The sequence below is a fragment of the Oncorhynchus masou genome, chromosome 13 (genome assembly GCF_036934945.1).
Source record: "Oncorhynchus masou masou isolate Uvic2021 chromosome 13, UVic_Omas_1.1, whole genome shotgun sequence".
Taxonomy (NCBI): domain Eukaryota; kingdom Metazoa; phylum Chordata; class Actinopteri; order Salmoniformes; family Salmonidae; genus Oncorhynchus; species Oncorhynchus masou.
The window spans coordinates 53512826-53577475 of NC_088224.1; the positions used below are offsets into that span (position 1 = coordinate 53512826).

The 64650-nt window shown below is 44.2% G+C and overlaps 4 protein-coding genes across 6 annotated transcripts; 2 read left to right on the plus strand and 2 right to left on the minus strand.

The window, feature by feature from the left end:
• Positions 1-11847: 11847 nt before the first annotated feature.
• On the minus strand, positions 11848-16591 carry LOC135553352 (amino acid transporter heavy chain SLC3A2-like). The gene is made up of 10 exons (XM_064985503.1): positions 16539-16591; positions 15700-16085; positions 14143-14307; positions 13764-13867; positions 13584-13661; positions 13396-13451; positions 12801-12999; positions 12583-12690; positions 12408-12476; positions 11848-12246 (listed from the first exon to the last, which is right to left on the minus strand). The coding sequence occupies exons 1-10, from the start codon at positions 16589-16591 to the stop codon at positions 11848-11850; spliced, it is 1617 nt and encodes a 538-aa protein (XP_064841575.1).
• Positions 16592-18753: 2162 nt separating this feature from the next.
• LOC135551489 (protein phosphatase 1A-like) lies at positions 18754-25311 on the minus strand. The gene is made up of 6 exons (XM_064982703.1): positions 24906-25311; positions 23561-24132; positions 19465-19582; positions 19114-19228; positions 18913-18976; positions 18754-18783 (listed from the first exon to the last, which is right to left on the minus strand). The coding sequence occupies exons 1-6, from the start codon at positions 25309-25311 to the stop codon at positions 18754-18756; spliced, it is 1305 nt and encodes a 434-aa protein (XP_064838775.1).
• A 3381-nt stretch (positions 25312-28692) lies between these two features.
• On the plus strand, positions 28693-40512 carry LOC135552578 (reticulon-2-like). 3 transcript variants are annotated; one of them, XM_064984281.1, is made up of 10 exons: positions 28693-28846; positions 29836-29889; positions 30474-31046; positions 31577-31789; positions 35995-36202; positions 36847-36985; positions 39540-39609; positions 39902-39948; positions 40050-40108; positions 40344-40512. In XM_064984281.1, the coding sequence occupies exons 1-10, from the start codon at positions 28816-28818 to the stop codon at positions 40417-40419; spliced, it is 1470 nt and encodes a 489-aa protein (XP_064840353.1). In that variant the 5' UTR covers positions 28693-28815; the 3' UTR covers positions 40420-40512. The 3 variants fall into 3 exon arrangements, with proteins under 3 accessions (XP_064840353.1, XP_064840354.1, XP_064840355.1); XM_064984282.1 differs by having other exon boundaries at positions 31580-31789; XM_064984283.1 differs by lacking the exons at positions 28693-28846; positions 29836-29889; positions 30474-31046; positions 31577-31789 and adding an exon at positions 33488-33576.
• A 5938-nt stretch (positions 40513-46450) lies between these two features.
• LOC135552579 (rho-related GTP-binding protein RhoU-like) lies at positions 46451-54485 on the plus strand. The gene is made up of 3 exons (XM_064984285.1): positions 46451-46914; positions 48738-48796; positions 52017-54485. Exons 1-3 carry the CDS (start codon positions 46698-46700, stop codon positions 52470-52472), a joined length of 732 nt encoding a protein of 243 aa, XP_064840357.1. The 5' UTR covers positions 46451-46697; the 3' UTR covers positions 52473-54485.
• Positions 54486-64650: the final 10165 nt, after the last annotated feature.

The window sequence follows — 64650 nt, forward strand, 5'->3', positions numbered from 1 at the left end:
TCTCTCATGCCATCCCTGGAAGGGGTGCGTCACCTGAGTGGGTTGATTCACTGAAGTGGTCATCCTGTCTGGGTTGGCGCCCCCCCTTGGGTTGTGCCATGGCGGAGATCTTTGTGGGCTATACTCAGCCTTGTCTCAGGATGGTAAGTTGGTGGTTGAAGACATCCCTCTAGTGGTGTGGGGGCTGTGCTTTGGCAAAGTGGGTGGGGTTATATCCTTCCTGTTTGGCCCTGTCCGGGGGTGTCCTCGGATGGGGCCACAGTGTCTCCTGACCCCTCCTGTCTCAGCCTCCAGTATTTATGCTGCAGTAGTTTATGTGTCGGGGGGCTAGGGTCAGTTTGTTATATCTGGAGTACTTCTCCTGTCCTATTCGGTGTCCTGTGTGAATCTAAGTGTGCGTTCTCTAATTCTCTCCTTCTCTCTTTCTTTCTCTCTCTCGGAGGACCTGAGCCCTAGGACTACCTGACATGATGACTCCTTGCTGTCCCCAGTCCACCTGACCGTGCTGCTGCTCCAGTTTCAACTGTTCTGCCTTATTATTATTCGACCATGCTGGTCATTTATGAACATTTGAACATCTTGGCCATGTTCTGTTATAATCTCCACCCGGCACAGCCAGAAGAGGACTGGCCACCCCACATAGCCTGGTTCCTCTCTAGGTTTCTTCCTAGGTTTTGGCCTTTCTAGGGAGTTTTTCCTAGCCACCGTGCTTCTACACCTGCATTGCTTGCTGTTTGGGGTTTTAGGCTGGGTTTCTGTACAGCACTTTGAGATATCAGCTGATGTACAAAGGGCTATATAAATAAATTTGATTTGATTTGATTAGATTTTTATAGTGGAGATCAAGTTTACAAATTGCCTGACTGGGCTGATGAGACAGTGGATTGCGCAGTCAGATGGAACAGAGTAAATAGGCATTTTAACGTCATAGATTTAGCCGGTGGTAACTTGTGGAATAGACACCGGCTGGAATGCAGTTTTAACCAATCGGCATTCAGGATTAGACGCACCCATTTTATGATGTACAGCAGCTTATGAGTAAACTGAGGATAATGGTAGAGGTAGTGCATGTTAAACCTATGCCTGTTTCCCCAGGATCATAGGGTTTACTCTCGGTGAGGAACATGTTCGAAGAACATACTGTACATTATTGATTGGCATCTATTGATGTCTTCAGTTATTTCTGTTATGCTTCATTGCTTGAAGAACAAACAGGTTAGGTAAGTGGTCCAATGGCATGATAACAACCTCCAGCCAACATAATGTGACCTTGTGAAGAATTATTTGAATTTAATCAATGCATCATTGCGACAAACCACTATGAAGTCACTTTTGTCTTGAATTTCATAAGGTTCCACTGTTACAGCTGCCCTGGTCTGTAATGGGTTCAATGCCTGTTTGGATACTTTCACCAGAGACCAGAGGAGAAACTGAAATAGAAACGTGAAGTGGACTATCGGAAATAAAATGCGGAATTGAGGCCTTTGACAGCCACATTTTTACATAACTGACGTTAAATATTTCTCTGAAATGATTTTAACAAGAGCCCTGGCCTGGGACATCAGTACTGACGGTAATAGCGTAAACACCAAAGCACTCTGTGTGCATCTCCGGTTTGGCCGCACAGCGATGGTGTTCCTGGCCGGGAGTTAGCCTGGGAAAAACCAATCTCCAGAAGAATGCTGCTGTTTCTTTGAAGTCTGCTCAGTGATCCGCTCTGCTCACTCATAGAGAGTGACATCGCACCTGTGATCTGTTCTAGTATATTAAGACTGGTTTGTCATGTTCTTCAGCGGGTAGAGGTAGAAGCTAGTCAAGGTTTGCAGTAGTAATAAATGCAGCAGATCTGAGACATCTGGTGATATCGTGCACTCTCTTATGCATACAAGCCCACACAAGCACACACACAGGCATGCACATTTGCGAGTACACACACACACACAAAGACAGATGTTGGTGAGCCATTCAGCCATTAACCACAACAGGAGTGTGCATTCTAATGGTATGATGCAGACACAACCGCATAGCAAGAAGTCTCTATCTCCTATCTGGCCAAGGAGAGAGCATTGGACTGGTATTGTTTATGAAGGCCACAGGACATCAGTCCTTAACAGTCGAAATTGAGGTTGACAATGGAGGCTAAACAGGAATATTAGAAAGGACGTGGGCATGTGACTCAAACTGCTCCAGATGATCCCAGAGTTGTTTATACCCTCAAACGTACCCGACTGACTGGAGCTGCTTCGACCACAGATTGAAAGTCCTCTAAAGAGATGTAATTGGATTTACGTATTGTTACAGTGCCATCAGCCCAGGTCACTTTACATGTGTGACGTCCCTCTATGATACTGTTCAGTCAGAACTGATTGATTTACTCTCTAATGGATATTACAGTGGTTTCAGGCCACAACCCTCAAACTCATTCACTTTTTGTCCCAATACCTCTTTGTTTGCCACACTACCTGACCGTTCAGTACATCTGAGTTGAGTTAGATGATACATCTATCAAGTGGCTCTAAAGGTATCACTGTTCATCATAAAGTCATGAATATCAAGCCAATTGCTTTGTCTTGGCTCAGGCATAAGCAGTGGCTGTGTCTGTTTTCTGGCCCCTGTGTTTGTTCAGTCTGTGTTGTGGTTGAGTTTAAGATAGATCCCCCTGTCTGGTAAACATTGTTTCCCTGTCTCGGCTGTGTCAGAATCAAAACAGGCCCTCAGTCAAGATGGATTACGTGGCACATGATGAGATCACATGATGAGATCCCTCTGATCCCGGACGGACGGACGGACAGACAGACAAGTCAAGAGGAATGGCCATTACTATTATGAGTTTAAGATCCTCCATGGAGATGACTGGAAATTGGTTTGTTTTATAGTTCATCGTCAGTGGTCTGGATTTACTTTACCTCTCTGTGATTTCCATTTCTGAATTGAAATGAAAACAGTAAATCAGCTGTTCTGGATCTGGGTCCATGCTTGACAAGCAGTCTTTCATACCACTTACCTGGAAGTGGGCTTTTATGAAGTGTTATATTACCTGGTAAACATATTTGTTAACACTTGATTTGGATAGTCCATCTGTAGATGCTCTACAGACTCTATCTACTAACCCTTAACCCCAACCTTAACCCTTATCCTGACCATAAACGTAACCCTTACCCTAACCCAACCTTAACCCCACACCCTAACCCTTATTCTAAACCTAACCCTTACCTTAAGAAGCAGTTGCTTATCAACAGATAGTTTGTTGATAGTATGACCACCTGCAGCATCTACAGATGGAACATTCCGACTATCCAAATAAAGTGGGACCACATATTCATAGCATATGAATATCGATTCAGTGAAAGTTATGAAACTGTATGATAAAGCAATACGATACTACTATCTGTGACATATTCACAGTATATTAGAACAGCCCCCAATGACTTGTTCAAACAAATACTTCCTTGTTGATGACACATCTCTTTTTAGATGTGTACACAACATGTACTGATGATGAGGTGGCCAAGCAAGACTGACTCAGCGTTAAATGTAATTTAAGTCCCTGGTTTACTGGGCACTTCCCTCAGCTCAATTTATTAGCTAATGTCAGAAAGTGTGAGGTTTAATATAAAGAGAGCCATGGTATAATATAGAGGTTTAATCATGGTTTTATTTCATGGTTTAACATATTTAATATTGTGCATTTCTGGATGTCACAACTAGGTAATACATCATTTTGTGAGAATGGATAAAGAGCGAGTTATATTTCAACCTTGAAGAGTGTGATGGATAGAATGGAAAATGTGCTGTGATGTGGTCCTATTGCCTCTTCTGCAATCAAATGTAGATAGTTATTGGGGACACAGAGATAAATCTCATACTGTAGATACTCAAAGTTTCCAGCATTGTGGAATCTTCCAATGACAGACATTCCAGTTGAAGAGAATGTAAAGCTACAAGGGACTGTATGCTTTTTCTTCAGTCTGTCTGGGAACTGCAGTTGGACTATTATGGACAATAATATGTTTTTGTTCAAAGACTTCCAAAAATAAATTTGATCAAAATGAAGTAAATGTGGTCTTTCCCATGTCTGTGGTGAAATCTATTCTGCTGTTGAGGCTGTCCTGAAGAAAGGCTATCAGGTTGCTTAATTTGGGGAAAACCACACTATGACGTTGTATATATTTTCTTTCTTCTATTACATTTATTTTCCTGGGTTTGTTATTTGGAAGATAAGAATCAGGTTTAGGTTATAAGTAATGGAAATATTCAGTGTGAGCGTGCACGCACGTGTGCTTGTCTTGTTGTTGCGTGCATACCATGTCTCTGTGTTTGTGTTTGTGCATAAGAGAGACATATGGTCAAATGTGCTATCTTGCCAAGCCCAAAGAGAAGTAACTTCCTGTAACTGAGAAAAGGGAAATGTTAGTGCATTCTGGGCCACATCAGGACAAGGAGGAGAATGTCCTAAAAGATGAGGGGCAACAAAAGTTCTCTGTGGCCCACTACTATAGGTGGATGGCGAAAGGGGAGAGAGTGGAGAGAACATGACTTGTCTATTCCAAGCAAAACGATGCAGCCTTCTGTTTTTTTTTCTGCAAATCTGCTCTGGTCATGGAATCAGGGACTGAAAGAATCTGCGTCACCTCCTCAGTCTGCATGAGAAGTCGTATGACCACCTAGATAGATTCCAGATGTGGGAGGAGCTGGAGATCAGGCTGGTGTCCAAGCAAACTCAGATGATTTGATTTCAGGACAATGGACAGCTACCGAGAGAAAACATCGCAGACTGCAATGGAGCACCTCTCACGACTTCCTCCGAAGTCGGTTCCTCTCCTTGTTCGGGCGGCGTTTGGCGGTCGACTTCACCGGTTTTCTAGCCATCGCCGATCCACCTTTCATTTTAGATTGGTTTTGTCTTGTTTTCCTGCACACCTGGTTTACATCTCATCATCATTACTATGTGTATTTAACCCTCTGTTCCCTCCATGTCTGTATGGGTTATTGTTTATTTGTCAAGGTTGGCACGCTTCCGGCTGGTTTGCGTCGGGTTTTGTTTTATGCTCGTGCTTTGTGGCAGCCGGTACTTTGTACTTTGTGCTGCCTCACTTGTTCTCTGGGCATTTGTTTTGTGACGCGGTTGCATTCTGTATTATGATTGCCTAAGAAAAAGTGCCTTGTCCACTCATCTCTGTTCTCCTGTGCCTGACTTCCATTCATCAGCTACACCCACCCTTTGACAGAACCACAGCAGAGGAAAGATGCCACTCTAGGCGGAGACTAAATAAAGAAATGCTGAAACTGATGCTGGACAATTAAATACGATATGTAAATTAACAAAATTTGTTAAGGCTGCGTCATTGACATATAACTTATTTTACACTGGCCTGCCATGCATTTATGAAAGCACTTGTTTCAAAAGCTCAAATTATCTTACTATTTTTTACAGTTCTACAGGAATATTAAAATACATGTTAAAATATGTTATAAAAGTGTTATTTGTATTGTAATTGTAACAATTATGGGGTTGTGCCATGTGCGATAACAGGTGAGATATTAATAATAAGAAACTACTGTAAGTAGTTGGCTGCATAGTGATAGCAACACTAACTCTCCGATGCAGGGCTTAAAGTAAAATTCCCTAGGGACCTCCTACAGTTGAAGTCGGAAGTTTACATACACCTTAGCCAAATACATTTAAACTCAGTTTTTCACAATTCCTGACATTTAATCCTAGTAAAAGGTCCTTGTCTTAGGTCAGTTAGGATCACCACTTTATTTTAAGAATCTGAAATGTCAGAATAATAGTAGAGAGAATGATCTATTTCAGTTTTTATTTCTTTCATCACATTCCCAGTTGGTCAGAAGTTTACATAGAATCAATTAGTTTTTGGTAGCATTGCCTTTAAATTGTTTAACTTGGGTCAAAGGCTTCGGGTAGCCTTCCACAAGCTTCCCACAATAAGTTGGGTGAATTTTGGCCCATTCTTCCTGACAGAGCTGGTGTAACTGAGTCAGGTTTGTAGGCCTCCTTGCTCGCACACACTTTTTCAGTTCTGCCCACAAATGTAATATAGGATTGAGGTCAGGGCTTTGCGATGGCCACTCCAATACCTTGACTTTGTTGACCTTAAGCCATTTTGCCACAACTTTGGAAGTATGCTTGGGGTCATTGTCCATTTGGAAGACACATTCACGACCAAACAGTACCTCCTGCAGCAACGCACCCCCATAACATGATGCTGCCACCCCCGTACTTCACGTTTGGGATGGTGTTCTTCAGCTTGCAAACCTCCCCTTTTTCCTTCAAACATATCGATGGTCATTATGGCCAAACAGTTCTATATTTGTTTCATCAGACCAGAGGACATTTCTCCAAAACGTACGACCTTTGTCCCCAGGTGCAGTTGCAAACCATAGTCTGGCTTTTTTATGACGGTTTTGGAGCAGCGACTTCTTCCTTGCTTAGCAGCCTTTGAGGTTATTTTGATATAGGACTCGTTTTACTGAGGATATCGATACTTTTGTACCTGTTTCCTCCAGCAACTTCACAACATCCTTGCTGTTGTTCTGGGATTGATTTGCACTTTTTGCACCAAAGTACGTTCATCTCTAGGAGACAGAATGCGTCTCCTTCCTGAGCGGTATGATGGCTGCGTGGTTCCATGGTGTTTATACTTACAAACAATAGTATGCATAGATGAACGTGGTACCTTCAGGCGTTTGGAAATTGCTCCCAAGGATGAACCAGACTTGTGGAGGTCTACCATTTTTTTCTGAGGTCTTGGATGATTGCTTTGATTTTCCCATGATGTCAAGCAAAGATGCACTGAGTTTGAAGGTAGGCCTTGAAATACATCCATAGGTACACCTCCAATAGACTCAAATGATGTCAATTAGCCAATCAGAAGCTTCTAAAGCCATGACATCATTTCTGGAATTTTCCAAGCTGTTTAAAGGCACAGTCATCTTAGTGTAGGTAAACTTCTGACCCACTGAAATTGTGATAGAGTGAATTCTAAGTGAAATAATCTGTCTGTAAACAATTGTTTTGAAAAATTACTTGTGTAATGCACAAAGTAGATGTCCTAACTGACTTGCCAAACTATAGTTTGTTGACAAGAAATTTGTGGAGTGGTTGAAAACGAGTTTTAATGACTCCAACCTAAGTGTATGTACACGTCCGACTTCAACTGTATATTTGCACAAACATTTTTTATGGGCATAAACATAGAATTACATATATATTGTGTTTGACTAAAAACCAGGGCTTGAATTGAGTGAGGGTAGCACATACCCTTTGTTAAAGAAAAGGGCAAAAATTAAATCTATTGGTTGCTGTATATTTTGAAATAAATACATAAAACGTATCCAGATTATATCAAGCGTTCTTATCAGAACTCAGGATAAGACCCAGATGCAGACAGTTAGAGTCACCTATGTTTATTGACCCAAACAGGGGGAAGGCAAAAGACAGGTCAAAGGCAGGCAGATGTCCATAATCCAGGGCAGATTCAATAAGGTACAGAACAGCAGACAGTCTCGGGGTCAGGATAGGCAGCGGTTCGTAAACGGGTCAGAGTCAGGCAGGTACAGAACGGCAGGCAGGCTCGGGGTCAGGGCAGGCAGAATGGTCAGAACAAGAGAAACTAGGCAACAGAACTTGATAAAGCAGGGAGACGGGAAACCACGCTGGTAAGACCTGACATGACAAGAGTAACTGGCAACAGACAGAGAACACATGTATAAATACACTGGGGATAATGAGGAACATGGGCGACACCTGGTGGGGGTGGAGACAAGCACAAAGACAGGTGAAACAGATCAGGGTGTGACAGTTCTATAACAATAGTTAACTTGTGATGTTTTTATGGTATAAACAAGCTCTAATGCCTGCAAAAGACATGACTCCGATGCATATGGGAATATATTGATTCCCCTCTATGGACGATCTGAAGTTAAACTGGGGCCAATAATATTCCAGGAGATATAAACAATGTACTTTGCTATTCTATTCATATTAATTTACCTTTTCTCTTTCTGAAAATAGATTTAAACACAGGCAGCTTTTAGGGAAGCACATTTGTTGTTTGGTTATACAACGGACGAGTAGCCAGCAGTTGAAGCTTACATTTTTCTGCGTCGGTAGAGCCTCTGTCTGGGTGTAAAGGTAACTTTTGAAAGTGCCATGCTTAGATTCATAAGGATGTTTAAGATGCAATTATTTGCAAACCACATTGCAAACAAGACACTCTGGCTTGACATCGAGAAATATGGTAAGAATGCCTATTTCTCTGTCCATTACTCCCTAAAACTTCTATTTCCATTATCCATCTTTCTTGAGACTTTCTCAGCTCAAAATTATCTTGATTGCAAACTGTTATCCCCCAATCCACACACAAAGAAATATAAAAACGAATTTAATAGAGACATTGGTGATTTTATCAATATAATCAGAAAGAAAATATTAGGTTGTTATATTTACATTGAACTGATATAGCCCACTAACCAGATGTGTTAAAAATCGGCAGATTTTTGTCTCGCCTAGGGCTGCAGAACATACAGGTCCGGCCGAGACCCATGTTTCTGATGTGTGATGGTACGCAGATTGTGTTCCTCCATACAATACCAGCCTCACTTGGCCATGTCTAATTCAATAGCAAAATATAATGCAATTTTTTAAATACAAATGTAGCTTTCCCAACAGGAAGAAAGTACAATCAAAATAACATGCCCTGGGTATAACAATGACCTCTCCTGGGAGCGCAGTTTGTTATGGACGACGACGACGCACAGTGTGACGAATTGGATTCCATATCACATGCTCGCCTAATTTGAAACATGAGAGAGAGAGAGAGAGAACAGGCGTGCCATTATGTAAAACCTATCCTTCCTTGAGGTCACAACGGCTGCGTTTACATTAACAGTCACATATTTTATTCCACCAAATAATATTTTGACCAATCACATAAGATCTTTTCACATTAGATATTTTTCAGAGCTGATCTGATTGGTCAAAAGACCAATTAGTGAAAAAAGACCAGAATTGGGCTGCCTGTCTAAACACAGCCATAATGACCCCTTGGGTTTAGGTAGGTATGTGATATGTAAGAACTGTAGGGAAATGCCAGACACATTGGCTGCGTTTACACAGGCAGCCAAATTCTGATTATTTTTCCCACTTATTGGTCTTTTGAAAAAAAAGATCAGCTATTTTGTTAATAATAACAACAATCAATCCCACAGTTGTGTCAAATTGGCTGGATGTCCTTTGGGTTGCCCATTCACCCTCTGAATGACACACCTACACAATCCATTTCTCTGTCTCCCCTTCAGCTACATTGATTGAAGTGGATTTGACCATTTCACCTGGTCAGTCTATGTCGTGGAAAGAGCAGGTGTTCTAAATGTTTTGTATACTCAGTGTATATCTCAATATACAGTTCTGAGGAATTAGAGGGGGTTGTGGGTTAGCTGGTACAATATGGTTTTGGGATTTTACTATGTCTGTACACCTGGTTGGTGATTGGCAAATATTAATTGTACACAGAAAGAGGCAGATATTAATGGAAACCTTGAATATTACTACCTGAGAAATTAAAGGAGTGAGAATTAACTAATTGAGGAGTAATGGTCAGAGATTATGAGTGCCAGAAGTTTGGGTTAAAGGTAAGAATAGTTGGGTTTACAGCAGGTAGTTCTTGATCATGTGACTGTATAAGGCTGCATTTACACAGGCATCCTAATGCTGTGGGGCAGCAGGGTAGCCTAGTGGTTAGAGCGTTGGGCTAGTAACCAGAAGGTTGCAAGTTCAAATACCCAAGCCGACAATGTATGTCATTCTGCCCCTGAATATGCAGTTAACCCACTATTCCTAGGCCATCATTGAAAATAAGAATTTGTTCTTAACTGACTTGCCTAGTTAAATAAAGGTAAAAAAAGTTTTAATCTTCCACTAATTGGTCTTGTAACTCTGTGTTGTCTGTTCACACTGCTATGCTTTATCTTGGCCAGGTCACAGTTGCAAATGAGAACTTGTTCTCAACTAGCCTACCTGGTAAAATAAAGATCAGCTCTTTTGTCAATAACTACACTGTCTTAACACAGCCGAAAGGCTGTTTCTTGAAAGCTCTCTTACCAGGTTCAACTAATTCATGATTGTTTAGATACTGATATTAAATTAATGGGTTTGGCTCGTTTGAAAATCATAAATGTACCATTAACACGTTATACCCTTGGGGCCACACAACACAAAGTGTGAATACTATGGTAGTGCCCTGACTTGTGCAATAGCACCCCCCTGTGGCTGGCCAACTCACACCAAACACAGTAAAATACTTCAAGGTAGCAGCTACTCTTTGCTGGGTTCCAGCCAAATTAAGGCTGTTTATACAAGTTTAAAGACATTACAATACATTCACAGATGTCACAACACACCGTTTGCCCTTAGGCCCCTACTCCACAACTACCACATATCTACAGTACAAGACCCATGTATACGTGTGTGTATGCATGTGCCTATGTTGGTGTTGCTTCAGTCCCCTTCCATGAGGTGTTTTATGTTTTTAAAATCTCATTTTACTGCTTGCATGAGTTAATTGATGTGGAATAGCGTTCCACTAGGTGGTTTCCCGTTTCATACATAGGCTTGCTACCTCCGTGATCAAGGAAGCCACCTCAAGCCTATAATCCTCGACAAGTGAACAATTTCTGTATTGTAACTCCCGAGTGATCCGGTTTGTTCTGAAACAAAGTGTAGTAGATACAGCGTTGGAACCGTTCATTTATTTCCCCAAAGAGAGCTCCATTGCAAAACTCATCTGGTACCAATTTCGTTAGCTTGATGGCTAGCAGTTCAGCATCTCTGTCAAGTAGAGTTCAACCGGTCTGTTAAACGGGATTCCGGGACAGGAAATAGCGGTCCCAGCTGTTTAAAGCTAACCGCGTCTCGGAATCCACGCAAAAACGAGTTCTGTATTGGTTCTGTCAAGACAACTGGGAACTCGGGGGAACACGAGGTCAAATCATGTCAATGATCTTCAGTTCAGAAAGACTTTTCCGACTTGGAATTCCGAGTTGGATGACAAATTATTTTGAACTTTCCTAGTCGGAGCTAGTCTCGTCGTAATATTTATTTCTAGCTTTAAAAAAAATAAATCCACAACAAGAATTGGAAGGGATGATTAGTGCATGTGTCAGGTTGTGTTTCAAACTGCTTTGCTTTTTGGCACCAATATATGAAATCTCTCAAAGCAGTAAGGTGCAATGGAAGAACCAGAAACATGTGAGGCCTTCCCACCAATCATTGTGGTTGACTCAGTGATTTACTGTGCGTGTCACCACATTACCCAGCTACATACCTCAGGATACATCATACAATGTTGTTTCTCAAGTGAAAGATGTTGAAATCAACTGTTGAGTCAAGTGTTTGTTACTCATGATAATTTACAGTAAACTGCCCATGTTCATACACAGTCAGCCCAATTGTGTTCTTTTGTCACCCATTGGTCTTCTGACCAATCAGATCAGCGCTGCAAAAGATCTGCTGTTATTGGTCAAAATACCAATTGGTATAAAACATATTGAATAGGGGTTACTAATCTCAGCCACAGCCTTTAAATTCTCTGCCAAGTGTTTGCATTGTAGTCCAAATATTTGGCACCCTCTTAAGTTGACCATGTCATCGGAACAAATGATAAACAATGATTTATTATTTTAAGAAAGTTGAAATTTTGATATAGCCTCAAAAAAAAATAATAAAAAGGAATAAATGGCTAAATAGTTACCATTTCTGCCTAGTTATCCTCCCCTGCATCCAGTCCTAGGCCCTCTCACTCTGCCCAATGCCCCAGACCACAGGCCCTAGGAGGAGTAGCTGTCAGACTCAAACAGTTTGATGACTATGGCCTCCTCTGGCTGGAGCCTCAGTGTTTCCAGGGAGGTGCCGCCCAGGCGGTCCATCCCTGTGCTGGTCACAAACACCCCAGCAGTGGGAAGGCTGAGAGCCCATGCTGGGTCCAGGGCTTGGGCCTCAGGCCCAAGGTTGAGCAGCACCAGGAAGTGGACACAGCCCCAAGAGCGCAGGAAGGCTAGCACAGGGGCTGATGGGGGGTCCAGGGTGGAGTTGGAGTAGGGGGGGAGGGAGGTGGTGTTGAAGGGGAGAAAGGTGAAGCTCCCATAAAGGAGAGATTCTTCTCTGAGGCGAGAGCCACTGAGGGAGCTGAACAGAGCCAAGGCAGAGCGTTTGAGCTTCCTCTGTTCCTGAAAGAAAGAACAGAGGTGTCATAAATGGAGGAACAGATCAAAGGAAAAATAGGCCTGTCTTTCCTACAACTTTCCTATAACCACTGAGCTCAGATATGGTCATACTGTGGGTATATGAAGACTAACAAATTTGATATTATTTTACTTAGAAAACTCACCCCAACAGAGTCGTTCAGTCCAATGGTCTTGTCTGCCTCACGTTCCCAGCTCATGTCTGCAGACGCATTCTTCACCACAGAAAGAAAACGATTCAATGGTGTTCCACTGTACTAAATCATGAGCACATCAGATGCAGGTAGTCTGTATTGCATCCCTAGGACTCGGGTCTCTTACCGGCGAATTAACTATTTCTTCTCCGTATTTGACAACAGGTGATCCAGGTAGTGTCATCATCAGAACCAGGAGTATTCTGTGCAACATCGGTGATGCTTCACCGCCCACCTGGCATCATACACACACACCATATTGATGTCATTTTGCCAATAAATAAGGAGTTGGACACCAGCCTATACTTTGTGATAGAATGAACAGAAAGAATGTCGGGTCATTACCGTCCAACTGGGCCAAAGTTCGCCGTGGGATGTCGACAGGTGTCTCTCCACAGCATTGGCCACTTCCTGTCTGGACAGGAGGTGATGCTCATGCGGCAGTAGTGACATCATAACCAGCTCCACCAATGAGCTGTTGACTGACGTGCTAGAGGTATTCAGGGCAGGTAGAGACTCTCCTGTTTGTTTCACCACTACAATCCTGCACAGATGACACACAGGTTTCATTCCAACTTCAACGACTTTGCTATAAAACATGAACTACATATTCCTCAATCCTAAACAGATTCCTCACATATATTAACCAATGTTAGTGACTAAAACAAAGATAGCCTTTTAACGAACACAGGTGTTTTTATTTTACCTTTATTTAACGAGGCAAGTCAGTTAAGAACAAATTCTTATTTTCAATGACGGCCTAGGAACAGTGGGTTAACTGCCTTGTTCAGGGGCAGAACGACAGATTTATACCTTGGTCAGCTCGGGGATTTGAACTTGCAACCTTCCAGTTACTAGTCCAACGCTTGTCTACCAGTATGCGAGTTGTGTATAATTTGTTCTGTACTGTATGTTAGAAGTGTTCGCAGTGCCACAGCACCTCTCATCATCTGATGTGCTGAACTCCTTGACCAGAACTCTCCACTCGGTCAGAGTCTAAAACGAACAGACGGCATGAATGGATAACATTCAGTTAAACATCTGTGCTGATAACGAATTAACTTTAAATAAATTGGTCTGGCTTTGATTGGATGGCAACCAAGTTTGCGCATTGCTCAACAGTCTGACCTTTTTGGAATATGCAGCATCTGTGTCACAGATCCCAAATCCTGCCACACCCTGTTCCAACCAGAATTGGAGTGCACACTGGGGGAAACAGAACAAGTATTAATACTCCATTAAAAAGTCTAACATTTGAAACCAAGATCTAGCCATTCTACTCATGGTGTCATGCAAGACCTATCCTACCTGTATTGAGCCAGTGAAGTCAGAGGGCACAGCAGAGTCGTTGCCTACTGAGTCTTTGGGTCCGAACAGATCCAGATCACAGAAGTCAAACACTACTTTGATGCCTAAAGGAGGGAGACCATGTGAATAGTGGATCAGAACATACTGTAAGTTAAGTGCATCTTTCAAGAGCTCTGGAAATGTCCGTGTGAGGATACAGGCTAGCTGGCCTCGGTTTAGGTCTGGCATTAGTCAACTTGTAAGGACCAGGGGCTCAATTGTGGTTTTAGAAGTGGGGGGGGCAATAACTTTTTCAGAATGTGAGGGGGGGGGGGGCATGTCCCCCAACCCCAGTGAAAGTTGTGCCCCTGGTAAGGGCAATGGGTTCTTGGGTACATACCTGCTTTGTGGCTCTCCATGAGCAGTTGTTGGATCTGAGGCACTGTACCCACTCGCTCATTAATCTTACTGAGATCCAGTGGGGACACGTCCTGGTGAAACAGCCCCTCCAGAAGCAGAGCCTTTACACCCAGGGACTTCAGGTATGGTAGCTGCTCACACACCACTGACCCACCAGAAGAATACCACAAAATTCAGAAACTAGCTTTACAGATATGACAAGTTACTTTTTGTAGCAGGTTAGGAGAATTTTCGCAGCAGCATAGCCGCGGGAAGTAGGGGTGTTGAGGGTGCTGTAGCACCCCCAGAATTGTATTTAATAAAATATTTTTCTCAATAGTAGTGTACTGGGTCTGTAGTCTTGTGTTTAGCGGACAATATATCTGTCTGTAGTGAGGACAAACAAGTTTTTATAGCAGGTCTGCAAGTTAGATTTTTTTGCAGCACCCCAAACAGAATTATGTGGACACTTGCTCATCTCATTCCAAAATCATGGGCATTAACATAGAGTTGGTCCACCCTTTGCTGCTATAACAGCCACCACTTCTGGGAAAGCTTTCCACTAGATGTTGGAACATTGCTGTAGGGACTTGCTTCCATTCAGTCACAAGAGCATTAGTGAGGTCGGCACTAATGTTGTGGCGATTAGGCCTGGCTCGCAGACGGCGTTCCAATTAATCCCAAAGGTGCTTGATGGGGTTGAGGTCAGGGCTCTGTGCAGGCCAGTCAAGTTCTTCCACACAGATCTCAACAAACCATTTCTGTATGGACCTCGCTTCTTGCACGGGGGAATTGTTATGCTGAAACAGGAAAGGGCCTACCCCAAACTGCAACAAATTTGGAAGCACAGAATCAACTAGAAAGTCATTGTATGCTGTAGGGTTAAGATTTCCCTTCACAGGAACTAAGGGGCCTGACCCAAACCATGAAAAACAGAGGATGTTTGGAACTCAGTAGGTAGTGTTGCACCCGAGGACAGAAATATTTTATGCAGTACGCGCTTCAGCACTCGGCAGTCCCGTTCTGTGAGCTTGGGTGACCTATCACTTCGTGGCTGAGCAGTTGATACTTCTGGACATTTCCGCTTCACAATAACTACAATTACAGTTGACCGGGGAAGCTCTAGCAGGCCAGAATTTTGATGAACTGGCTTGTTGGAAAGCTAGCATCCTATGGACAGTGCCATGTTGAAGGTCACTGAGCTCTTCAGTAAGGCCATTCTGCCAATGTTTGTCTATGGGGATTGCATGGCTGTGTTTCATACACCTGTCAGCAACGAGTGTGGCTGAAATAACCAAACCCATTAATTTGTGTCCACATACTTGTATAAATAGTGTATATCAGTAGAATTAATCCGTGTATATCAATTTTGGATTAATTTATTTCTACCGATGCCTTATATAAACGTTTAAGATTGCATTGTCATTTTTAGTGCATTAAATAAAGTGCTTGAACTGAAGGCGCTACTTTACATTGTGTAGACAGAGTAGTCTATATAGTGCAGCTATTGTATTCTTGGGTGTTTAAGTCGCCTGACCGCCCTATTCCTTTAACTCACCGTTGATACCATCTGGCACCTCGTTCTGGGCGTCCATGAGCAGTATGGGCTGTAGGCGGTAAAACAGCGCCCTCTGCCACCACAGTAGCGGCGGTGCGACCGGCCGAGGGCTCTGCACTATGGTGGCGACAGAGGCGCCCAGCAAGGCCAGCCAACCCAGCCAGAAGACCACCACCAGGCGGGAGCGTATTTTCCTCCACCCCGGGCCCCCGGCTTCGAGCTCCAGCTGTTCCTTGGACATGGGCTGCCATTTCGGCGTCTCTGGTTCGGGGTCCGTGATTAGCAGTGGGACCGTCTCAGAGCCGCCCAGACTGCCCGACATCCCAGAGCCCGCTGCTGTGCTGCCATAGCCACCATCCATGTTCAATTGAATTCCAATTCGGCTACTGCAGTGTCAATTACAGATATTTAGAAAAATGCCATAATCCAATATTATTTACATACAACGAAACTATCAAATAGTTGATAGTCCTACAACTAGGCTACAATTCATTACAAGTTTTTTCAGGTATGTCCTGACAGTGACCCTGTCGCCTCTTAACGTGGCGGGTGAGTGCACACACTTCCATGGCATCTTGAAAAATTCCAACCATGCGCTAAAAAAACAAAACAATTAGCCAATGTACCTTGTCAATTTGAATTCTAACTCCATCCATTAGCTACATTTACCAAAGTTTAATTTAACCAATATTGATCAGATGAAATAAGACAATTCCTGGGCTACGATCTATTTTCCTGTACAAAGCAATAGTCTGACCACGTGACAAGCAAAACGCAATTTCCCTACATCAATGGCACAATTGTAATTTTTAAAAAGATTAATACGTAAAATGACCTACCCTTGGCGCTCACATGTCACACCCACGTTTGTGAATAATTTGCTAAATGTCATGTTCAAGGCATAAAATGCTGAATTATGTTATCTAGAATATTGATCGATTTATAGAAAATCTTGGCTATTTAATTACATCGCATCATTTCTTGTTACAAAAGGCATAAACTGCTAGTAAACATTGTGGCAACCAACACCAGACTGACATCCAACCCTGTGAGTTTGATGGCTAATAAAATGTGGTTAAAAAGAGGTTCCCATTATCACAATACATTGGTATTTCTATTACTGTTGAAAAGAGTCTTGCAAGATTTTGGTGCTGAGAAATACACACCAGAGTAAAGTGACAATCCGCATCGGTCTCCCCGAATATCTGTCAAATCCAATGCAACGATCTCTAAAAGCATCATAACGCACCTGATATCTGGCAACAGTCTGGTCTTTGAGCTCTTGTCTTTCTACTGTTCTTTTTAGTATTTATCCTCTTCTGCTGCATGTGCTTTCTGCAGACCAGTTCTATCCAGTTGGTTGTGTTTATTTTATTTTATGCCTGTTAGTGTTTAAGGGGTATGGAGGTGAGAGGGACACTGTGTCTGTCAAATGAAATGTTACGCCCGGAGCAATTAGGGTGGAGGTGTTGAGTCTTGACACACCCTGACAACACATTCCTGAGAACCCGTGTTCAACGGGTCTGAGGCCTTGTTAGGGCTTCATTAGAGCAAGGGCTCCCTACTTCGTTTATAACACTGTGTCAAACACGTTCCACGGAGGGCTGAGTGTCTGCAGGTTTTTGCTCCCCCTGTTGAACTTGATTGATTAATTAAGGTCACTGATTAGTAAAGAACTCCCCTCACCTGGTTGTCTAGGTCTTAATTGAAAGGAAAAACCCGCTTTCGACGCCCCTGGTTGAGATGCATACAGCTGGCCAAAAGACAGTTCTGGAACGATATCAATGGGTCGTTATGGAACTGTCTTGTATTCTTCTCCCTTGGTCCATAGTCTAACCCTGTAGTGCTGTATCTTTCAAACATTTTAGGAGTAAGAGCCCACTCCGCTCTATCAAAAAAATCCCATTATGTCATTTTATTTCATTCACTTATTGCCCCTTGGGTCAGTTAAGGGCTTAAAATGCGATGCCCATACAGTCATCAAATCACTGACATACATTTGTGAAAGTCCTCATGGTAATCTGTTGCGCTCTTGGATCCCACTTCCTCCCGATTTCATAGGATTCACACAGACATGCCGCATACTAGCTCTTTTTGACCTCTGACCTCTGTCATGGAATACAGCTACTATGTCCACCCGTTTGGTGTGATCCGAAGGAGGAATAAAGTAACCGTACAGCAACAGAGAGCTTTGTAAGGCAGCACAATGACATGTAATCGAAAAGAAAAACGTGCTAACGGCAAAAACCCGCTTATTTTCAAAAGCAGAAGAACATTTTACATGTAGCTGTACTCCTTTACCTGACACACGGGTCTAAATCGTGTCTAACTGTGAGCGTCTGCGCTCCAAACTACAACAGGTTACAGTGTGTGTGCTAATAATCCCACAGCCCAGGTTATCCACTCACACACACATTCACACACCCTTGGACATATGATGTGGTGTCCATCATCGTCATGACACACATCTATTCCTGTCACCTATGGTCCCTCACAGGATTATGCAGATTATTTAGTGTAGGCCATGCCATCACAGGACACATGCATATCGGAGCCTTCACTGGTCTGCAATGGTTGAAGGGGTGTTTTTTTTCAATTGAATTTGATGCGGCAGTATGGAGTTGCACACTGCTTAAACATATCTGTTTGAGTTTGAAATGAAATAACATGATCAGCCTTATTCACAAGCTTCTCGTCTTGAAGAAAATGAACTACACAGGCAACTACACAGGCACTGTAAAGTGTAAAGTAAGAAAGTTAATAAATATATCTAATTATCATGTTTTTTAAAGAATAGTTTTGGAATATGTAATTCTTCCCTTACTGGAATAATGCTAACTTTGATATTCTCTAGTACAGTAGACTTGTTGATAGACAGTGCAAATGAGGAACAGAGAAGAGATGATTGGCTAAGGGCAGGCCCAGGTCACACCCCCTCCCACCATAGTTCTTTATTTAGCTCTTGACTGATTGCTCAGCTGAAAAGCGGAGGCCCCAATTCTAAATGGTCGCCATGGATACGCGAGGCTGAAGAATACATTTCCATGGATACGACTAGTTGGACTCTTCAGATCCTCCGATGTCCTGGAATGCGACGCGTCAATTACGTGTCAGGGGGGGAAAGTAACTTAGTTACTTTTGTAGTCCAGTTTGCGCTTATGTGTTTAGTGAGACAGTGCAAGAGCGTGCCCTCTATGTTTGGTCTTCTCCTACCATCGGTTCCAGAGATCTGAAGGGCGTTACAAACTTCTGATATGCAGAGATGACACAGTCTCTTCTGCAAAGGAAAAAGAGAAAAAGTTATGACAAATGATGAACATTTAATATAAACAATTACTCATTTATTCACACGGATCTAGGCCTCTGGTCACTTTTTGACCCCTTACTGGTGAGTCATGTGATTGAGTGACTTACTTGCTGGTGACTCCCCCCCCTGGTGGCAGGCCAGGTATGTCCTCAGAGACCAGAAACTTCATCACGTACAGCAGGTCAGGGTCCTTGTCCCGTGACTTTAGCAAGTTGATAATCTCTACACACACACAGACAGAGAGAAAGGGAGAGAGTTACGTAATGATCGGTCCCTGTTGTCAGAGGGGAGAATTAAGCTGCCATTGTCTCAGCGCTCTTGTTATTGTTATCAAGTTTCGTTTTGATGTGGTGTGATGCCATATTAATGTGAAAGCCTACTGTGAGTGAGGCCAAGCCAAGATGGTTTCGAGTCGCATAGTAAGCTTAATCGCAACTCAAGCCCATCGAAATACCTACCTTCCACTTTGGCTTCGAGGATCGTCTCTAGCTCGGCCTCTTTTTGTAGGGCCTCTTGTGACACCTGGGGTGCACCAGGGAAGGTCACGATGATGATGCTCATGTTGTCCAAACTACCCTGTGGGGGGCGACAAAGAGGCAGTGCAGGAATAATGCCTTTGCTGGATATAGGCACAGTTCTATGAGCTCTTGTAAGATAAGCATAAGCCAATATTTTATATGAATAGGAAACATTGTTGGCGTATGATTCATTTCAATAATGTCATTTGTTACCCCAAACATTGAAAAGCTAAATGAAATGTCATGGGGGAGAAAAAGCTGTCATATTGCTGCCACTATTGATGGTTTACTTGAGGAATTATGTGATGAGGAATATTCTTTGCATGGTTAATGATAATGTGAACCGAGAATAAAATAAGTGTCATTATGACATCACAATGGAGAACAGGACTGTGAAGTCTCAAAGTGCACTGTGTCATGTAAAAATATTTTCAGCTGGGAAGATTTGTACATGGCCCTGCAGGTGGAGGGAAACTGTGATGTCATAATTGTGTACTGACAGAGAGCAGAAGTTAGAATTTTGTAAACTGGTCACAATGGAACAGTGGGACGTAGAATTAAGAATTAGAATACCAGAATGGACATAAGTCGCTATGGATACTAAATGGCTAAAATATAACGATGGTCCAAAGTTCAGCCATGGTTTGCCAGTGCTGTGATAAGATATTGTGTAAAACAATGAATGTGAAGAATTTATCTGCACTGTATGTGTGTTAGCTAGCTAGCCAGCCAGTTTTAGAGGAGTGATTCCATTAATTAATATGCCAATATTCCATTCAAACAATGCAGTCAATCCACAGCCATACACTGGCTCAAATCAGTTGATGATAGATCTTATACAAGTTGTAAACTCAACAAGTACTGATATTGTATCATATAATAGCGCTCACAGCTTTCCCCAAAAACAAAATCTGAGACATTTGTGTCTGTTTACATATATTCTAGAGTCTATTCATGCGTTTGTATAAACCTGTATAAACAGTATTTATAATTATATGACAATATTTTAGGTTGACTATAATTCTATTACACAATTTATGAAACATCACGTCTTACATTTACATTCCTTCATAAGTAAAAGCAGGAAATGCATCACCTATGTCTCTACTGCCATTCATTCCAATTAGACTGGTTTTGGATTTCTCTCTGATCAAGATGGCTGCCATTTCACCCCATTCTGGACTTGTGATTGGTCATGACATAGCCTCTCTAGTAATTTAATAGGATCTCTATGGGGACTAATTGGTTATTGTGATGTCGTGTCACAGAGCTGAGAAGCTAGGTTCGCTGTGTGCTACAACAAAAACCCATCTAGCTGAAGTACAGACTCCAAGGAGGTAATTCTGTTCTGTTGCCATTGATAAAGTGAGGCTCTTCTTGGCCAGGTTAATAGGCCTTAGCTCCCAGCTGGTGTGGCCTTGAGACCCTGACAGTCTAACACACACACACACACACACTCACCCATAATCCACTGTGTTGCCCTCACCTCTGTCCCTCTCTCCCTCCCTCTATAGCTCCCTCTCATAATCCTGCTATTTAGAGGACAGGCACAGGTTGTGCCATTGTAAGTCCTAAGCAGACCTGAATAAGATAACTGCTTACATAATGCTTGGTACATTAGGTATGTATTGATGTAGGCCCTTCAACACACACCAGTGATGAGTGCCATCATGTACTCCCCTTTCACCAAGGTGGTGACCCTTGTGACCTAAATCATTAGAGCCCTATTTCTAAACTTTCTTGCCTAGCTAAAATATTAGAATCCTTGATTAATTCTCAGCTAAGATCTCTCTTATCTTTCAAATGTATTCTAAAATGTACATCAGTCAGGTTTAAGACCAGGTCATAGCACCATCTCTGCTGCAACCCTAGTTATAAATGATGTGGTTAACTATATGGATAAAAGGCAACAATGTGCTGCCCTATTCACTGACCTGTCAAATGCTTTCGATACTATTGATCACTCACAACTAATTCGGAGGCTTACCTCAATTGTCCGAGACCAGGCTGCATGTAACCGGTTTAAAAATGAAATGATATATAGAACTCAATATGTATCTACTGATGGTGTTAAATGAGGTTTTCTGGATATTACGAAAGGTGTCTTGCAGGAGTCAATTCTGGGTTGTGTACTTTTATCTGTTTACGTTAACAAGATCAACTTGTCTGTTAAAAAAAAAAGTGTTACCTGCACTGTATACCGATGTTGTGTTTGCTATTACCCCCGCGGTTGACCAGGCCCACTCTGAACTACAGTCTGCCTTCATTGTATTACAGAATAACTTTATTGACCTGAAATTAGTATCGAGTGCAGGTAAAACAAAGTATATATTGTTCTCTACACTCTCAGAAAAAAGGTGCTATCTAGATCCTAAAAGGGTTCTTCGGTTGTCCCCATAGGATAAACTCTTTGAAAAACCCTTTTTAGTTCCAGGTAGAACCCTTTTTAGTTCCATGTAGAACCTTTTACACAGAGGGTTCTACCTGGAACCAAAAAGGGTTCTCCTATGGGGACAGCCGAATAACATTTGTGGACCCCTTTTGTGTAAAGTGCATAAAAATAACTGATGATTTAAGAACATGTACTTTAGGTGGTGTCCATATTGATCGTGTCCCTTAGAAATATCTGGGCACCTGGATAGATGAAATGATGTCTTTTAAAAAGCATATTGATGAGTTAGTTAGGACGCTGAGAATAAAAGTGGTCTTCTTCGACAGAAATGGGTCCTGCCTCTTTGGCTAAATAGTAGAAAGCAGAACATTCAGTCTAAGTTCCTTTGGGTCCTAGAGTATTGCGACATCATCGAGATGAACACAGCTGCCACTTCATTAAAGCCGTTAGATGCAGTTTGTCATGACACACTGAGCTTTATGACGGCCGACAATTTTAGCACTCATCATTGCATTCTCTACCAGAAAGTCGGTTGGCCCTCTGTGATGTCATCACTGCATTCTCTACCAGAAAGTCGGTTGGCCCTCTGTGATGTTATCACTGCATTCTCTACCAGAAAGTCGGTTGGCCCTCTGTGATGTCATCACTGCATTCTCTACCAGAAAGTCGGTTGGCCCTCTGTGATGTCATCACTGCATTCTCTACCAGAAAGTCGGTTGGCCCTCTGTGATGTCATCACTGCATTCTCTACCAGAAAGTCGGTTGGCCCTCTGTGATGTCACGTAGGTTCATGTTTTCATTTAAAAAAGCCCTTTTCAATAAAAGGTCCCACTCTACCGGACATCATTACTCAACTTTAGACATTCGAGTTACCACCCCCAGGTCTCCTTTGGTCTCTACGGAGTTAGGTACATCTGCTTTTAGTCTTCTTACACCTCATTTGTGGAAGAATCTTGAGAATGTTCTTAAATTGGATGTGATGGTGCCTCTGGGGCAATTCAGAGAGCTGTTTGAGGATCTTATTACTGATCAATGTCTTGTTTTTTTATGACCGCAATTTTCTTTCTGCTTCCATTTTGTATTTATATTTTGATGTGTACATTTTCTGTCATTTATGTCATTCGGGGCTCCTCTGTAAAATAGACCTTTGTCTCAGTAGGACTCCATGATAAAATGAATCAAAAAAGTATCATCTTGAATCAAAGACAATATTTAGACTGTATTTAGAAAAATGGCCATTGCCTATCGAGGAGACTCCCTGCAGTGCAGCGTAAGTCACCTTGCTGTACCAACCTGGCTGTGTCCTGCTGTTAAATCCTCTGACTGATCTAAACACTGAGTATTGGAATGGTATTAGTCTCCAGGACTCCAGGAAGGGAGAGGACAGCCAAGGCCGTGGGGATGATATCACTGCCTGAAGATACTGCCAAAGTCCTCTTAACCCTCTCACCTCCAGCACCCTCTGACATTCCATACAATGTCCAGTTATGGTCATTGTTGCAGTTTACTCACTTTGGCAATTATTGAGTGTACCCCTTTTGAAGTTTATACTCTGGTCCTGCATATGTACCCATATAGAGAAGGCAGAGGTTTAGGATCAATGTGACTCTGCATGTAGTGGGATCTGATCATTTATACACTGACCTTATAGAGGCAGAGGTCAATGACCTGGTTGCAGATCTCCCTCAGGTCATCGCACACCTGCAGGCGACTGTGGACGAACGCACACAGCTCCTCGTTGCCGATGGCGTCCCACACTCCGTCACAAGCCACTATGAGGAACTCGTCTTGCGGGGACCTCTCCAGCTCGTACACCTCTGGCTCTGGGGAGACCAGCTGCTCAGTCTGGGACCTCCAGTCCACCTCCTTAAAGTCAAAGTCTCCCAGGGACCTGGACACAGCCAGGGAGCCGTTCACCCTATGCTGGGTCACCGAGCCGCCCGCGTTCTGTATCCGCTCCTTCTCCCTGGGGTTGAAGGGCTTGTGGTCCTCCGTGTAGAAGATGACCTGGCCGTCGCGGCAGAGGAGCGTCCGCGAGTCGCCACAGTTGACGAAGTAGACGTACTGCGGCGAGAGCATGACGGCGGCCGCCGTGGAGCCGCTGCGCTCCCAGCATTCCTGGCGCGTCAGTGTGTGCATGTGGCTGTCAATGGCCAGGAAGCCCTCGATGATCCCCTCCTTCACGTCGTCAGGGTCCTCCTCTGCCTTTACGCGCCCTGGAGGAGAGATCAATACGAGTTAACGACCTGGCCTATATGTGACAAATAAGCATAATTAGGTCTCGCTGCCTAAAATTGACATGCAGAAGTTAACTACAGTCTGGCAAACTACAGGATAACTACACATAGTTACAATACAATTCTTTGACCCCCAGCCTTACCAGCTTGGTTCTAGGGGACAAATGCCCACTGTGCCCTGCCAGAGCCCAAATCTCAGAGCTCAGATTGTGTTGTAGTCCTCTGAGGTGACTGTCTGTCTGTCTTGCTCTTGGCATTATTTTTAATTAAAGCCATGTAGGTTAGGATTAAACATTTGTCTTGAGTTAAGTAGCAGACACTGTAGGCTCAAGTGTCAGATTAAGTATCTCGTACTTCGGGCCAAGAATAAGGATCAAGAGGTTTTCAACAACAACAGCTGTCTGCCATGTTGTGCTACCATGTTTATGTTTAGAAAGTAAAACCAAGAGAGATAATGTCTTTGGTATTCAAGATCAAGATCACGCTCTCCCTCATACACCATGCACATAGCCTACAGCACAACGGCACCTTGTTATTGCTCAAATTGAAGACACCCATGCCTAAGACAAAGTTGTTCATTGATTTATCAAACAATATCTGTCTGTGGAACACACCCTGGAAATAGGTGTCGTAAAAAGCTTCCCTACTTGCCCAAATAAATGCTTGCACATATTCCCTTCAAGTGAAAATAAATTAGGCTGCCAACAATGATTATCCATCAGTTAGTCAAAGTGCGCGGCCCAATTTGGTACCTGTAGCGAGGATGTGTTGCAGCAGGTTATGGGAGCAGTACTGTGCCACCGTGTTGCCAGCGTGTCCATCAAACACTGCATAGTAGCCCCACTCCGCCAGCTCTCCTCCCATCTCCGGCATGCAGGTGTGGGCGTCCTCCATCTGCGCCCTCCAGCCCTGCATGCTGGCCGTTGCATAGTTCACCCCCCACTGAGACCTCCCCTCGGCCGTGTGCTTATCCAGGACGGGCCGGTCCAGGTAGACGCTCGGCCCGTTATCCTCATCACTGGAGTCCTCTTCGCTCCCCTCTTGGCCATCTCTCTGTCCCCCCTTAAAGAAGAAGGTGACCATCTTCTCTGTCTCCTTGGCTAGCTGGCGGAGGAAGGAGGGCACCTCCACGGTGCTGGCCCGCCTGGCTGTCCTCATGGTTCCTCGGAGGTGCCGCTTGAGTCTCTTTCCTGACCTGGCACTGGTCCTCTTGTTCCCCTCTCTCCTCCTTCTCCCAGTCTGTGTCCCCCGCAGCAGGTCCAGGGCAGTGGGTTTAGCTGGACACGCTGAGCAGGTGGACAATGTGTCAACTCCAGACTGTAGAGTTGTGTTCAGGTGGGCTTCACTAGATACTGGCAGAAATCGTGGTGTATGTGTCTGTATGGCGCCCACTCTCTCTCCTTCTCTTGTCTTTCTACCGCTCTTTCTCTCCTGTCCCTGGCCAGTGTTTGCCCTGTGATGCTATTGGCCTAAATCTATGATCACTGCCTCTCTCTCTCTGCTACTAGTTAATCTCCAACCTGCAAGGGATCTTAGATTAGCACTGCATGACCGAATGAACAGTATGGATTATGAGCCTGTCAGCGTTCCATAGCAGCACGGTGGACAGATAGAATGAGCTCTCCCAACTCTCTAATTAGATCCCTGAAGTATATGTTCAGAACTGTTAGCAATTTATTCACTGAATATAGTTCGCCACTCTCTTTCTCCTTTTCTCTCCTTCTCGTTAACACGATGCCACACACACATGGTATAAGTGTAGACATTTCCTCGTCCACATCTGCTGTTTCTCTTAAAATAATTACCTGGCGTGCATTTGCAGTTTCTGACCTATTTCAGATGCAGTCATTCTGGCGTGGTCTTGTAGATTACTGGATTTAATGTTGTGTATACATGAGGTTGGGAGCTGATCACGCTATCTATAGAGCCCGTTATATGTCGCGTTATGTGTTCAGGTTGGGGATGGGACCCGCTCTGTGGTGGTCAGGTACAGAAGTGAATGAGTAAGTAACCTACACGTGCACTCGCCTCTGTATTTATTTGGACAGTGAAGCTAAACGTTGTAAATTTCCCTCTATTCTCCCACGTTTTGGATTGGAGATCAAATGTTTCAGATGAGGTGACAGTACAGAATGTCACCTTTTTATTTGAGGGTATTTCTCATGTGTTTTACCATTTAGAAATGAGTGCGCTTTATCTATTCCCCCCATTTGAAGACGTGTTTTATTTTATTTTTTTACACATTCACTTGTATATTAAAGTAGTCGAAACGTTAGCATTTGGTCCATTTTCTCAGCATGTGACTACATCAAGCTTGTGGCTCTACAAACGTGTTGGATGTATTTAGTTTATTTTGGTTGCGTTTCGGATTGTACGGGTGTTCGCGAGAGTCGGGACGCAAATTCAGGGAGTGAATACGTTAAAGAAATAAATGAACAGAAACACAAACAGCGCATCGACATGAAACAGAACCAATGATGACTGGGGAAGAAAATAAAGGGCAGGTAATCAAGGATGTGATGGAGTCCAGGTGACTGTCATTATGCGTGTAACGGTGGTGACAGGTGTGCTCTAACGAGCAGCCTGGTGACCTAGAGGCCGGAGAGGGAGCACACGTGACACGGATTATGTTTTGCCCAATAGGAACTGAATGGTGAATAATGTATTGTGTAATAAGAGAAGATGTTTCTGAACACTTCTACATTAATGTGGATAATCCTGAATGTATTGTGAATAATAATAATAATAATAATGATGAGTGAGAAAGTTTCAGAGGAAATGCAAATAGTCCAGGTCGCCATTTCATTAATTGTTCAGCAGTCTTATGGCTTGGGGGTAGAAGCTCCTAAGGAGCCTTTTGGACCTAGACTTTGCACTCTGGTACCGCTTCCAGTGCGGTAGCAGAAAGAACAGTCTATGACTTGGGTGACTGAAGTCTTTGACCATTTCTTGGCCTTTCTCTGACACCATGTAGTATAGAGGTCCTGGATGGCAGGAAGCTTTGCCCCAGTGATGTACTGGGCCGTACGCACTACCCTCTGTAGCGCCTTACGGTTGGATGCCAAGCAGTTGCCATACCAGGCAGTGATTACAACCGGTCAGGATGCTCTCGATGGTGCAGCTGTAGAACTTTTTGAGGATCTGGGGACCCGTGCCAAATCTTTTCTCCTGAGGGGGAAAAGGCATTGTCGTGCCCTCTTCACGACCTTCTTGGTGTGTTTGATATGATCATTTGTTGTTGATGTGGACACCAAGGAACTTGAAACTCTCGACCCGCTCCACTACAGCCCCATCGATGTGAATGTCATGTTCGGCCCTCCTTTTCCTGCAGTCCACGATCATCTCTTTTGTCTTGCTCTTTTGCCACACTGCCAGGTCTCTGACCTCCCTATAGGCTGTCTCATCGTTGTCATTGAGGCCTTCCACTGCTGTGTCGTCAGCAAACTTAATGATGGTGTTGGACTTGTGTTGGACCTATACCCCGTGCTTTTTTCACACTCAGCAGTTCCCCTTGTGTATCAAAAATGGTCCACCACCTAAAGGACATCCAGCCAACTTGACACAACTGTGGGCAGCTTTGGAGTCAACAGGCCAGCATCCCTGTGGAACACATTCAAGACCTTGTAGTCCATACCCTGACGAATTGAGTCTGTACTGAGGGCAAAAGAGGGTACAACTCAATATTAGGAATGTGCTGACACAATGTGTTGTACACTCAGTGTATTGCACCTGCCAGAAAGTGCACTTTATAGCCTCATTAAATGTGTGTTTTTTGAATGGATAAAATGTCTATATTTCATGTCATTTCCCCCTTATATGTTGTCCAAGCCTGAACAGTCAGTGACGTACAGGAGCAGGATGATTTAGCTGACATGTCATGTGACCACTCATTTGCAGAAGCAGCTTCAGGCAGCACACCAGGGCTACAACGAGCTGGGTTACATACAGTATGTGTTGTTGCTACGGCTGCTTACTGCCACCAGGCAAATCTACAAATGCACCCTTCTGCTTTACCTAGCAGTCTCACACATGGTGGTTATTCAAAACACCCAGTAAGGCATACAGTATGTCTGTCTGTGTGTGGGAGGGTGCAAAAGGACATGTATTTGTAGTGAGCTCTCTGTTTCCCTTTGTCATGTGTATGCAACAAGGCCATGTCCACTATCACTACCACTACCAATCATCTTGGACCCCAGGAAGGGGATCCCTGATAAATACAAATAAAAAAATACAACGCCCCGTAAAATGCCGATAGAGATATACTCCACCTGGCTGGATGCACACACTAATGATTAGTCATGAATGGAAGGAGGGAAATGCACACACTCATGCTCACGTATGCACACACACACACACACACTCTTTCTCTGGCTCTGCCCTGCCTGTGCTGCTCCCCTGCCGTCATAGTGATGTGAGAGCAAGAGAGGGAGGGAGGGGAAAAGAGAGAGTAGGAAGAAGGAGGTAGGGCGGGGCCCGTGAGCCAGAGAAGGAAGGGGAGGGTGCATAGAGGGAGAGCCAGAGAGAGAAACAGCAGTGCTGCATCGGTGGAACGACGGAGGGAGGGAGGTGGAAGAGGGAGAGAGCAGCAAGAGAGAGAGAGAGATCCAGAGGAAGAGAGGGGGGCTTCCAGACTGGATGGGCCCAGCAGTGCCTTGATGGAGCATGGGCCAGGTTCTAGGATTCTCCCACTGCAGTGAGTGTGTCGGCTTTTCTCTGACTGTCTGTCTGTCGTTCGCATCCCCATATATCTGTACAGCATCTGTAATAGCCATATGCGTGGCCATCGATCTCCCCTCTCCCTCTCTTTCTCTCGCTCCCTCCCTTGATGAACACACGGTTGAACGGATGGATTGATGCAGTGTTGTAGCAGACACACCTTTTTATTTTCCTTTGTAGAGACCTATTGCAGATGTGTGTGTGTGTTCTCAGGGTGTGTAGGCTGTGTGTGTGTGTTTTCATTGACTAAGCACCGGTTATATATATATATGTGTGTGTGTGTGTGTGTGTGTGTGTGTGTGTGTGTGTGTGTGTGTGTGTGTGTGTGTGCAGGTGTTTTCATTTTAGCCAGGGCTTCTTTTACAGTTACCAGCTGCTTGATGTATTGGATGATCTGAGGCAGCAGGCTAGCTAATGTAGTTAAGGCCTCCCCCCTGCCTGCAATGAAATTGCTTTTAAAGACTGGGTAGTGGCTTAGAAAAAGGCTACTCAAATACCTGGATATGAGCCATGGATTCTCCTAAAAAATTACAAATGCAACCACTTTAATTTATTCTCTCAATCTCATTTTAATGTATTGAGACACTATAGAAACACATTTACATGATTGGAAGCACGTAATCTGTCTGAGAATAGGCTATGTGTGGTAATGCTTTTGAATGTGATACAATGCTTTATATTGAGAGGGAAACTTATCTCGATAGTGTCTGCTCTCCAGCCTTACATGCAAATAGGCCTTGGTGAAAAGTTGCAGACATAGAAATAGAAGGAAGAGAGGAGTTGTAGACATAGACGTTATAGAAGTGTCTCCAGTTTCACATAGAGTGGCCAAACGGCAGTCCTTAATGAGTCTTTAAGATACAAATGGTCTGTTTTGTACTGTACATTTCACAACTGTGGTTATGATAGTTCCCCAGCCAATGGTAATAGGCATGTCTCTGATTAATCTTGTTATTTTTCTTCCAGAGGAATATGGTTCTGTCTCCTCCACACCTGATTCAACACCTCCCTGCACTGACGGTAACATCACACAATCCATACATACTGTAGAGGTTTAGAAATGGACCGTGTGAATGATTGGACTTTGTATGTGAGAATCATCATTTGGAGAGAGAAAAAAAGCATACTATGACATGTCTGCAAAGTCTACAGGAAGTTGATTGTGTCCATTTGTTTGCTTGAATGCTTTTGTAGCCTTTCGGAATAATGAGATCTGGAAAGATTACTCCCATCAAAAGTGTCTTGCAGCTTTTTGGATGTTGCCCTCTCATTCAGACAAAGCATGTTGTGCTTCATTGGGCTTTCAACTCGGCGCTCAAAGACATCAGAGGATATGTAGATGACGTCAAACGGTTCCTCCGTAGACATTAACGCCACAGAACATGTGATATGTCTATGGAATAACATTGCGTGCTTGTATAGCTTTCTCCTAGGATGAACGATATCGCTGTAGTCTATAGCTAAATGTATAGGTTTTCTGTAATGAAAGCCTACACAATTTTCAACATATTGACACAGGACCGGATAACAAATATAAAAATACAAAAATACTTAAATCAATATAGGTTTTACTTTAAGGCTTTTCCTGTGCCTGTTCTCTCCAGGTGGGAATGAGGAGTCTGAGCTGTACGACCTGCAGACAGCCAGGGAGTGGTCTGATGAAGAAGACGGGGGTCCGGAGGATGATGACGGTGGAGCTTCATCCCCCTCCATTTGGGGGACCCCGAGACAGAACTCCTTCGAGCCCACCTTCTCCTACATCGCCATCGCCGAGGCCGAGGCAGGCGGAGCCTCACGACATCATCGTGACTCTTCGTCAGGGAGCCGGCGGAGGGGCGGGGCCAGGGGAGGCCGCACCTCCCTGATCCGCACGGACACCGTGGAATCGCTCCTCCCCCTGGACTCCCCCGACGTCGAGTGGGACCCCCACATCTTCCTCACCCTAGAGGATGAGGAGGAGAGGGAGAGGGAGGAAAGGGAGAGGGACCCCCACATCTTCCTCACCCTAGAGGATGAGAGGGAGGAAAGTGAAAGGGATGTCCACAGACAGACTGTGACAGTCCAGGATTCTCTCCTAGATACTGAGATTGAACCTCAAGAGAGGGACACAGAGACACAGAGAGAGGAGACAGAGCCCCTGGAGCCCCAGCACTACAGTCCCTCTGACAGCCACCAGGGTGAGCCCACTATGGGGCAGTGGGGATGGGGTGGGGCTATCTAGATGAGTGGGTAGATGGGATCAGGGTAGATATACCTGCATGGAGCTACATTTCTAAAAGCAGGAGATACTGCATCTTTTCAGGCTTTCTAGACCCTGAAATCACACCGTGGGTGAGCATATTGCTCCAGGGTAAATGGGTGGAACCTCCATGTTTGAAAATGGAAAGTGTGTCTCATTTGATAGTACGTAACTGTGTGTGTGTGTGTGTGCGTGTGTGTGTGTGTGTGTGACCACAGATGAAGTCAGACACCACTGGGCTTTAGACTCCCTGGACAGCATGCTCTCTCCTGTTGTTTAGGATCAGGATGAGCACTTTTGTTAATAAGATTGCTAAATCACTGCTCATTGTAAGGTAGGTGAGGCTCAGGTAAATAATGACGTCATTAGATAAATTACATTTGTCGTTGATCTATTGCAACCTGCCTGTAGACTAACTTGATGCAGGGCAATGACCTCGTCACAATTACCTTGTGTCCTGTTTCTCAGCAGCATCACCAATCCCTGAGCCTGAGTCCCTCGTAACCATGGAAACCACCGTCCCACTGCTCACGGCTGTGCGACCAAGAGGCGGCCTCACCGATGATGTGTCATCCACTTCCTCCACCTCCATTGGTCGAAACACTCAGGAAGAGCTGGTTAGCGAACAGTGGTTTTCGGTGCTCAACCTATCAGGCCCTACGATATGCACCCACGTAGCAGGTAACGTTTGTAGCACATCTTACCTATTTTTAGGTGACTTTCCTATCTTGGAACTATCTTTACAATTTGAGCATCTACCATCCCCTTGCCCGAATCATTCTATTTGACTTCTGCTACATTATCTTATGTCCGATAGTGCGTCTGCACTGATAGTTCATGGCAACGCGGTCGTGTTAGAATGATGCCATCTGTCGGAAGACAGTGACCCCTACCCCGTTACCTCCCTCCCATCTCTGTCCTCGATATGTTGCTGAGAGCACAAAGTATTCCTCAATAAATCCTTTTCAAACAATAATAAAAAATAAAGAAGAGACATTTCCCTCTCACTGCCTGAGTAACATAGACCCTGGAATATATTTTTGCTGTGAGCCCTGTGTGTTCCATTGTGTCAAGGGGTAATGAGCTAATTCCACCAAAAATCATTCCTGCTCTGTCTGTATGTATGTCTGCTGGTACATACACGCTGACACCCTAATCTTTCCGTATCCCTTGGATTACTGTACACATGATAAAGAGAATGTGAGACAGGGCAGTGAAGGAAAGAGGGAGGGAGAGAGAGAGAGAGGGAGAGAGAGAGACCAAGTGTGAGACATTAAATCTATCTTCTCTGGCCTCCATGGTCGATATGGATGACTCTTCAAGGGGGATGCCACTCAATATGGACCTCCGTCATATCCTCCAATCTTATTATAGTGGGTGGACTGGGGGGTGGCTGGCCCGGCGGCTGGGTGGACTGGGGGCTGGGTGTACTGTACTGCCCACCCCCCTCTCACTGACCCTGGGTGATTAATGACTGGTCAAGCTGTTGACAGGCTTTAAGGGTTTCTAGATCAAGGGTTTCTAGATCATGTAAAGCAAACCATCTGGTTTCTGTATCAGATATGTCAGAACACATTTGACTCCCCGTGTTTATTGTGATGTTAGACTAGCTGGTTACAGGTTAGACTACCGCTACTGCATATCTGAATAGAGGTTATTTGCGCACGCATGCCATCTAGAACCTAAAAGGGTTCTTTGGCTGTCATAATAGCAGATCCCTTCGAAGAAGCCTTTTTGGTTCCATATAGAACCCGTTTGGGGTTCCACGTAGAACCATTTCCACGGAGGGGTTCTACCTGAAACCGAAAAAGGCTTCTACCTGGAACCAAAAAGGGTTCTCGTATGAGGACAGCCGAAGAACCCTCTTGAAACCCTTTTTCCCTAAGAGTTTGTACCTACTGGTAGGATGGTACTGTTTGTATCACACAATAATGTGTTTTTACTTCTATACCTTCTCCTTTGCTAGCTGTTGTCTGTCCTGTCTCTGCTTACATAAGTGTGTTATGTAATTCTCCGTCTCTGTGTCCATGTCCGTTTTCCGTCTCTGTGTGAGTGTTTTTTTCCTCTGAATGGGTTTGTGTGTCGTCGTTGTCTGTGGTTATGTCTCTTTGCGTCTCTATGTTATCCACCATGGCTATCTATGTGTATGCCAACGTGTGTGTGTGTGTGTCTCAAGATTTGTCTCTGTCTCAGGTCAATATATACAGTATATGCATGTACTACGTGTGAACAAGTGAATATATTTGGCAACTATCTTATTTATCTATGCTGTAGTCTACATGAGTCTTGAGGGGGGCGGGCCCTATTGGGCTGATTATTTTGGAGTGAAAAGTCTCTGTATTGCTGACGGGGCAGGGGAGGCCAAAAACAGCTCAGCGTGGCAGGGAGAGAGCAGGGGGACTGAGAGATAGACAAACAGAGAGAAGGGGGGATCGCCTGAGCAGCAACCAAAATGGCCAACATTAACGGTAAGACCCTGGGCTCAGAGAGACAAGATGGAGATAATATGAGACAGTGTCAGCCGGCACACTGAGATCTATCAGTGAATTGACTAGGTGGGGAGGCAGGTGACTTATTGAATGGGCAAAGCAGTGTCTCGTTTCAGACATTGGCAAGATCAGGGCACAGTTAGAATTCCAGTACCTGTCGTCCTCAGCCGTCGGGGTGTTTCCACATATAGGGACTGACCCTGTCTGTCCAGTGTGGAGCTGTGCGTTTAGTGACCGTGGCTTTGGAGAGGAGATTTGGGGAGATTTTGGCCACTCACTGACCAGTGAGTAGAGGTGTGTGTGTCTGCCTGCTTATTGATATGATTGTTTCAGGCAGGTTAAGAGTGTCCTAAGGAGTGTTTTAGATGGTGGTGACTAGGGTTTTGACGATACCAGTATCGCAACATTTTTTCCATGGCACAAAAATTCAACTCTTTGATCCTTTGAAAACCTGCTCATTCTGGCCTTAGTGTTGACCATCTAGAGTTGTGTTGTAGCTTGTTACAGCATGTAGGGACCATATATGTGATTGTTTGTGTGTAGGTAAGAGGCTAGTAGTGTATTGAGCTGATCTGTGCCCCATCTGACAGGGTTACCTGTCTGGGCAGCAGGGTTGGCAGAGCCAAGGTGTTTCACAGGGCTACTCTGGGACTTCCTGCGTGCCCCGTAGTGTTAAAATGGCTGGGTGGTGGTTTTGGTTGTGGTGGTAAATAAAATTCCAGGTCAGGCTGTGAATTGGTTGACTGGTGATTTTATTATGTTGTAGTAAAGATTGAGTCAGTCATTCAGTCATTCATTCAGTCATTCATTCAGTCAGTCAGTCAGTCAGTCAGTCAGTCAGTCAGTCAGTCAGTGCTCAGCTCTGTGGTGGTTAGATCAGTCAGAGGAGTGCTGCATTGTATTTCCTCATGGTGTAAGAGTATGAGGAACTTGGCATAGATAGAGGTTTCTCTAGGATTATGGCAAATACGCCTTTTAATTTGGTGTGTGTGTGTGTGTGTGTGTGTGTGTGCGTGCATGTGCGTGCATGTGTGTGTGCGTGCATGTGCGTGTGTGCGTGTGTGTGTGCGCGCGCGTGTGACTCCCCCATTCCCACTTCATATTGTCTGTACTATTCTCAGAGAGTTCATTATATCACTATATTAACATGAACCAATATAGTCGTGACTTCGTATAGAGTCAATATATTGGACCGTCAAATGAGGGGTTTGTTTTGCCCCGGTGTTAGTATAACTTGTTGTGGTATGTCTTCCTTTTCTTAGTGCACTTAGTCTGTGCATTTAACAGTGTTGCCATGTGCTGGTCAATGTCGCAAAGTGCCAACACATCAGAGAGCTGTATGCTACTGTACTGTAGTTCCAGCTGTTGGGACAGTGGGCAGATGTGTGTGTGTGTGTGTACCAGAGGCTTTGAGGGTATTAATAGTGTGTGGTAATGTTTATAAATAGTCCTCCTGCTGGTCAGGTATATCAGTGCACTCTATTCTAATTTCCAGGGCCAGGCTCACTCATAACACTGGGACCCATGGAGTAACGACCACATGTCTTTGTCACTACAGTTTACCACCTCCGAGTTCAGCTTTATTACACTGTGCTATCAGTGTTTTGGCTGTAATTACTCTGTTGGTTGGGAGCTACTGCTACTTATTCCATGGAGGGATCAGGCCAGGGGAGCCTCCATTTTGGCTCTGAGAGGGCCCAGTCGCAGTGGCTCCAGTTGCTGGGTGACTGATCGAGGGAGACGGACAGGGTGCAGAAAGGGGGTGGAAGCGGGCTTGAAGATTGTCAGCAGGTGCTCTCCGGGGCAACATTTAAATTCAGGGTTCCTGCTCCCTCCTCTCCTCTTTTCTTTCCTCTTCTCTCTCATTTCATCTACACAGTGCGCAGGCTATATTAAGCCCAGGCCTAGACTTGACATCTCCCCCTGCTCCTGTCTGTGTTTTCTCTCTGCCTGGTGATCACTGTCCCTCTGCTCTGCCTACGCACTGCTGAAAGGCCTTCTGACCCACTGAGCACTGGAGAGTCAGAGACAAACAGGGACTGACTGGCTGGTGATGCTGTGGGGGTTTTGTAAAAGGCACATAGGCAGGAACAGGGAGGAGGAGAGACTCTTGCAGCTCTGACTGTCCCTGCGGCCATTAGCAACCAACTAAAATAATCTGAGGAAGTGTCAGATGCATGGGCTTGTCCCCTCCCCCACCTTGCCTCAATGAAGACCATGTTGGCTTCCACTCTGTTTCTCATTGGTTTATACTTGAATTGAACATGTAGACAAGGCATCTAACTTTCTTATTTTTCCACCTATTCTCCCTCGTGTCAATTCCCCTCTCCATCCCTCTTACCGTCTATCCTTCTCTGGCTCCTCTGCTCTCCCCTCCTCTCCTCCTCCTCTCCTCAGTGATGGATCTGATCTACTGGAAGGACACAGAGCGTACAGGCATGGTATTCACCGGGCTGGTGGTGGGTTTGCTGTCCTTGTTCCAGCTCAGCATCATCACAGTCATCTCCACCATCTCCCTGGGCGCCCTGTGCTTCACCGTCTCAGTCAGCCTCTACTATAAGATCCTGCACGTGCTCAACATGGGAGACGGAGTGCCCCCCTTCAAGTGAGTGGCTGGCCACCTGGCATGAGATGGGATAGAATGGGAGTTGGGGAAGTGTTCCTATTACACCTGGAGGGGGTTCTCTTCTCTCAATGTAATCATGTTCTCTCCTCTCCATTCTCTTTGTCTGTCCTCTTCTCTGCTCTTTTGTCCTTTATTCCTGTCCTTTATTCCTGTCTTCTTCCTCTCCTCTCCCCTCTTCTTTTCCTATTTCCTCTCGCCTTTCCTCTCCTATTTCCTCTCATCCCCCACTCCCTTCTACTCTTGTTTATCTCCTCTCTTCTCTAATAACATTGTGGGAGTGGCATTCAGGAATAGGTTCTTTATTGGCTGGATTCCCTCACCTCCCAAAATAAATCCTGTCTGGGATCACAGTCCGGTGGGCTTGTCTTCATCCATCGTGATCCGAAAGGACATTTTGACTTGAATATCTGTGCTGATGAAAATCATTGAGGCATAAGACGACAAACCGTGTTCTGCGTCATGACGCTCGTGGCGACAATCGCTAATTTTCTATCCAACACTGCCTCTTTACTCCTTTCTCATTGGTGCTGAACTCTATCTCCCTCTTTCTCCATCACTCCCCCTCTATCACTCTGTCTTTTAATGCACCCTCCGTTTCTACCCCCCTCTCTTTCTGTCCTCAGGGCGTATCTAGATTTGGATATCAGTTTCAGTGGGGAGCTGGCTGACCAATACACGCAGAAGGTCATCGTTGCAGTCGTCTCTGCTGCTAACTCACTAAAGAATATCTTCCTGGTTGGAAACCTCTTCGACTCTCTCAAGGTGAGGCTGCCTAGGTGTTGGATCTCATCGATCTTCGTCTAGAAAGGGCAAAAATATGGCAGTACCTTTTTTATATGCTCTCCTTCAAGAGCTCCTCTCATGTCTCATTCATTCACTTAAAACTTCTTCAGGGTTGGTGGGTCCCCTGCGGGACGGTTGAGCTAACGCGGGCTAATGCGATTAGCATGAGGTTGTAAGTAACAAGAACATTTCCCAGGACATAGACATATCTGATATTGGCGGAAAGCTTACATTCTTGTTAATCTAACTGCACCAATTTACAGTAGCTATTACAGTGAAAAAAGACCATGCTATTGTTTGAGGAGAGTGCACAGTTTTGAACATGAAAAGTTATTAATAAACAAATTAGGCACATTTAGGCAGTCTTTGATACACAATTTTGAACATAAATGCAATGGTTCATTTGATCAGTCTAAATCTTGGCACATACACTGCTGCCATCTAGTGGCCAAAATCTAAATTGCACCTGGGCTGGAATAATACATTATGGCCTTTCTCTTGCATTTGAAATATGATGGTACCAGATCTTTTACCGGATCTATTGTGCTATACTCTCCTACACCCCTTTCACATTTCCACAAAGGCGCGAGGTGTTTCCTTTCAAATGGTACCAATAATATGCATATCCATGCTTCAGGGCTTGAGCTTCAGGCAGTTAGATTTGGGTATGTCATTTTAGGCGAGAATTGAAGAAAAGGGGCCGATCCTTATTAAGGTTCAAATAACTTTTTACACAAGGAAGCTCTTCAGAATGGCATAGACCTTTTGTCCCTCAAAACATGCCCTTTCTCTCTCTGCCTCTCTTTCTCTCTCTTTTCATCTCCATCCCTTCTCCTCCTTGTCTCTTGAACCCAGTCCATGAGGCCGTCTTGTCGTTGTGGATTTACTTCAACCTTACTACATCTAGCTGTCTGTTCTCGACTCTCTTTCCTTCGAGCAGACATCCCTCCCTCCTCTTTCTCTTTCCACCTTTTTCTCTTCCTCTGCTCTGTACTGGCATCAGCCTGCCTCCCCGCTCACTGGAGATGACGACGTGGTCATGCCCACCGTCGTCAAATGACAAATGACGACTGTGTTTCCTAACAAGACCACTATCAAAGACCGCTGCTGTCATACCCACAACTCACTGTGGTTCGTATGATTGTGATAGGGTCCCGCCGCTTTCAGCGTTCCCTGGTTTCTGTGGGCATCGGAGTGTGATGCAAGCAAACTGGCAGCAAGCGCAATTGCAAGTTTGCAGAACGTTGGGATTTTATTGAATTGGCATCGGGGACGATGCGTCACATTGTAAGGGTAGCAATAAGAAAGTAGTACCAACTGAACCTTGCCAAAGGTTCTCGTCCTTTCCCTCTCCCCATCCTATGTATGTGTTTCATACAGAACATGTATGACATTTCTCTGTGTGTATTTCAGTGACAGTCGAGGTCAGTCCTGACATATTGATGAAGCTTCCGACTAGTAATTCAATCAAATTCAATTCTAATCTGAATCTCAGTTCGTTATGAAATGATACAACATTTCTGCTAGAAACCTTCTTTTTAGACTTTGTTCATTTTCTCTCCAGTTTTCCCGGGACAGTAGAAGGAAAACATTTGCACATTAAATCAACAACAGTCATGTGACTTGCACCATAATGCTTTAGGGTTAAATGTAAATTTACAGCAGGAGTACTTAGTGTGACTTATCACAGTTAGTGAGAGCCAGTGTGACTGTACCACGTAGCCTTAAGCTTGAGCCCCAGAAGCCGCAGAGCCCCCTTGGTCTCAACCCTGACCTGGCCGGTATGTGACATGGGACACAGGTGGCTGTTAACCCAGTTACAGGGTACGAGAGGAGTTTCGTCTTCTCTGAGAGGGGGGTGTCCCGTTTCAGGATGGGGGTATGGGCCCTAAGTGACAACCCACTGAGCTATATTACACCAACTCTACAAGGGTTATGGTGGATGATCTGGGAAATGTGTACTCATTCATTTGTATGATGCGTGCATTCATTGACATTTTACATTTGAGTCATTTGGCAAACGCGCCTATCCAGAGAGACTTACAGTTAGTGCATTCATTTTAAGATAGCTAGGTGGGACAACCACATATCTCAGTCCTAGTAAGTACATTTTTCCTCAATAAAGTAGCTATCGGGAAAGTCAGAGCTCGTAAGGAGGGGGGAAAATTCAAGTGTGAGTGTTAGTTCACGAAAGGTTTTGAGGGGGTGCGAGGGGGGGGAGGTTGCTGTGGGATTATTGAAGATACTCTTTGCAACACATTTACCACAAGCTTATGCATCTTAAGTTTTTGGCTTTCCTGTACCACTCAGTTGGTAGAGCATGGCGCTTGCATCGCCAGGGTAGTGGGATCAAATCCCGGGGGCCGCCCATACTTCAAATGTATGCATGCATGACTGTAAGTTGCTATGGATAGAAATCATTTGCTAAATATATTTATATTTTGATGGAATTTGCTATGCTTATTGCAGAGAGTACATTCAAAATGTGCGTCGTGTATGTGGAGCTCACTGTGTTTCCTCCCGTTCTTCTCAGCTCCTGGCTCTGATGTACCTGGTGACTTTCCTGGGAGACCTGTGTAACGGCCTTACTGTGCTCATCATTGGTGAGAATCACAGACACCGTTGGAATCAGTATTCGAATAACTTTATTGAATTGCCATTCAATAATCATGATGGCCATTTGTCCTGCAGAGACTGATACCATTGGCTGAGGAATGCCGACATTGTCGGATATTGCACGTCTAGTATTTCAGTTGAAGACAGGCTTACATTGCTTAATCAACAGCCTTTTGATATGAATAAAAGGACATGCCATGTTGTTAGTCTGTAGAAGCTACTTACTCAATCAGAAAGCTTAACACATGCCATCTCCTCCCCTTTTGTCCTCTTCTCCAGGTGTGATCGCTCTATTCTCTCTACCGCTGGTCTACAGGCAGCACCAGGTAAAATCTCACTCACGCTGCTGACAACTGCTCTCCTGATTTATTCAGTGAGTTGTTCAAATGAAGTGAGTTTCTCACCAATACCTCTTTTGACGTTCCAGGCAAAAGTGGACGGCTTCGTTGCGGGAATTCAGGCCAACGTTGACAACGCCAAGGATATGTGAGTATGGCGCCATCTTTCGTCACAACGGTGGAATGCAACATTCCTCTTTCCTTCCTGTAGTTTTCCATTGCAGCTCTGCAGACCATGAACTCATTTCTGAATAACTGTGACATTTACTCCATTTTTAATGGCTGGCAGTATTGGAGAAATGGTATGGTAAAAGCCTATAACCTTTTGTCAAATGACCAATGTAAATGAGATCATGCGATATTGACCCCTCTCTTTAATACAGTCTCCACAGAATTGCCCAAGGTGGTGGTCCCACCCCTGATACAACCCCTGGCGGTGCCAAGCCCAAAACACAATGAAGAGTCATGGCGGACAGGAGAGGAGGATGAGGAGCAGAGAAGAGGAGGAGTTACAGGCTGTCACTCAGATGTCTTACTCAGCAGTCTGGAGTTTCTGAGATGGGGGGGGGGGGGGGGTTGTGTAGGGAGTCAAACCATGGGGTTGGGACATGATGATACCGTATACTGTATGGTGGGATAGGGTAGCTTGCTAGTGGGTGAGGATGAGGGAACGGGAGTGATATCTGGACGGGAGTTGTTGCTGTTTCGAAGGAAGGTTTAAGACACAGCTCAGTGTTAAATGACCTACATGGGTGATTGTGGCTTGAATGATAGAGACTGTGGCAGTCCAGTAAAGTAATAAGACTGATTGGAACCTCGAACTCTAGGAGACCTGTGTGTTTCTTATTGACAGCTGTATATCTGAACAGAGGGAAGTAAAAACTTCAGAATAGAGTCCAGCGGGACTGGAGTTCACCAGGAGCTAGGACAGGGTCAGGCCCGGGTCAGAGGTTAGAGTTCACCAAACGAGAGGTCATCATTATTCATGGTAGCCTAACACTTGGAATCAGGATGTGTGTGTGTGTGTGTGTGTGTGTGTGTGTGTGTGTGTGTGTGTGTGTGTGTGTGTGTGTGTGTGTGTGTGTGTGTGTGTGTGAACACAGTCTGTGTCAGTTGACATGCAGCTTGCTGATCTGAACCTGTTACCTGAGAGCTATTAAAACCACAATTTGTTCTTTTAATTTCAAATGTTCTGTTTCTTTTTGCCCACATGAATCATCCACACGTCTGAGATTTGTATTCCTCAACGTTGAACGTCTTCCATTCTCATTTCACCAGTCTATACAACCAGTCAAGTTTCTCAAATTAGCCCCACCATCAACTGTAGGATGCAACAGCACAGTCAGAACCAGGCCTCTAAATGCCTTTTCTGGATGAATCAAATTTATTTATATAGCCCTTCGTACATCAGCTGATATCTCAAAGTGCTGTACAGAAACCCAGCCTAAAACCCCAAACAGCAAGCAATGCAGGTGTAGAAGCACGGTGGCTAGGAAAAACTCCCTAGAAAAGCCAAAACCTAGGAAGAAACCTAGAGAGGAACCAGGCTATGTGGGGTGGCCAGTCCTCTTCTGGCTGTGCCGGGTAGAGATTATAACAGAACATGGCCAAGATGTTCAAATGTTCATAAATGACCAGCATGGTCGAATAACAATAAGGCAGAACAGTTGAAACTGGAGCAGCAGCACGGCCAGGTGGACTGGGGACAGCAAGGAGTCATCATGTCAAGTAGTCCTGGGGCATGGTCCTAGGGCCGCGGTTCAGTTGAAACTGGAGCAGCAGCACGGCCAGGTGGACTGGGGACAGCAAGGAGTCATCATGTCAGGTAGTCCTGGGGCATGGTCCTAGGGCTCAGGTCCTCCGAGAGAGAGAAGGAGAGAATTAGAGAACGCACACTTAGATTCACACAGGACACCGAATTGAATGAATGATTGAAAATGTACACACAGATTGAGGTAAAATGAATTTGGTTAATACAGTACTGAGTATTGAAGGTAAAACCAGATCTCTGATGATGGAGTATTGAAACAATTATATGAATCTCCTTTATTGCAGAGGCGCACATATGTTCTTCTGGTCATGCATCAGAAGTATTTATGCAAAGGAGTTTAAAAAATAAAAGGTGGAAAAATCGGAAGACCTATGAAGGGGGTAGTATTACCCAAACATTGAACCCCCATCACCCACACAGAAGGTACCTCTAGCCTAACATCTCGTGGACAGATGCACGCAACATAGGATGGTATAGTAGTCTGTCAACAGACTGCGGGATGCAACGACTCACAAGGAACTTTGTTCCAGTGTGCAGATTTTTTCATCACTAATAATTTGGACAAAACAAGATTTCAAGGGGGTTCGTATCTTTCAAATTTTGGAAGGGGAGGAGACATTTGGCCCATGCTTGAGCTGAGAGTTTCCTTTTAGGGTTGTGGAGACTGCGATAGTCTCAGTTTCTTTTCTTATGAACTCAGCAAAGAAAGACACGTCCCTTTTTCAGGACCCGGTCTTTCAAAGATAATCCGTCTAAAACAAAATAACTTCACAGATCTTCATTGTAAAGGGTTTAAACACTGTTTCTCATGTTTGTTCAATGAACCATAAACAATTAATAAACATGCACTTGTGGAACGGTCGTTAAGACACTAACAGCTTACAGACAGTAGGCAATTAAGGTCACAGTTATGAATATTTAGGACACTAAAAAGGCCTTTCTGCTGACTCTGAAAAACACCAAAAGAAAGATGCCCAGGGTCCCTGCTCATCTGCGTGAACGTGCCTTAGACATGCTTCAAGCAGGCATGAGGACTGCAGATGTGGCCAGGGCAATAAATTGCAATGCCCATACGTACTATGAGACGCCTAAGACAGAGCTACAGTGAGACAGGACAGACAGCTGATCGTCCTCGCAGTGGCAGACCACGTGTAATAACACCTGCACAGGACTGGTACATCCGAACATCACACCTGTGGGACAGGTACAGGATGGCAACAACTGCCCGAGTAACAACAGGAACACACAATCCCTCCATCAGTGCTCAGAATGTCAGCAATAGGCTGAGAGAGACTAGACTGAGGGCTTGTAGGCCTGTTGGAAGGTGGGTCCTCACCAGACATCACTGGCAACAATGTCGCCTATGGGCACAAACCCACCATTGCTGGACCAGACAGGACTGGCAAATAGTGCTCTTAGTTTTGTCTCACCAGGGGTGATGGTCAGATTCGCGTTTATCGTCGAAGAAAGGAGCGTTACACCGAGGCCTGTACTATGGAGCGGGATCGATTTGGTGCTAGAGGGTCCGTCATGGTCTGGGGCGGTATGTCACAGCATCATCCGACTGAGCTTGTTGCCATTGCAGGCAATTTCAACGTTGTGCGTTACAGGGAAGACATCCTCCACCCTCATGTGGTACCCTTCCTGCAGGCTCATCATGACATGACCCTCCAGCATGACAATGCCACCAGCCATACTGCTCGTTCTGTGTGTGATTTCCTGCAAGACAGGAATGTCAGTGTTCTACCATGGCCAGTGAAGAGCCTGGATCTCAATCCCATTGAGCACGTCTGGGACCTGTTGGGCCGGAGGATGAGGGCTCGGTCCATTCCCCCCAGAAATGTCTGGGAACTTGCAGGTGCCTTGGTGGAAGAGTGGAGTAACATCTCACAGCAAGAACTGGCAAATCTGGTGCAGTCCACGAGGAGGAGATGCACTGCAGTCCTTAATGCAGCTGGTGGCCACACCAGATACTGACTGTTTCTTTTGATTTTGACTCCCCCCTTTTTTCAGGGACACATTATTCCATTTCTGTTAGTCACATGTATGTGGACCTTGTTCAGTTTATGTCTCAGTTGTTGGAATCTTATGTTCATACAAATATTTACACATCTTAAGTTTGCTGAAAATAAACGCAGTTGACAGTGAGAGGATGTTTCTTTTTTTGCTGACTTTATATCTCCCCAAGAACCTAATTGAGCATCTGGCACAATTTACGTGAAATATTAGTTCTGGGTCTCCGAGATTACGTCTAGCCTGACAGAGTGTTTGGGAGCAATGACTCAATAGGTGCCCTTCTAAGAACAGTTGCATTAATGCGTGAATGACTTTGCTTGGCTACCCAAACTCCTTGCTCCGGGCCAAACACTACGTCACTACCACAGATGTTAGTTTCTTCTCCGTAATGAGTACCTCCGCGACAATTTTTAGAACGGAAACACATTCTAACCATTCTGATTGGTCCCAGAAACCGATGGGTTGGGCCAGAGCCAGAACACACATGGGTAAAGCGGTGTTTGGAAAATGTGTCATTGGCTTTGATACTGGGGGTTCGAGACGATCCAATCGCTCATGACTTTGTTTTGTACAACATCCCTCGTTTTTGAAATCACCACAAATGACTTAAACGATGGCAGTCTCAGACTGAAGTATGTAGCGGACATAGAGCAGTGGAACAATTCAATTTGAGTTGTCAGGGAATGAATCACTAGCTAGATAACTGCTTCTAGACAGCTTCTGTAACAAGCCATTCAAGTTAGACTAAAACCAATATTTTTTCGAGTCATTTCACAATAATGTAAAATCATCATCATCATCATCCATTTTGGTGTTAAGAAATATTTCAGAACATGCTGCCACTGTAATGCCCACCATCTATTACTTGAAGGTCCTCACCACAGCTTGGCAGTGTGCTTTAGTCGTCCACTAAACCTGCAAAGGTTTTTATGGGTACATTTTCTTCTGCTTTATAATTATTGTATGTTCTGACTCTGTGTGCAATAATGTTGGACTTGTATGTTAAGAATTAACTTTATCCCAGGATATGATTAGATGTGGCTGATCACCTACACTTGACATCGCCCTCCCTTCTATAGTATGTTGCACTGATCTCACTACACAATCCTAAGGATGCCTGATGGCCCAGAGACCTGAACCCTTGGTAGATGGTGAATTGGAGGATGAGAGGTGAGATGGGTTATGGTTCACAGGAAGACTTTATTAACTAATCCCTTAGAAGAGGCAAGGACAGGAGAGCAAGTCTTATCAAACCTCAAATTAAATGTCATTACTTGTATTATACCAACATTAATTATTTTGTATAATCAACAATCAAATGGGTACCCAAACATTTAATTTTGCAATAAGATATTAAACACAAAATCTTGACAAACAAATCAACATTTTTATGAGTCTAGTGTTTGATTCCTTTATGTGTTTTCCCACCACGTTGTGTGTGTGTGTGAGAGAGAAAGAGAGAGAGAGCGATAAGACTCCCGAGTTTTTGATATTAACGTTTTTAATCTAAACTAAAAGAAAAAGAGGGAGTGTTATCGTTGCCATTTGATGACTAGCTTTTTGCCACAGGGAGGCGACAAAAGCCAATCCATGTACTGCAACAGTAAACCCGTGTCACAGATTAATAGTGAAGGTGTCACTCCATTTTGATTTTGAATACGACTTACACTTGATCGACTGTGACTCTGCAGAACCTAATGTGCAAATATCCGCGAGGCTGAGATATCTTTAGAATTGATGATGGTAAAATTAACCAGAAATTACGAAATTGACTGGAAGTGCAGTACTGCTTGCTCAGAGCAAACTCGACCATGGGCCTTACTGGCGTTTCAGTTTGTGCATTTCTAAAAGAAATCGACACGTGACAGAAGGAAATTGGGGCATTTAAACTGGTTTACCTTGACAAGTCTCAACATGCCCTTACCTCAATCTAGGCGTTAAATGTGTATTAGTTCCGGTTTGTAGGCATATTGGCTCTGTCTTCTTGTTTAGTCTGTTCTCACTGTAGGACATCGCAATAATATTGCATCAGCCTACATCTGTTAAAGGTGTGCCACAGTTCACTTTCAAACCAGCTGCTTGACAAAGCCGATTAATGTGAACAGTTGAAGGGTTGGGCCTCATTTTTTGTAGAATCATGTTTTGTGTTACTGGTCCTCATTTTAAATAGTTAGTAGGTAAATTGTCAAAGGGGAAATGCATGTCAAAGTCCTCCAAAAGTTGCCTTTCAAGTTTTTCCCTTCCTGTTATATATTCTAAAAATGAATAGGAACAGGGAATGGTGGGCTACACAATGCATCTCTATTCATTATTTGAGGTGTTCAATATACTACATTTGAATACAGTGCACCAGGGTTGTGAGCAAACAAACAAAAAAACATTTTAATTTTTATAATTTTCGTTGTTAGACATAAGACTGTAAAATCACCAGGAAATCAGCTCAAAGTTATTTTAATTTAGAATATATCTTCCCAAGTGTACAAATGTCCAGGCCCCCCGGTTGAATAACATTGGAGACCACCAGTGCAGTACACAAACCTCCAGGTACATGCATGTGCAAATTTTTCCACTGGCAAGAAGGCGTGTCTATCAACTCGCTCCTTTCAAAACGCATTAGTGGAGGAGAGGGGAGGGAATAGTCTAATCACGCTTGATGTTATAAAGCAGACCATCCTCCTCCAATGTCTAACAGATTAGAGTAACGGATTGGAGTATTCAAACCCGGGAGAAGTGACTGTTGTCAATGTTTTTACACAGTTATTATTAGTTCTTTGGGAGAGCCCAAGACCGCTACTTTTGAATTATATATATATATAAATAAATATAAATGCTATAGACCAACCTGTCTACTTGACAAATATATTATAGGCTACAGAAGAAGACATTCTCATGGTGCTCTCTTTATTTGCTCCTACTGGAGTAAGGAAAAGGTGTTTGTAACAAGTGCCGAATGTCACCTCCAGTTCCAATGGATTATAACAAGACCATGGCTCCTCCAGTGCCGCCGCACAAACACCAAACTACCCGGCCAGGCGAGGCTCAGGAGCGGGTGTTGAAGTGCGTACTACTCGGCGATGGAGCGGTTGGGAAGACCAGCCTGGTTGTCAGCTACACAACAAATGGCTATCCAACGAAATACGTCCCCACCGCGTTTGATGACTTTTCAGGTGAGTCAGTTAACCATTCATTGTGGCACTATTCTTGAACAAAAATGATACATCTTCCTCCTGTCGACATGAAATCTGCAACGTCCCAGCCAGATAACATGTTTTATGTTTATTATTTTTTCTGTTGCACATTGCTACGTTTTGATTTTGACTACGGGTCAACACCCTTATATTGCACATTGCAATAAAGCCTTACTGGCCCTAGTGAATGAACATCTGTTATATTGTAAAGGTGAAATGCGCTGGCTCTCCCTTGCAGCCACCCATTCTGCGGAACGAATCACCGAATTTGACTTGCCCTGGAGGCTAACAGCAGCGACTGTCTGTTGCAGGTCTTTGTATTGTTTCACGCAAACTATACGTCCTGGCTTGTTGTATGTTCCAGTTGGCCGAGTTCCATTTTCCAAAATGCTGCCACCAGCGATGTTTTGTCTAATGTATAAAACAGTGGAAAACTTCAACAGTATACAAGTTGAAACTAACCTCCGTTGGCAAGTGATGAAAACCGCGGCACACGGTGCCGTTATGTCATTATCACAGGAGAGGCCTATCCTTCCTTTTGAAGTTTTTCCTATCAACTTTGATCTCAGGAAACCTCCACCAAAAACACAATGTCTGAATTCATCTAAACTTGCATGACATAAGGCTTGATTAGGAAAATGTGACACCCTCTTTATGCCCATCCAAAATGATAATTCGACACAGCTGCCCTTACTTATGCGTTCATCAGCAATATGCATCTATTACAACCATTCTATTATTCTGAACACCTTACTAGACTTCTTCCAACTGCCGTGGAAGGTTTTGAATGAGAATATTGCATATTTTGATAGGTTTATACACACACTAATATCATTAATATTCATCCCTTCCTCGCTGCCCTCAGAAATTGAAGTTGTAGGCATAAACTGAACAGAACATGCTTGTTGAACATGTGCCGACATGGTTTTGGATTGCACAACTCTGGCCATTGTCAGCCTTGACCTAAAAGCCACGTCTCTGCTATAGTGTAATGGGCACATCTGTTGCAATGGCTCTGAGCTGAGATTGTCTTTTTTTTTGCCCCAGTGACAGAGAGGGATTGTGCAGTTTGGGGCCCCCATTTGATGATGTCATGTATCTGTCCCTGGAATCGGAGCCCTCTTTTGAAAGCTGATTTCTGGGCAGTTATACAATTTCACAGGTGACACTTGGGGTAATGGAAAGAGAGGGGGAGGGCAGAGTTTTGGGCCCAAGTAGAATTCAAGGAAGATCACATGTCAGAGATTTGGGAAGGATTGCACAATGCGCGCTGGGTTTAATGAGGAGTAGTCCCTGCAGTTCTTTGATCAGGGGGCGTGACCGTATACCCCAGGCGCATTGTAAACGCTTCCATAAGCTTCACCACATTGGGCTCTTTTGAAACATGGCCTATAATGAAACTGCTAGTGGCATGACTCATAGCACTCTTCCAATCTGGAGAGGGTAATTGGGAGAGTCACTAAACAAACAAATCGGCTTTGTTTTCCTCTGTAGACAGCTTGGCAGGGGCTTTCAAAGCTTGAAAGAACACAGAATGTGATATGAAAGAGTAGTTATAGCCTCTACTTTAACTGGGCGAGTGGGTGGTCGAGACAAGGCCCACACTCTGAGTTAGGGGGATGGGTGAGGTTTCTGTCCACTGTCCAGTAGGTATGAAGTATGTCAAACTGGCTTGTCAGTGGTCTCTCCCTCTCTGTGTGAATGTTTGTTTAAAGTGTCTGGTGGAGTAATGGGGAGGCAGATGGAACAATAGCTCTGCTGACAGCAGGTGATTTTACTCTCTCTCTTTCTCTCTCCTACAGCGGTGGTGCAGGTGGACGGACACCCTGTGAGACTACAGCTCTGTGACACTGCTGGACAGGTGAGAACAACAGCCTCACATCAACATGCAGCAGAGCAATCCTCCACATACTACATGCAGTGCTTCCACATAGTATGCTTCGCCAGTTGGTGCTGCATCGCTGCGTCCACTGTTCTCTGTCACATGCATGTATGCCCAGAGGAGAAAGGATGCCGAGCCCCACTGAACTCCCCCGACGGCCGTTCTCCTTCTGCTTGGTTCTCATACATGTCAGGTGATTTTAGTGTCAGAGACCGTGTTTGGCTTTCGTCCACCACTCTTGCATGCTGTCTTTGCTGGCGGGTATTGCTCAGGGCAGAATTCTGGGGGCACCATCTTATTTCCCAGGCTTTCCCACAACTCAGTGGCAGCTGTGGGGCCCGCTGGTGTCTCCTGGGAATGTCTCTCTAACACCCCCCCCTAGAGAGTTGAATTCCTGGGCTCTGCTGCAACCAGGCAAAGTCATAACTTTTGGAGATGGGGGTTGAGAGGAGGGATTTTGGGGAATGGTGAGAGGCGATAGAACGCTGTGAACCCATTAGAACAGATCTGGGATGGAGCCGCGTTGTGTGGCAACCACTAAGAGGGAGGGAGACGATGCAATCGCAGCAGGTAGCTGTTAATGCATGTTTAAAAAAATCTTGTTCTCTCTTCGCCTAGCCCCTCTCTCTGTAGCTGGGCAGGCATAGGCAGGCACGGTTGGTGTAACTGAGAGTTGTGCCCCTGAGCTCTGAGCATCATGCCAGGCCTTTTTAACATGGTTAAATTGTTCTAGAAAGGGAACAGGTTGTGAAAGCCCTGGTGTTTTCTCTCTGGGCATGGGTGGTGTTCTAATCTCATTCTATGGCTACAACCCAGAGAGGATAGTTTAGTTTAGTTTAGTTTACTGGGATCCCCATTTGCTACTGTACATGCAGCAGCTACTCTTTCTGGGGCCCACATAAAGCTTACAAATACATGACAATGTACCAAACTGTAATAGACAAGAACAACATAAGATATTATATGAAATTCAAAATGTATAATTATTAATACAAGTTTGGACACACCTACTCATTCCAGGGTTTTTCTTTATTTTTGACTATTTTCTACATTGTATAATAATAGTGAAGAGATCAAAACTGTGAATTAACATATATGGAATCATGAAGTAACCAATAAAGTGTTAAACAAATCCAAATACATTTGAGATTCTTCAAAGTAGCCACCCTTTGCCTTGATGACAGCTTTGCATAGTCTTGGTGTTCTCTCAACCAGCTTCACGAGGTAGTCACCTGGAATGCATTTCACAGGTGTGGAATTTAATTCCTCCGTGACGCGTTTGAGCCAATCAGTTGTGTTGTGACAAGGTAGGGGTGGTATACAGAAGATGGCCCTATTTAGTAAAATACCAATTCCATATTATGGCAAGAACGGCTCAAATAAGCAAAGAGAAATGACAGTCCATCATTACTTTAAGACATGAAGGCCTTTGGTCTGATAATTTGTTTAACATGATTCTGTATGTGTTATTTCATACTTTTCATTTCATGTCTTCATCAGTGCCTAAGAAGACTTGACTGTGTTTGGTTGAGTGTAGAGTTCACAACCATTGGAACGAACACAAGGCCCAAACGCTTCACAGCGTACATCACTGTAGTGATCTCCACACTGTTGTCTTAGGCCTGCACGGATCTGCCCACTTTGCACACAACTTCAAAATCCCCCACTCTCCCAGTCAGAGACCTAGGGGGAAAAACAAGCAGATAAAGTCAACAAACACCTACTGTACATATATGTACTTTCATAACAGGAGAACAGATAACACACCCTGAGAGCCTGAGATAAACAATAGCAACATGGCTGTTTGGTCATTCTCACAAAAAAACCATCAAGTGTAATTTTTTTACGAAATGTCGTCTTGCTTAGATTAGGATCTGTACTTATCTATTTCATAATTATTGTGTTTTTTTATCAGATATTATGCATTTTCCCACGTTTTCACACAAAAGTCCCAAAAAGTAATACACAAATAAATATTTTGTATATTTTTTTAACATTGCTCCCCTAATGAAAATACTTGCGTTAAACATAACACTGAAAAAAAAATGTCTAAAGAAATTATACAATTATTATAAAAAATATACACATTTGAGCTTTTTATCCGTTTCTTTAATGAGAAGGCCAAGTTGGGTAAAGGGGGTTTGTGAACTTCAACTTGTATACCATTTTTATGATTTATTGACAAACTACTTTTGTAACTCAATTTGCTACAGACATTTTAAAACTGGATTCATGAGAATTACCCTGTTAATTAAACAGTCACTCCCCGCTCAGAAAGATTGATGCGTTTTGTATGTAAGCCAATATCTCTGCGCCATCACCTCAGTTTGCAAACACTTAAGGCGAAAGTATGATGTGGAAAGGAAAAGTATGTAAAAAAAAAAGAACAAAAAGACTTCCACTCAGAGGCTCCTGAACAGAAAAGAAAGTACCTTTCCATGTTAGGCTTCTGAAAGTGGATAAAGAGAGAGGGGTTTGTGTCAAGTTTCTGCTAGCTTTAATCTGTGTACTCAAGGATGTGGGAGGCCCATGTTATCCAAATCAGTGTGATATAAAAGAGGTTGGGCTTTTACTGCTCAACATAAACAGACTTTTCTCACACAGTTTGTTATGGAGAGATTATCACCACCATTTATTTCCACTGACATCCTGCCTGCTTGGTTTGCATTGACCTATAAAGCGATTACTGCAATGTGTTGGTTTGAAACTGGTTTGTTTGTGTGAACCTTGACGTGAAATGCATCACACACTAGAGTTGGTAAATCTCAACTAACTAGGGATTAGGTGCTTTGGAAAGTGTCTGTAAGACCTTGATGAATTTTATGTAACATCATCCGTGCTTGGCTCTGCAAAACCTAAAAACTAATTTCAGGATCCAGTTTTTATAGAATATTTTTAAAGTCACTGCTGGTCTATCAACTCTCCCACTCCATCGGTCTTCTTCAGGCTTCTATAAACATACATGTTTTGGTGGGAAATATAGTTGCCTAAACAACTTCCCCCATACGCTTTTTTTCCCCTTCAACACTTGTTTGTCAATGTTTATGCCAAGTCAACTTTTTTCAAGATACTCCGTTCACCATTTGTTTGGGTTCACATATAATGGCACTGGCCCTGTGTTACTGCTGAATGTCAACCTCTCACTAACCCCCCCCCCCCCCCTCATGTCCCTTGTGTGTCTCTCTCACTCTCTCCTCAGGATGAATTCGATAAGCTCCGTCACTTCTGCTACTCGCGCACCGACGCCCTCCTCCTCTGCTTCAGCGTGGTCAGCCCTGCCTCCTTCCAGAATGTCTGGGAGAAGTGGGTCCCGGAGATCCGCCGGCGCTGCCCGCTCGTGCCCATGCTGCTGGTGGGAACCCAGTGTGACCTGCGCGAGGACGTCAAGGTGCTGATCGAGCTGGCCCGCCGGAGGGAGAGGCCCGTGGCCGAGGTGGACGCCCGCGCCCTGGCGGACAAAGTGGACGCCGTGGCGTACGTGGAGTGCTCGGCGCTCACCCAGAAGAACCTGAAGGAGGTGTTTGACGCGGCCATCGCTGTGGGGATGAAGCACGCCGATAGGAGGGCGCGGCGGGAGAGGAAGGTGCGCAGCACGGCCGATAAGATGAAGACACTGTCCAAGTCGTGGTGGAAGAAGTACTTCTGTATTCCGTAGAGAGCAAAGAGGCGAGGATATTGACTCTGGGACTGGAAACGTGCTCGGACAAGCCTTTGTTGTTCATATGGATTGAAGGACTTCTGTCTTAGCTCCGCTCACATGACCCCACTTTGGTCGAAATTAGGGTTGCAAAATACCAGGAACTTTCCATAAATTCCCTGGTTTTCCCGACATCCCAGTTGGAGTATTCCTGAAATCAGAAGGGAATAAGCAGGGAATCGGGAGTCTTCCAACTAGGATTTCTGGAAAACCAAGGAATTTATTAAAAAGTTCAGGGAATTTTGCAACCCTAGTCAAAAGAAATGACCAAGGACCCACGGCTTAGTAGAGTGAGAGGATGGACTGGGGGTGAGAGACACTGATTGATGGATTGCAAAGAGACAGGACTGTGCTCCAACCACTCCCTGTCTGCTTGAGCTGGTCTGAACTCTTAACGTCGGAGCCGAGTGCTATCAGAGAAGATCAAGGAGTAAACCCATCAGCATGATTGTCAATATAATGGAGCAAAGAGCGAGTTGAACTCTGAGCAATAATGACTTCTATATAAACTAATGGCTGGGGAGGGGAAAAGACTGGGGTCGTCATGTACTTTTACTCTCCCTCGCATGAATTGGCCAAATACGGCATTTACATTTTTAAAAAGAATACTATATCCTAATGTGCTGTATGTATTCCTCCTGTCCTTATACCTTATACATGTTCATTTATTTTATGTTATCCACCACTCTGTAATCAAACAGCCAGCAGATCTCATCGGCAGAGCTAGATGAAAATAAACTCAAATCAAATCAAACTGAGGGATTAACATGGAATTAAACTCAAACCAAATACCACTACAATACTAATACAGCTACAGTACATTCATATCTACAATCGATTACATTTACAGACTTTAGAGGTGTTGATAAGAGACTTTTCCACAGATTCCATCTGGCCCTAATCTTCACTATCAGCAGCATGACCTGGCCCCATGGTCCTCTGGTAGTGGTCATTAAGTCAGGGGGTGGAGGCTTACGCCTGGTGTGTGTGTGTTGAACCACATGACCGACTGAGGGCCCTAGCCCAGGTTGTGTATATCGGCCTGTATGCTTCAGTGGTGTCTGTTGATACAGCTGCTGCCACTGTCAGCAGACCACACAGTAAGGGACTGGGCTCCCCAGACAGAGAAGAGCTCCTCATCAATACATGTTAATGGTCAGACCTTTTGGAGAGCGTTCAACAGTATCCCCCCCATTCATCTCCACTCAACCTACTTCAGCCGGAGAACTTTGATCGTCACGAGCTTGCCGATTTCCATCCAATAGCCACTCATCTCAACTGGTGGGAGTCTAAGAGCTACTGAGAGCGATGTCTCACTCTGCCGGGTAAGGAGTTTAGATTGAGGAAGACATGGTCATTGAGTGGTGCCACTGTAAGTTACACTTAACCCAAATACTTTGTTGGACTCGTGCCAATGATGCCATCCAATGACCTTTAGACTGTACAGGGTCTGATGCCTCTCTGTCATTTTAAAACTTTAGATGTTCACCCTTCCATGAGAGTCGCAAAGGTTTTCACCTCACTGTTGGTCACTATATTTTTGTAATTACAGAAGTCTACGCTCAAATATTGAGTTCACTGGTACTCGTTCTCCTCTCCAGCAACCTTACGATGACAGGGTGAATTGCCAAAGAAACCGATTTTTGTATTTGCTTCTTATTTTTCAGAAGCCTGTCTTGTGTCCTCTCCATGTATCCCTTTATTTGGGATATCAGCCATCAAAATGCACAGCCACTGATCAACCCTACAAACAAATGTATGAGAAATGGCATGTATATTTTGTATAACAATGTTTCTATAATGTGATATCTATCAGGGTCATTCTGTGTACATTGTGGTCTGTCACAAGCTGCCCTGAAAACACCCTCAAATGGTACAGAATGACAGATGCATTTCACTTGTCGGGTTTGTGTCAAGGACAGTTTCTAAATCAACAGAGATCTAAATAAATGTGAAATCTTAACAAAAACATGCCATGTTTGTTAGCGTTTCAATGCGAGAAATCTCATCTTTCACCCCGTGTGGAGTATGTGAGTGATTGAATGAATCCAATCTCCCATTGGGTCCAAAAATGAATACTGGTGACACTCCGTGTGAGGTCAAAGGTAAGAACACTATGTAAATGTTTATGTTGAGGGAGCATTGTGTAAGTCGCCTCCCCATCACACCCTCTGTTTCGAGAATGTGCTGAGTTGTGGTGGACGATCATTGTTTTAAAGGAATAACTCTGGTTCTCCTTAACAAACAGATCTCCAGTTATTATCTATGACAATCCATCAATAGATCTTATTACAACTGTTGGTAGTCGTCAGTGTTTTTGGCGCTGTCTATTATAAATGGAGGAGAATTGCAAGAAGAGAAAGTCTTCCTCCACATCACTACAGTGGAGATAATGGGTTGATAATTACATCTGGTTATAGTCTGTTTTGATGCTGTAATGATATCCTGAGAGTTGTTGTGTGGACGGCAGTTGGGTGTGCGTACAGATTCTGGTGACGGTGTGGGTGAAACGGAGGTAGGCATTGGGCCAGTGGTTTACTTATAATGGTTACAATGTTTCATGGGAGCTGCACTGGTAGTTTGACACAAAGCTGTTGTTTTTGTCTTAGAGGGAGCCATTGCATTGTTTCCAGCCTTTGGTAATGGTGATAAGCAGTATGGTAGAGACGAGGCAGTACTTACACTTAGCTGTAAAATCTACCTTTCTGATATATAACTAGGCTTGAGCTCCCGAGTGGAGCAGCGGTCTAAGGCACTGCATGTCAGTGCTGGAGGCGTCACTACAGACCCTGGATCAATTCCAGGCTGTATCACAACCGGCCGTAATTGGGAGTCCCATATGGTGGAGCACAATTGGCCCAGCATCGTCCGGGTTAGGGTAAGCCGTCACTGTAAATAAGAATTTGTTCTTAACTGACTTGTGTTGTTAAAGGTAAAATAAAAAAAGGCCTCCGATAGGAATCTTGAATCAAAGTGTCGGTCACAACGAAAACAAAGATTTACAGTGCAAGATGAAACACCCTTTCTATTTTCAGATTTTACTGTTGCTGACTGATGGTGTGCAACTGTCCGGTTTATAAGATCTCTGAAGTATTGTGAAAGGAGAAAACATGTTCGATGCTAACTGGAATATTTACAAGTCGGGCATCATAGCAGGCAATATATACAGTGCCTTAAAGTATTCATACCCCTTGACTTATTCCACATTTTGTTGTGTTACTGCCTGAACTCCAAATGGATTAAATAACTTATCACCCATCTACACACAATACCCCATAATGACAGTGAAAACATGTTTTTAGTAATTTATGCAAAAAAGATTCTGTGGATTCAGACCCCTGTGGACCCCTTCCCTTTTCCCAGATTTTGTTATGTTACAGCCTTATTATAAAATATATTAAATTTAAAAAAACTCATCAATCTACGTACAATACCCCATAATGACAAAACGAAAACTGTTTTTTAGACATTTTTGCAAATGTATTAATAAATAACAGGAATATCTGATTTACTTAAGTATTCAGAACCTTTGCTATGACACTCAAAATGAGCTCAGGTGCATCCTGTCCCTGCATTGATCCTCCTTGAGATCAATCAATCAATCAAATGTATTTATAAAGCCCTTCTTACATCAGCTGATGTCACAAAATGCTGTACAGAAACCCAGCCTAAAACCACAAACAGCAAGCAATGCAGGTGTAGAAGCGTGGTGGAAAAACTCCCTAGAAAAGCCAGGACCTAGGAAGAAACCTAGAGCGGAACCAGGCTTTGAGGGTTGGCCAGTCCTCTTCTGGCTGTGCTGGGTGGAGATTATAAAAGAACACAAGATGTTCAAATGTTCATAGATGACCAGCAGGGTCAAACAATAATAATCACCGTGATTGTCGAGGGTACAACAGGTCAGCACCTCAGGAGTAAATGTCAGTTGTCTTTTCATAGCTGATCATTCAGAGTATTTTTACCACTCCTGCTGTCTCTAGAGAGTTGAAAACAGCAGGTCTGGGACAGGTAGCACGTCCGGTGAACAGGTCAGGGTTCCATAGCCGCAGGCAGAACTGTTGAAACTGGAGCAGCAGCACAGCCAGGTGGACTGGGGACAGCAAGGAGACATCATGCCAGGTAGTCCTGAGGCATGGTCCTAGGGCTCCGAGAGCGAGAAAGAAAGAGAGAGAGAATTAGAGAGAGCATACTTAAATTCACACAGGACACCGGATAAGACAGGACAAATACTCCAGATAACAGACTGACCCTAGCCCCCTCACACATAAACTGCTGCAGCATAAATACTGGAGGCTGAGACAGGAGAGGTTGGGAGACACTGTGGCCCCGTCCGACGATACCCCCGGACAGGGCCAAATAGGCAGGATATAACCCCACCCACTTTGCCAAAGCACAGCCCCCACACCACCGGAGGGATATCTTCAACCACCAACTTACCATTCTGAGACAAGGCCGAGTATAGCCCACAAAGATCTCCGCCTCGGCACAACCCAAGGGGGGTGGCAACCCAGACAGGAAGACCACGTCAGTGACTCAACCCACCCAAGTGACGCACCCCTCCTACGGACGACATGGAAGAGCACCAGTAAGCCAGTGACTCAGCCCCTTTAATAGGGTTAGAGGCAGAGAATCCCAGTGGAGAGGGGAACCGGCCAGGCAGAGACAGCAAGGGCAGTTTGTTGCTCCAGTGCCTTTCCGTTCATCTTCACACTCCTGGGCCAGACTACAATCATAGGACCCACTGAAGAGATGAGTCTTCAATAAAGACTTAAAGGTTGAGACCGAGTCTGCGTCTCTCACATGGGTAGGCAGACCATTCCATAAAAATGGAGCTCTATAGGAGAAAGCCCTGCCTCCAGCTGTTTGCTTAAATATTCTAGGGACAATAAGGAGGCCTGTGTCTTGTGACCATAGCGTACGTGTAGGTACAGTATGTACGGCAGGACCAAATCGGAAAGATAGGTAGGAGCAAGCCCATGTAATGCTTTGTAGGTTAGCAGTAAAACCTTGAAATCAGCCCTAGCATTAACAGGAAGCCAGTGTAGAGAGGCTAGCACTGGAGTAATATGAACACATTTTTTGGTTCTAGTAAAGATTCTAGCAGCCGTGTTTAGCACTAACTGAAGTTTATTTATGTTTCTACAACTTTCTACAATTTGATTGGAGTCCACCTGTAGTAAATTGAATTGATTGGACATGATTTCTTAAGGCACACAACTGTCTGTAAAAGGTCCCACAGTTGACAGTGATTGTCAGCGCAAAGACCAAGCCATTAGGTCGAAGGAACTGTCCGTAGAGCTCCAAGACAGGATTGTGTCATGCACTTTTCGGGGGAAGGGTACCAAAAATATTCTGCAGCATTGAAGGTCCCCAAGAACACATTGGCCTCCATCATTTTGGAACCACCAAGACCGCCCAGCCAAACTGTGCAATTGGGTGAGAAGGGCCTTGGTCAGGGAGGTGACCAAAAACCCGATGTTCATTCTGACAGTGCTCCAGTTCCTCTGTGGAGATGGGAAAACCTTCAAGAAGGACAACCATCTCCGCAGCACTCCACCAATCAGGTCTTTATGGTAGAGTGGCCAAACATAAGCCATTCCTCAGTAAAAGGCACCTGACAGCCCACTTGGAGTTTGCCAAAAGGCCCCTAAAGGACTCTCAGACCATGGGAAACAAGATTCTTTGGCCTGAATACCAAGCGTCACGTCTGGAGGAAATCTGGCACCATCCCTATGGTGAATCATTGTGGTGTCAGCATCATGCTAAGGGGAGGTTTTTCAGTGGCAGGGACTGTGAGATCGAGGGAAAGATGAACGGAGCAAAGTACAGAGCGATCCTTGATGAAAATCTGCTCAGGACCTCAGACTGGGGTAAAGGTTCACCCTCCAACAGGACAACGACCCTAAGCACACAGCCAAGACAATGCAGGAGTGGCTTCGGGACAAGTCTCTGAATGTTCTTGAGTGGCCCAGCAAGAACCCAGACTTGAACCCAATCGAACATCTCTGGAGAGAACGGAAAAAAGCTGTGCAGCTATGCTCCCCATCCAACCTGACAGAGCTTGAGTGGATCTGCAGAGAAGAATGGGAGAAACTCCCAAGATAAAGGTGTGCCAAGCTTGTAGCATCATACCCAAGAAGACTCGAGGCTGCCAAAGGTGCTTCAACAAAGTACTAAGTAAAGGGTCTGAATACGTATGTAAATGTGATGTTACAGTTTTTAATTTTAAATAAATTAGGAAAAATGTCTAAACCTGTTTTTGCTTTGTCGTTATTGGTTATTGTGTGTAGATTGATGATGGGGGGGAAACAATTTAATACATTTTAGAATAAGGCTGTAATCTAACAAAATGTGGAAAAATTGATTGGTTCTGAATACTTTCCGAATGCACTGTAAGTATTCACACCACTGAGACAATACTTTGTAGAAGCACCTTTGACAGTGATTACAACTGTGAGTCTTTCTGGGTACGTTTCAGAGCTTTCCACACCTGGATTGTGCACCATTAGCCCATTATTTGTTTCAAAATTCTTCAAGCTCTGTCAAATTGGTTGTTGATCATTGCTAGACAACCATTTTCAAGTCTTGTTATTGTTCTCGAATCCCAATAAAGCGAAGGTAACTGAGCTAAACGACTATCGCCCCATAGCACTCACTTTCGTTATGTGCTTTGAAAGACTAGTCAAGGATCATGTCACCTCCACCCTACCTGACACTCTAGACCCACTCCAATTTACATCCAATTTACATACACCTCAGTTTTTCACAATTCCTGACATTTAATTCTAGCAAAAATTCCCTGTCTTAGGTCAGTTAGGATCACCACTTTATTTTAAGAATGTGCAATGTCAGAATAATAGTAGAGAGACTGATTTATTTTAGCTTTTATTTTTTCATCACATTCCCAGTGGGTCAGACATTTACATACACTCAATTAGTATTTGGTAGCATTGCTTTTAAATTGTTTAACTTGGGTCCAAATGTTACAGCTATCCTTCCACAAGCTTCCCACAATAATTTGGGTGAATTTTGGCTCATTCCTCCTGACAGAGCTCGTGTAACTGAGTCAGGTTTGTTCGCACACACTTTTTCAGTTCTGCCCACAAATTCTATATGGGATTGAGGTCAGGGCTTTGTGATGGCCAATCCAATACCTTGACTTTGTTGTCCTTAAGCCATTTTTACACAACTTTGGAAGTATGCTCGGGATCATTGTCCATTTTAAAGACCCATTTAAGACCAAGCTTTAACTTCCTGACTGATGTTTTGAGATGTTGCTTCAATATATCCACATAATTGTCCCACCTCATGATGCCATCTATTTTGTGAAGTGCACCAGTCTCTCCTGCAGCAAAGCACCCCCACAACATGATGCTCCCACCCCCCGTGCTTCATGGTTAGGATGGTGTTCTTTGGCTTGCAAGCCTCCCCTTTTTCCTCCAAACATAGCGATGGTCAGTGTTCTATTTTTGTTTTATCAGTCCAGAGGACATTTCCCCAAAAAGTACGATCTTTGTCCCCATGTGCAGTTGGAAACTGTAGTCTGGCTTTTTTTTATGGCGATCCTTGCTGAGTGGTCTTTCAGGTTATGTCGATATAGGATACGTTTTACTGTGGATATAGTTACTTTTGTACCCATTTCCTCCAGCATCTTCACAAAGTCCTTTGCTGTTGTTCTGGGATTGATTTGCACTTTTCGCACCAAAGTACAATCATCTCTAGGAGACAGAACATGTCTCCTTCCTGAACGGCATGACTGCTTCGTGGTCCCATGGTGTTTATACTTGCGTACTATTGTTTGTACAGATGAACGTGGTACCTTTAGGCATTTGGAAATTGCTCCCAAGGATGAACCAGACTTGTGGAGGTCAGGGCTTTGCGATGGCCACTCCAATACCTTGACTTTGTTGACCTTAAGCCATTTTGCCACAACTTTGGAAGTATGCTTGGGGTCATTGTCCATTTGGAAGACACATTCACGACCAAACAGTCCCTCCTGCAGCAAAGCACCCCCACAACATGATGCTGCCACCCCCGTACTTCACGGTTGGGATGGTGTTCTTCAGCTTGCAAACCTCCCCTTTTTCCTTCAAACATAACGATGGTCATTATGGCCAAACAGTTCTATATTTGTTTCATCAGACCAGAGAACATTTCTCCAAAACGTACGACCTTTGTCCCCAGGTGCAGTTGCAAACCGTAGTCTGGCTTTTTTATGACGGTTTTGGAGCAGCGACTTCTTCCTTGCTTAGCAACCTTTGAGGTTATTTTGATATAGGACTCGTTTTACTGAGGATATTGATACTTTTGTACCTGTTTCCTCCAGCAACTTCACAACATCCTTGCTGTTGTTCTGGGATTGATTTGCACTTTTTTGCACCAAAGTACGTTCATCTCTAGGAGACAGAACGCCTCTCCTTCCTGAGCGGTATGATGGCTGCGTGGTTCCATGGTGTTTATACTTGCATACTATTGTTTGTACAGATGAACTTGGTACATTCAGGCGTTTGGAAATTGCTCCCAAGGATGAACCAGACTTGTGGTCTACCATTTTTTTCTAAGGTCTTGGCTGATTTATTTTGATTTTCCCATGATGTCAAGCAAAGAGGCACTGAGTTTGAAGGTTGGCCTTGAAATACATCCAAAGGTACACCTCCAATTGACTCAAATTATGTCAATTAGCCAATCAGAAGCTTCTAAAGCCATGACATCATTTTCTGGAATTTTCCAAGCTGTTTAAAGGCACAGTCAACTTAGTCTATGTAAACTTCTGACCTACTGAAATTGTGATACAGGGAATTTTAAGTGAAATAATCTATCTGTAAACAATTGTTGGAAAAATTACTTGTGTCATGCACAAAGTAGATGTCCTAACCGACTTGCCAAAACTATAGTTTGTTAACAATAAATATGTGTAGTGGTTGAAAAACGAGTTTCAATGACTCCAACCTAAGTGTTTGTAAACTTCCGACTTCAACTGTATCTTCTGGACTAAGGGCCTCCACTCAAATAGTTTAATAAGCAGACTGTAGCCTAGAAGAAAGAAAAGTACATTAAGTCACTCAGCATATGTGGCCTTGTGGTACAGTAGCCTATGTTCTCTGAGAAATCACATGAAGTGGATAGCCTGCCCAGTTCAAGTCTACAGCAGCTTTGCAGCACGGTTAGGTTCAGAAAAGGAACCTTCAACCTTCTCCCTACTGCTTCTGTGATGTTCTGGGAAACGTTTAGGTAACAGATGAACTCTGAGTCCACGTGAAAGAGTTGTTCCATAATCAGTTGGGATGGCTTAAAGTTGGTGAAGGATTTCTCTTGCCCTCCTCACATGATTATGACCAGAATCATTAGGCATGAGCCAATGGGAACAGGATTATAGTTGAACAGGGACTTTGTCATGTACGTCGGGACTCAGGGGCCTGGGTGATCTCAGGCGGTCTCGCCCCATGTGGTCCTCTTGGTAAAGGCGTTGTCTTTGGGATTAGCATTACCCAAGCTCTTGTAATGAGATGCAATGTGTCTGGGCCTAATGAGAAGCCTTGGCCGCAGGATGTCTTGGGTCTTGCAACGATTGCTCCTCTCTTGCTAGAAAGGCTTATGACATGTACATAGTGAGGGGTTCTCACAAAGTTGAATGGCCACATGACCACACCTTGACATAGTGAGTGTGAGGTGAGGATGATGGGCCCAGACTGCTTGGTTTCTCTCATAGAGAGTTAAGCTGTCTTTATGTCCGCCATGTCTTCAGCACTTCTCACCGACACTGTCATAAAGACAACATAAAGTCCCATAGACCATGGACACTGCCATAAAGACAACATAAAGTCCCATAGACCATGGACACTGCCATAAAGACAAGATAGTGTCCCATAGACCATGGACACTGCCATAAAGACAAGATAATGTCCCATGGACCATGGACACTGTCATAAAGACAACATAAAGTCCCATAGACCATGGACAATGTCATAAAGACAACATAAAGTCCCATAGACCATGGACACTGCCATGAAGACAGCATAAAGTCCCATAGACCATGGACACTGCCATGAAGACAACATGAAGTCCCATAGACTGTGGACACTGCCATAAAGACAACATGAAGTCCCATAGACCATGGACACTGTAATAAAGCCGACATGAAGCAACATGTGCTTCTGGTCAGGTCAGCTCTGGGCTCGTTGATTGTTTGATGACCTTTTCTAGACATCTCTCTCTCTGTCTAGTTAGAGAGAGCTAATTGAACTCATCTCACTTTCCCAGGTCCGAGGTCAGTGGCTCAGCCTTTGAACAGCCTCTGGTTGATAGGCCATAAAAAGAGCTATCTCTGACTCTGGACCAGCTGGTCGCTGGTCTGCGTACCACGTGTCATAGTTTGTGTGCATTATTGTGTGTATGCGTTTGTTTGTGTGTGTATGCAAGCATACATGCATGTCTGTATGCGTTTGTATGTAAACTCAGTGTCAACCTTTTGTTGTTATTCCAGTGGTTCTTTGAATTTGAGCACGTTTGCACGCAAACAGTATGTTGTCATGTGAGTGCTGGTCACATGTGGGCTTTGTATTGTTGTCCACCTCCTGTGAATAGGAGGAGATGTAATCCCAGTGTGTAAGCTACAGCGCACCCAGCTGAAAAGGCAATTCATGCTGTGCTGTCTAAAATAGACCATCTGACGGAAGTAGAACAATATCTCTCAGCCTTACCTTCGCTGTTATGGACAGTAGAAACTTCCCTGCATTGTGGGTCTAAGTTAATGACTGTCTGCATATCACCTGGAAGTGAGAACTCTCCCGATGTTTCGAAACCAGGCCCTCAAAGTTGAGTAACGAACATGAAAGTTTAGATACGATGCTATAGTGTGTTTCACATTTCCATACGAGTCTACACTGTACGTGCTTCCTGACGTCAAGTTGCCTGAACTGTAGTTAGTTTCGGCCCCTGGTGCCAAATTGTATCTGGGGCATGAAAAGTTCTCTCTCTCTCTCTCTCTCTCTCTCTCTCTCTCTCTCTCTCTCTCTCTCTCTCTCTCTCTCTCCGCCTCATTTCTGGTAAACGAAATGGCTGGTGAAACCGGAGCCCGGGAGTGGAGGCTCTGGGGCCTAAATTCAGTAAGGTTGGGATTTCCAAGAGGAACTCTTTGGAGCATTTTGCTCTCCAGCATAGATCACATTTCCTGGTCTGAAACCAACTGTACCTCTGAAGTCACAACCGGAATGTATGATTGGCTGACGGCAACGGCCCACTTGGATGTGGTTGTCTGATTGACCTTTTGGGAGGTGACTAGTATTTGTTTTGTGTGCGCTGAGTGGGTCGGTGTGGTGACCTCACCTCATTTTAGCTATGCGATAGTTTCTCGCTCAAGTTAGTTTTTCTCTCTCTTGCTCTCTCCTCTCTTTCTCCCTCTCGCTCAGTTTCTCTCTCTCTTGCTCTCTCCACTCTCTCTCCCTCTCCCTCAGTTTTTCTCTCTCTTGCTCTCTCCACTCTCTCCCTCTCGCTCAGTTTTTCTCTCTCTTGCTCTCTCCGCTCTCTCTCCCTCTCGCTCAATTTTTCTCTTTCTCCCGCTCCCTCCTTCTCAACCTGTATCTCTACAGTAGTATGTTTTTGTTGGCGTTCCCCCTTCTTTGTTTGATGGTCTTGCTCTTTGATCTCTCATATGGGACAGATAAGTTCTGTGTGTGTGTGTGTGTGTCTGTGTGAGCAACCCTACCTACCGACCTAATGACCCTCCCTCCCCCCAGGCCTCAGTACTGATCCTATCCTCCATTTCCCTGGCTGTGTGTTTGGAAGAAAGCAAGCCAGACATGTTACAACCACCCAGCTAATCTGTCTCGTGCGTCCGAAAAGTAATGATCTCATAGCTGTTTGTGCCAGAAGTGCAGTTTCATTCACAAAGAAAACACAGATTGATGAAACCAGTAAACAGAGTTGTTGGTCAGTGATAACATCACTGTTAGAAGGTCATTATTCATTCCTATGACGCATTAGGTTTTTCTTGCTCAGTGGTCAAATAGACCGGAATCGATCTTAGCGCAAACAGACACACGCAAGTATTTTTCGTAAACCCCTACCCAGTTGTTTGTGTTCCGTCTAATGGTCCGCTTGTGCGTGTGTGTTTACTGTGGAAACATCTTCAATAGTT

Bases quoted from the DNA above. Each gene is read 5' to 3' on its own strand.
- LOC135552578 (XM_064984281.1), top strand. From the start codon at position 28,816: ATGGGCCAGGTTCTAGGATTCTCCCACTGCA. The intron at 28,847-29,835 runs GTGAGTGTGTCG...TTTTTCTTCCAG, and splicing joins TCTAGGATTCTCCCACTGCA to AGGAATATGGTTCTGTCTCC. The intron at 40,109-40,343 runs GTGAGTATGGCG...TCTTTAATACAG, and splicing joins GTTGACAACGCCAAGGATAT to TCTCCACAGAATTGCCCAAG.
- LOC135551489 (XM_064982703.1), bottom strand. From the start codon at position 25,311: ATGAGGACAGCCAGGCGGGCCAGCACCGTGGAGGTGCCCTCCTTCCTC. The intron at 19,583-23,560 runs GTCAGTGTATAA...CGCCCCCCACAG, and splicing joins TTGACCTCTGCCTCTATAAG to GGTAGTTTGGACAACATGAG. The intron at 19,229-19,464 runs GTAGGTATTTCG...GTGTGTGTGTAG, and splicing joins CCTCGAAGCCAAAGTGGAAG to AGATTATCAACTTGCTAAAG.
- LOC135552579 (XM_064984285.1), top strand. From the start codon at position 46,698: ATGTCACCTCCAGTTCCAATGGATTATAACAAGACCATGGCTCCTCCA. The intron at 46,915-48,737 runs GTGAGTCAGTTA...TCTCTCCTACAG, and splicing joins CGCGTTTGATGACTTTTCAG to CGGTGGTGCAGGTGGACGGA. The intron at 48,797-52,016 runs GTGAGAACAACA...CTCTCTCCTCAG, and splicing joins TCTGTGACACTGCTGGACAG to GATGAATTCGATAAGCTCCG.
- LOC135553352 (XM_064985503.1), bottom strand. From the start codon at position 16,591: ATGACATTTAGCAAATTATTCACAAACGTGGGTGTGACATGTGAGCGC. The intron at 14,308-15,699 runs GTGAGTTAAAGG...CTGGTGGGTCAG, and splicing joins GGTGCCAGATGGTATCAACG to TGGTGTGTGAGCAGCTACCA. The intron at 12,247-12,407 runs GTGAGTTTTCTA...TCTTTCTTTCAG, and splicing joins GACTGAACGACTCTGTTGGG to GAACAGAGGAAGCTCAAACG.